Source organism: Lathyrus oleraceus, chromosome 7 (assembly GCF_024323335.1).
Source record: "Lathyrus oleraceus cultivar Zhongwan6 chromosome 7, CAAS_Psat_ZW6_1.0, whole genome shotgun sequence".
Taxonomy (NCBI): Eukaryota; Viridiplantae; Streptophyta; class Magnoliopsida; order Fabales; family Fabaceae; genus Lathyrus; species Lathyrus oleraceus.
The window spans coordinates 184,801,178-184,873,266 of NC_066585.1; the positions used below are offsets into that span (position 1 = coordinate 184,801,178).

General features: G+C 37.4%; 3 protein-coding genes across 4 annotated transcripts; 2 read left to right on the forward strand and 1 right to left on the reverse strand.

The window, feature by feature from the left end:
- Positions 1-12,661: 12,661 nt before the first annotated feature.
- LOC127102078 (uncharacterized) lies at positions 12,662-34,691 on the reverse strand. The gene is made up of 3 exons (XM_051039498.1): positions 34,558-34,691; positions 16,474-16,538; positions 12,662-14,291 (listed from the first exon to the last, which is right to left on the reverse strand). The coding sequence occupies exon 3, from the start codon at positions 14,259-14,261 to the stop codon at positions 12,981-12,983; it is 1,281 nt and encodes a 426-aa protein (XP_050895455.1). The 5' UTR covers positions 14,262-14,291; positions 16,474-16,538; positions 34,558-34,691; the 3' UTR covers positions 12,662-12,980.
- LOC127102081 (probable disease resistance protein At1g61300) lies at positions 26,465-35,434 on the forward strand. Its single transcript, XM_051039499.1, has 2 exons — positions 26,465-26,705; positions 32,782-35,434. The coding sequence occupies exons 1-2, from the start codon at positions 26,465-26,467 to the stop codon at positions 35,229-35,231; spliced, it is 2,691 nt and encodes an 896-aa protein (XP_050895456.1). The 3' UTR covers positions 35,232-35,434.
- LOC127102075 (uncharacterized) lies at positions 26,699-32,019 on the forward strand. 2 transcript variants are annotated; one of them, XM_051039493.1, is made up of 5 exons: positions 26,699-27,243; positions 27,374-27,479; positions 27,932-31,165; positions 31,276-31,706; positions 31,794-32,019. In XM_051039493.1, the coding sequence occupies exon 3, from the start codon at positions 27,934-27,936 to the stop codon at positions 29,524-29,526; it is 1,593 nt and encodes a 530-aa protein (XP_050895450.1). In that variant the 5' UTR covers positions 26,699-27,243; positions 27,374-27,479; positions 27,932-27,933; the 3' UTR covers positions 29,527-31,165; positions 31,276-31,706; positions 31,794-32,019. The 2 variants fall into 2 exon arrangements, with proteins under 2 accessions (XP_050895450.1, XP_050895451.1); XM_051039494.1 differs by having other exon boundaries at positions 27,436-27,479.
- Positions 35,435-72,089: the final 36,655 nt, after the last annotated feature.

The following is a 72,089-nucleotide window of genomic DNA, read 5'->3' on the forward strand; positions in this document are numbered from 1 at the left end:
CGATACTGTTGCAATAGGCCACGATTTTAATTCATAGAAAACGTTTTTTGGTGTTTGCATGTGTTTAAGTTAGGGCAACTTGTGATTGGTTCGTGCTAACTCCCATGCTTGCAATCTGATTGGCTGGGCGCGCGCTGACTTTGGTTGACCGGCCAAACTTAAGTGAAACGGGGCGTTTTTCCCTTGGCGCCATTCCAAATTCAAATTAAATAATGTAATTTCATTTAATTCATTTCATTTGTGACATTTCCATTTCATCTTCATTCCAAACTTTAGAAATTCATAACTCATTGAGTTTTGATCCAAAAATTATGGGATTTTTTGCATCATGATCTTTGAGTCCTCTAGTTTTTTATCATCATTTTTTCATAAACTGTGCTTGGCTGGAAATATTTTGTGCTAGGGTTTGTGAACATGTATGCCTTTTGACCTTGCCTTGCCATATCCTTTGTGAAATGCTTGATTCTTGTCTAATACTCATGAAATTTGGCATGCTATAACTAGACATCGTGCTGGACATTTTGGTGGTGAGTTTGCATTTGTATCAATTGTAATTTTTGTTTTATGATTTTCCTAAGTTGGTGTGACAATTTGTGTCACACCTTGTGATGTTCAACTTGATTGATGAGTTTGCCACGCCAAATGAATTCCAAATGTCCTGATATTTTGTATGATGCTTGATATGAATGTTGTGATTGCTCATGATTTTTGTTGGAATTTTTGGGATCATTTATGATTTAATTGAGATTTTTCATTCTAGATGGTCACTTTTGAGCTTTTAAATTGCTTTGAACTTCATCTGATTGTGAAATGCTTGTGGTTTATCCAATGAATGTGAAATTTTGCACACTATTTCTAGACATGTTAAATGTTGTTTTGGCTTTGGTTTGAGGTCTTTACCATGATCCATATTTGTTTTATTCCTATGCTAAGTTGATGTGACAATTGGTGTCACACATGTGCCTATTGTGTTTGTTTTAATTTATGATATTTGATTGCCATGCTTAATGATGTCCAATGCCTCTAATTTTTTGTGTGGTGATCATGTTGTATGTCATGTTTACTCATGAATTTTGTTGAGATTATTTGAATCATTTTTGAATTAATGTGCATTTGTTCATTCTGATGTCACAATGTGGTCACAACTTGCATACCTTGCCATGTTTAGTTCATGAAATGCTTTTGGTATATGATATTGACATGAGACCTTTTGGATTGTGTTCTTGATTGATTAAGGATGATTCATGTTAAATTTCATGTTCTGTTTTAAATTTTTTCTCCATCTTTGACCCTAGGCTTTGACCTAGTGGTTTGCCTCTCATGTTTGAGCTTTGATTTCAGGTTGGACATCCAAGTTATATGGTTCATGATGCTCCATCATTTGAGCATTTGATGTTTGCCTTTGACTACTAACATTGTGTGTTTTGTAGGGTTGTTAACTCATTTGAGCTTGACTTGTGGCTTATGCCTTTGCTTATTGGGTTTGATTGTTGATATTGACTGTCTGTTTGATTGTTGGACTTGTATACTGATTGGGTTAGAATTTTTTCAGGTACATTAGTTGCTTAAGTTCATTTTGAACTTGCTTTTTCTTTGCTTGGTTGCTTAACCATTTGAGGTATAACTCTCTGACTTCATGTAGTCTGGAAGACCTGTCCTGTTATGTGGGCAGGCACCTGTCTGAAGTCCTCCTTAAGAGGCAATGCTTGTGTTTGTTTAATGTTGTGCCCTGTACATTCAAAGACCTCCTAAGTGAAGAGGCATTGGCAGATACAAGAGATGTGTAATCCATCTCCTGCTACTCAGTGTGTCATCCACTTTGCTCACACACCTTGTGTTGATGCATTGTGGATATTAACCCAGGATCCAGGTAGTGTCAGTCATCTGTGGAGAAGAGTTCCTATTTTCTGAACTCCCACACTTTCATTTGTCTGAAGCCCTCCCAGGCCAGGGATAAGAGCTGTGAGGCACACCCCTCACTTCCTATTTCATCTGCTTCACCCTAACTCTCAATGTTAGGGTTAAGAGCTAACATCACCCTTTTCCAGTTAGTTTGTTTGTCGAGGTTGATATGACCCCTTGACTAAAACCTAACCTTGATTGAGCCCATTGATTGCATATAGTGTATGCTATTTATGCTTGTGTATTTGTGCTGTCTAGTTTAGCTTGCTTCCTGTGCAAGTTAGGACTAGGTTGACTTGCTTCCTGTGCAAGTCAGGTTTAGGTTAGCTTGCTTCCTGTGCAAGTTAGATAGAAACCTCAACATAGGGCTATGATGCATGACAACTTCTAGGCTCGAGTCGTAGTCTCCCTAGTAGTTTGTGTCTCCCTTTGTATCTGGTTAGGCTAGTTCTTTTTCCCGGTTTAGGGGAACTACGTCGCCCTGATCCTCATACCAGATGAGGTACGTAGGCAGGAGATGAGCTGATCTCTCCGGGCACCCTTTGCCTTGTTCAACCCTTTGGGTGTGTTGGAGTCTGACATAAGTCCAGCGATTGGCAGTCGGTTTCCTGTGTCTTGTTTTCTGGTTGGAGTCTGATGTAAGTCCAGCGATTGGCATTCGGTTTCCGTGTTTGTCTGTTTGTGTGGAGTCTGACGTAAGTCCAGCGATTGGCAGTCGGTTTCCTGTTTGTGTTTGTTTGGCGTGCGTTAGCCGAGCTACGAGTGCTCTGATTCTTCTCTCGTCCGAGAAGATACGTAAGCATAGGATGCGACATCCTAGCGAGCACGTTTCCCCTGTCCGAACTACATCGACTCTGATGTCTATGTCTGACAGACTATATAGGCCCAAAATGCGATATCCTGCCGAGTCCGGTTTCTTTTGTCTTCCTGTGTTTCCTTCCAGCCTTGTGTGGTGTTTGATCTGTGTTTAGCAACCTTATTCCTTTCTTTTGTGCGTGGATCCCGTCGAGTACGACGGATGCATAGGGGTGCTAATACCTTCCCTTCGCATAACCGACTCCCGATCCCATCTTTCTCTGGTCGCGAGACCATGTCTTTTCCAGGTTTACTTCGAGCGTTTCCTTTCCCTCTTTTGGGATAAATAACGCACGGTGGCGGCTCTGTTGTTTTCGTTTCTTCCGCCGGTTTTTTCGCGTAATGCGACAACATCGAAAGATTATGTTTACTGACATCAAAAAGGGATAACCAGACATTTACGATGATTGGGAAAGACCCGATGTTTACCGACACCGAAACGATGGTGTTTACCAACACCAAGGAAAGAACACACACGGGTGCCGACATGACACCTACCGGTATCACGAGAATGACATCTGCAATATGTCAAGGCAAGGCTAAACACTTGCTGGGGACCTCACTGGGGAGAATCAAGCTTTCCTTTCACGGACAAGTGAGGAAATAAACCTCTCTGGGGAAAACCAAGCTTTCCTTTCACTTGTAGGTGAGGAAATAAACCTCTGGGGAATTATCAATCCTGAATGCTGTCAGGAGCAACTGTAGCAAATATGCCGTACAGATTTTGAACAATGATCCGCCTCTGCCGGGGATACGGTCTGATTGGGTTTAACACATGAATGCATATGTTTGAATTTTTATTTTTATTTTTTTATGGTGTAATGCTCCATATTGAATGGAAATGCTACGCGATTTGAGGATGCAATGATTACTACATGCAAGATGCAAAATGATGCAAACTCCTGCTGGGAGCAAACGGACTGCTCTGCTGAGCACACAAATTTGAATAGATTCTCCAACTCTGTGGGGAGACGCACTGTTGGGAGTGCTCTGAGGGGGAATAGCGCCAACTTCTCACTCATGCTGGGGAATAGCACTACTGTTGGAGCAAGAATAGATCCTGCCGGGGATAACCTTCACCGACTCCAATCCACTCGGGGACTCCGCTAGGGAAACAACCAATGCTCACTTCTGCTGAGGATAACGACCAATCCACAGGTAAGATAAACTCTACTGAGAATAATCTTCACCAAACCTGGTCCACTTGGGGAACTCGCTGGGGAAAACCATCAACACAACCCTCTGCTGGGGAGATCTGCTAGGGAAAACATTCACGACCCTGATGGGGAGAGGCATACTCTTGTTGGGGAAATAATAGACCAGACAATGCTGGGGATACAGTACTTCGAACCCGACTGCTGAGGAATAAACTACTCCACTGACACCTCTGTTGGGGATACAACATCCTCCCGACTCGGTGGGGATTAACGATCTTCAGACTAGCTGGGGATAAACCCACTTTCAGGCCTGCTAGGCAACTGCTGGGGAAGAACAGTTCTAATATCTTTCAGACTTGCTTGGGGAAACTAGCACTTCCAAGCCTGCTGGGGATACAAACTCGATCCTACTGAGGAATTCCTGATCTGGAATATGCTGGGAGACAAGTCCTGAACTTGCTTCATCTGCTGGGGAAGATCCCTATCTCACACTACTGGACAGTGCTGACAGCATCCCTGAACAAACCGTGGCTTATCTACTTCAGCCCGGAACCAAAGATAATAACCTGCAAAACAGCAAGATAAACATGCCCCAGGGGATTGTACGGACCAGATACACTCAAGTGTACTCAACATTCAAAATGATTTTCAAATGTTTTATCTTTCTGCACGTTATTGTCTAACCTTCATGTTTTTATATGCAATGTTTATCACAAATTCGGACGTTTTGGCAAACAAAACAATAAAATAAAAACAAGAGAGCAATTTATCTAAATAACGACTTTTTATTGATTGAAAATGGGCCTGAAAAGGCGAATACATTAGGAAGCAATTCCTAGGAAGAGGTAATTGCACACAAAAGGAAAATAAACTATCCTAATGGCAATGTGAACACGGCATCCACTATTTCCCAATTCTGTTATGACTCACAGATCATCAATTTTCTCCCCAAATCCTTGCTTTCTAAGAAGAATGACTGGACCGATCACATCTTTCGAGATGGTAGACAATGAAGCGCGATGAAGTACAGATAACTTAGACTGTAGTCTTCGCTCTAATCCCTCTTTTGCCTGGATCGCCCTTTCGGGTTTTCAATCCACCCATTTTTTCCTAAGCCGCCCTTGCGGGTTTTCGACTTACCGGGTGTACAAGTTCTTTTCATTTTTTATCCCTAACTTTTGCCCGAACCTTTTCTTTTTTTTTTGGTTCGCCGGGATGCCTTTTTTTGCCTGGACTCTTTTATTCTTTTTGTCCAGCGGGTCAATTTATGCGAAGTATTTTTTGACTACATCTGAGTTAATAGGGGACGGAAAATCTTCACCATCCATAGTTGTAAGCATCAAGGCTCCACCAGAGAAAACCTTCTTAACAACATATGGACCTTCATAATTAGGAGTCCACTTGCCCCTGTTATCTGTACCGGGAGGAAGGATCCTCTTCAAAACTAAATCACCAGTCTAATAGCTTAGAGGATGCACTTTCTGATCAAAGGCTCTCTTCATCCTTCTCTGATACAACTGCCCATGGCACACAGCTGCTAACCGTCTCTCTTCGATAAGGCTCAACTCATTAAACCTTGTTCGAATCCATTCAGCTTCGTCAAGCTTTACATCCAACAAGACCCTCAGAGAAGGAATCTCCACTTCAACAGGTAGGACAGCTTCCATACCATACACAAGGGAGTACGGGGTTGCCCCGGTCGACGTACGTACTGAGGTACGGTACCCATGCAAAGCAAAAGGCATCATCTCATGCCAATCCCTGTACGTCACGACCATCTTCTGTACAATCTTCTTAATATTCTTGTTTTCCGCCTCTACAGCACCATTCATCTTCGGTCTGTAAGGAGAAGAATTATGATGTTCAATCTTGAAATCTTTACAAAGCTCTTTCATCATCTTGCTATTGAGATTCGAACCATTGTCAGTGATGATTCTCTCAGGAACCCCATAACGACATATGATTTCCTTCTTAATGAACCGGGCAACCACTTGTTTGGTAACATTAGCATAGGAAGCTGCTTCCACCCACTTGGTGAAGTAATCAATCACAACCAGGATGAAGCGATGTCCATTGGAAGCAGTAGGCTCAATCTTCCCAATCATATGAATGCCCTACATCGCGAACGGCCAAGGCGAATTCATAACATTCAGAGGGCTTGGTGGTACATGCACCTTATCAGCATAGATCTGGCATTTATGGCACTTCCGAGCATACTTGAAACAATCGGATTCCATAGTCATCCAGTAATAACCGGCTCTCAACAATTTCTTGGACATTGCATGACCACCAGCATGGGTACCCAAAGATCCTTCATGCACTTCTTGCATCAAAATGTCTGCTTCGTGTCTATCCACGCATCTGAGCAGAACCATGTCAAAGTTTCTCTTGTACAATACGTCATCCTGATTCTAATAAAAGCTACCAGCTAGCCTTCTCAGGGTTTTCTTGTCATTCTTTGACGCTCCTTCAGGATACTCCTGGCTCTTGAGAAATTTTTTGATGTCAAAGTACCACGGCTTCTCATCAACAACAGACTCGGCTGCAAACACATACGCAGGCCTCTCGAGTCGATTCACAGTAACGTGTGGCACATGATTATGCCAATGAACTTTGATCATAGAAGATAAAGTAGCCAAGGCATCAGCCATCTGATTCTCATCCCGGGGAACATGATACAGCTTCACCTTCTTGAAGAACGTCAGTATTCTTCTGGTGTAATCTCTGTAAGGAATCAAATGCGGATGATTAGTATTCCAATCTCCATTGACCTGGTTAATCACTAGAGAGGAATCTCCATATATGTCTAGAGTTTTGATCCTCAGATCGATAGCTTCTTCTATCCCCATGATACAAGCCTCATATTCAGCCTCGTTGTTGGTTACATCAAAATTCAGTCTGGCAGAAAAAGGTATATGAGCACCTTTTGGATATATAAGCACTGCCCCAACACCGTTTCCATTCATATTCACAGCCCCATCAAACATCAATGTCCACTTGTCATCAGGATCCAGTCCTTCCTCGACAAGAGGCTCTTCACAATCTTTCATCTTCAGATACATGATGTCTTCATCAGGGAATTCAAACATCATTGGCTGATAATCATCAATCGGTTGCTCGGCAAGGTAGTTTGACAGAATACTACCTTTGATGGCCTTCTGCGATGTGTACTGAATATCATATTCTGTTAAAATCATCTGCCAACGGGCAACACGTCCGGTGAGAGCCGGCTTCTCAAAGATGTATTTCACTAGATCCATCTTAGAAATCAATAAGGTAGTATGGTTCAACATATACTGCCTCAGTCGGCGAGCAGCCCAGGCCAAAGCACAGCAAGTTTTCTCAAGCTGTGAATATTTGATTTCATAGTCGGTAAACTTTTTGCTAAGGTAGTATATGGCATGCTCTTTTCGACCAGACTCGTCATGTTGTCCCAATACGCACCCAATCGAGTTCTCAGTCACTGACAGGTACATTATCAGAGGCCTCCCAGAAACTGGCGGTATGAGGATTGGAGGTTTCTGCAAATATTCTTTTATCTTGTCAAAAGCTTTCTGACAGTCATCATTCCACCTGATTGCTTGATTCTTTCTTAGCAACTTGAATATCGGTTCACACGTGGCAGTTAGGTGAGATACAAACCTTGCAATGTAGTTCAATCTCCCTAAAAACCCACGAACCTGCTTTTCTGTTTTCGGTTCAGGCATCTCTTGAATAGCTTTGACTTTTGTTGGATCAACCTTAATCCCTTTCTCACTGACAATGAAGCCCAACAGCTTCCCGGATCTCACTCCAAACGTACACTTGTTTGGATTCAGCCTCAATTTGAACTTTCTCAGTCTGTCAAACAACTTCTGCAAATTTACCAGGTGCTCCTCTTCTGTCTGCGACTTTACAATCATATCATCCACGTACACTTCAATCTCTTTGTGCATCATGTCATGAAAGAGAGTCGTCATAGCCCTCTGATAGGTAGCACCGGCATTCTTTAGCCCAAATGGCATCACTTTATAGCAGAACGTGCCCCAAGGCGTAATGAATGTCATCTTTTCCATGTCCTCTGGCGCCATCTTAATCTGATTATAGCCAGAAAAACCGTCCATGAAAGAGAAAACCGAGGATTGAGCCGTATTATCAACCAATACATCAATGTGAGGTAATGGGAAATCATCTTTCGGACTCGCTCTGTTCAAATCCCGGTAGTCGACACACATCCTGACTTTGCCATCCTTCTTCGGCACGGGAACGATGTTGGCCACCCACGGGGGATAAGTAGTCACTGACAGAAAACCCGCATCCAACTGCTTCTGAACCTCTTCCTTGATCTTAACCGCCATATCAGGACTAGTTCTGCGAAGCTTCTGCTTGACTGAAGGGCAATCTTCTCTGAGAGGTAGCCTATGCACCACAATATCTGTATCCAACCCAGGCATATCTTGATACGACCAGGCGAATATCTCCACATATTCTCTCAGCATTTCAATCAACCTTCTCTTGACGTCTTCCTTCAAAGCAGCCCGATCATAATCTCTTTTCTGGCGTCCTCAGTACCAAGATTAATAATCTCCAACTCCTCCTGATGAGGTTGGATGACCCTTTCCTCCTGCTTCAACAATCTAACCAGTTCTTTGGGGAGTTCACAGTCTTCCTCACTCTCCTCTTCAGCTTGGTAAATGGGATTATTGAAATCATACTGAGCAATAACAGAACTGTTTATAGTGGAGTCCGTAAGATCACTTCTGCATGTTTAATGCTTTATTTTAGAAAAAAGAGTTCAAGAAAGTCACTAAAAACAAAAACATTGCCATTTTTATTGTTTTGAAAAATGAAAATTAAAATAGAAAGACATGGATCACAAAATTGTTTGCAAAACGTCCTTTATTAATGATATCATTGAAAAAACATGATGAGGCCCTACAATGAACCACTACGCCTTGGGCAGAACGTAGGGTTTTGTGCAAAATGAAAAACAAAAGAAAATTACTCTGTTTGAAGAGTAACTTGGACCACTTCTTCAGCCGTCCAGTTGTTGATCGACTCCCCTGGTGCACACGGGCGAACCCAGTTGTTCAGATCACAATCACTGTCTCCGTCTTCACCACCGGTTGCAAAGACGTCGCCATGATTCATCAACCCAACGCTGGTGAAGGTACTCGGCCCTTTCTGCTCCCCCTGCTCTGCCTGCAGAGATTGATAACCAATACCGAACTTGTCTTCTTTGACGGGCAGGTCAACCATCTTACCCCAGCCTTCTGCATTGCCCGAGTTGACAACCTCCATAGCCTGCTTGTAGGATGCAATTGAGGCACTTGGCTTCTTCTGCTCAGCAAAAGCCACCCTCTCAAGAGCAACAGTCTTGAATGCCTGGCATAGAGTCTCATGGATCTCGCCATCCACCTCCACATACTTGAAAGAGGATAGGTGACTCACCAGAATGTCCTCCTCACCGCACACAGTCACAATCTGACCGTTCCAGACATACTTCAGCTTCTGATGGAGAGTTGACGACACTGCCCCAGCCCCATGTATCCAGGGACGCCCCAATAAGCAACTATATGCTGACTGAATGTCCATCACATAGAAGAAAACATCAAATACCTCCGGGCCAATCTTCACAGGCAATGTGACTTCACCAAAAACAGACCGTTTGGATCCATCAAATGCACGAACTATGAGATCACTGGGAGTGAGCACAACCCCTTCAACATCAATCTTACTCAAAATCTTCTTGGGCAACACGTTCAAAGACGAGCCAGTATCCACCAACACATGTGACAATACTGCGCCTTTGCACTCCATGGTGATATGCAGGGCCTTGTTATGGTTGTGACCTTCAGGTGTCAAATCCAAATCTGTGAACCCCAAACCGTGACTGGTACTCACATTAGCAATGACCCCCTCTAACTGGATGACAGAGATCTCTTGAGGCACGTAAGCCAGATTCAACATTTTTAACAAGGCATTACGGTGTGCCTCAGAGCACAATAGCAATGAGAGTATAGAAATCTTGGACGGAGTTTGATTCAGCTGATCTACAATCTTGTAGTCACTCTTCTTAATAATCTTCATGAACTCCTCCACGTCTTTCTCGAAGGAACCCTCAGGCGCCTCCTTCCGAACAGGTTCTTCCTCAACCACGGCTTGCTTACCCTTAGCTTTGGCGAGAGCCTCGGCATTGGTGTCTCTCAAAACCTGCGGTGCAAACAAACGACTGCTCCTAGTGAAACCTCCTGGTCCCCCTACATTGTCCACAACCGGACCAACAGTCACAGGGGCTCTGCTCGGCAAACCAATAGTCACGGGTGCTTAATTAACCGGCCTGACCTGACTTTCTGCCCTTCTGTTGTTGCGGTAAGCATTATCATACTTCCATGGCACGACCCTACTATTCTCAACAGCCCTTCTGCCCGAAGCAACAATAGTAGTGGGAGCACTGACAGTTACTGGAGCGGATATGGTAACAGGAGTACCAACGGTTGCGGGTGCACTAACAGTTCTTTGGCCACGTCCCTCGGACGGTTTGAAATAAATGGTGACAGTCGACACCACCCCACGATCTTTCACGGCTCGACTAAACTGCAGACAGCCCTTATCAATCAGATTCTGGATACCAACACTCAACTGTACACACCCATTCTCTGAACCTTCACATTCTGAACAACCCTGATCACAGCCCGGGAACACTCCCCCATTCAGCAGACGATCCTTCACAACAAACAACGGAGCCTGAATCTCATCAATACTGACAACCAAGTCCAAAGCTTCCTCACCTTCCACATTGTTCACCCTATGTGCACCATGCTGAGGCATAGGATTGTTCATAACATTCGGCACAGGAGCAAAATTGATTATTTTGGCGTCAATTAAGTCCTGGACCTTATGATGAAAAGCCCGACAATTTTCAATATGGTGCCCCGGTGCACCAGAGTGGAAATCACAACGAACGTTGGCATCATACCCAGGTGGTATTTTTGTCAACGGAGCCATTGTACGCAATTCAACAAACCCCAATCTGAGCAATTCGGGCAACAATTCAGCGTAGGTCATCGGCAACGAGTCGAAACGTCGATCCGGCATTCTCTGTCTTGGCTGATACGGACGTTGCTGTTGTTGTTGTTGTGGTGGTGGTTGTTGAACTCTCTGTTGTTGCTGTTGTCGTGGCTGAGGTGCTGGGATAGTTACAGCAGTGACCTGGCGATATTGCCCTCTGTTCACATTTCTCCGACTGTGTTGCACAGCATTGGCTTCACCCTCTCTCCTACGAGGTGCCCCAGCAAATGGCTTCTTTGAAGATGAGGAACCAGCATCCTGAATCTTTCCAGCTTTAATAAGGCTCTTTGTTCTCTCTCCACAGATCACCACATCAGAAAAACTACCGAATGGGCAACTCCCCATCCGGTCCATGAACACTCCTTGTAATGTTCCAATAAACATGTCGGTCAACTCTCTTTCCAGCATAGGAGGTTGCACCCGTGCAGCCAATTCCCGCCATCTCTGGGCGTACTCTTTGAAACTCTCGCCTGATTTCTGACATAGACTCTGCAACTGAGTCCGGCTCGGCGCCATGTCCATATTATGTTTGTATTGCCTCAAGAAGGCTTCACCCAGATCCCTCCAACTTCTGATAGACTCTCTTTTCAGCTCCATGTACCAGTTCAAGGAAGCTCCAGACAAGCTATCCTGGAAGAAATACATCCACATCTTTTCATCGTCGGTGTAGGCAGAGATCTTCCTGTAGTAGACCTGCACATGGGTGCGAGGACAAGAAGTACCGTTGTATTTATCAAAAGAAGGCGCCTTGAACTTATAGGGAATTCTCAATCCATCCACCAGACCTATATTTGTCACATCAAACCCCAACGAGTTCTGACACTCCATGGCTCTGATCTTCTCAGCTAGGGCATCAACTTTTCTGTCCCTTTCGTCGGTTCTCACAACTTCCTCATCATCACTAAGGAGAGTGAACATGTCCTCTTATCTATCAACCAACAGAGCAGGGTGGCGAACTGGAGCGCGGGTTGCTCTGACATTAGCAGTCTCTACAGCAATAGGTTATCCATTGATTCGAATACCCCTCAATTCATCACCTACGGCATAATCATTGACGGGAGCAACAGCAGCAACATTATCATTCACAGGTACCCCCACTGGTGAAGCACGACTGGGTGGCATAATCACAGCTTCCTGTCTCTGGGCTAAGGCACGCAACTCCTCTTGCCCTTGAATGACTCCTTGCATCATTGTCATGAATTGGGCCATGTTAGCCCTCATCTCAGCCAACTCTGCTTGCACTTGGTCCATGTTCCTCCGTTGATTCAACCTTGTAGAGTAGCGGTGCGGACGTTGATCAACAATCCTGCCTAAAACAGGAACCAGAGTGAGAAGTCTCGATCAAGAACACCTGTAATGCCAAATGATATGGGTATGATGCTAATGATGCGTATGATGCACATGATATGTTCATTTCTCAGGCATTCAAGAGCCTAATTCACCTTTCAAGAAATGGCAACCTGCAATAAACAACAAAGCAACAACCTACACAGGATAGTGAGCACAAGGTGAAACATCAGCAATCTCATCTATAGACATGAGCAACAAGGATCATACAACAATATTCAGACAAAGATCCAAATGATCAGAGTACAACAATGAATCCCATCCAACAAGCCTGGAGGTGATTCTCAACATAAACAACAGAGATACAAGCTAAAAAAGATGTCCTCCAGGAATGAGCGTCTGCAGATACTGGCACTGGTCTATCAACAGGTCACATTCTGAACACTCTGGCAGAGGAGTGAGCTTCTCCTTCAGTTGTCTTCTAAGCTCCACAACTTCTCCTCCAAGTTGGCTCTCTGATGCACGTCTCAAGTCTACCTCCTTCTTCAACTGGATGTCTTTGTCTCTGAGCTGCTTTTCCAGGTCTCTTATCTTCTTCTGATAATTGGCTTCAGCTCTCTGCAACCTTAAGCACTCCCGGTCTTCTTCATTCAACAGGGTTTCCATCTCTTCATAGGACCTCTTCTTGCTCTTCAATCTGCTAGCATCTTCACCCTACATGCCCTTGAGTTAATGAGCCAAGTTCAACTTGTCAGCTTTGGCTTTGTAAAGCTCCATCTGGGTATCTTGTTCCTTCTCCTTCAACCAACGATTCTCCATCAAGGCTTGCTTGTACTGCTCAGCAGGCACATTCTCAGCAAGGATCAAAGGTGGTTGCTCTTGCAATGACTTCATCCTATCATAGGGCAACAACAAAGTCTCCACTCTCTTTTTGACCCAATCAGTATAATCAGGCATAGCAATGGCAAACTTCTTCCCCAACACAGGTCCATCCTTGACACCAATGGCCTTCCAAGCTCTTCCTACTTGCTCCAATCTAGCAGGGTCACTCCGCTTCTCAAAATACACACTTTCAGCTATCTCAGCATCAAGTGGTCTTCCATTCATTACAAACCCCAACTGACGAAGACAAAGAACCGGGTTGTAATTGATGCAACCCTTAGTCCCTATAAGTGGCACATTACGAAATTCTCCACAACTCATGATGACATTACGCACATCCATCCGGTAAGATTGCCACCTGATATCATAAGAGGTAAGAGACATAATCCTCTGAGTCCACTTATGAGTGCTCTGAGCATCCACAAAATGTCCACTGGTCGGCAGAAGAGACAAGAACCATCTGAGCAATAAAGGGAGACAGCATCTGATAGCTCCACCCTTACCATGTCTGCTGTGTATAGCATAGTAAGCGTCAGCTAACAAAGTAGGAACTAGGTTTCCTCCAAGGTAAATAGTGACAGCAGCAAGGTCCACAAAGTTGGGCATACTCGGGAACAAGACAACTCCATAGATCATGATGGCTAACTGGGCATGAAAAGCTTCCCAATTTCCCTTCTTTGCTTCTTCTTTAGCCATCCTCACCAGGAACTTCAAAGGCAACCCCACGACATCACCACTCGACTTCCAATTGTCACTCACTTCTTTGATACTCAAATGAAGAGCTCTGGCAATGACTCTGAAATCAACCTCCTTTGGCACATCTAAGAAGGGAACATGATATCTGATCGGGACATTCATTAGAATGGAGTACTCCTCAAGAGTGGGCGCTAACTGATAATCCTGGAAGGTGAAACAGCGGAGTTCTGGATCATAGAACTGTAGAAGAGTCTGCAACGGCACTGGATCTACCACCATCTTCAACAATGTCAGCAAATCCCCATACTGATCAACAAACACCTTCTGATTACCGCCGGTCACAAAGTTGCTCAACTCTATCAAAGACGTCAATGGCTCACGGTGAAAACTGTAGGTGCACGTCTTCCTCTTCAACTCTGGAACGGCTGCCATCTCTCACAGTGAATAGACTCCTGAATGAACCTGAGAAATGATATGCATGAGGAGATTAGCTTTTTTCTTTTTTTCCTTTTTTCAATTGTTTTTTCAAAAAAAAAAAATTGCATTATTTTTTCGAAAATAAACATGCTATGATGCAAATGATGCAAACACGACTGGCTGGCTGTGTATCTCGGAGCACAGGTTTAAAGTTTTGGCTTGAATTCGGACCCACAAAGTCATCTGAGACCCAAAATCATATGAGACCCAAAGTCATCTGAACCAAGTCACGAACAGAACCCAAGAGTCACCAACAAATCACCAACAAGTCACCAACGGTACCTGTAATAATGATCATTCCCTCCCCATTCACGGGTGTCATCTAGGCCAGGGTAAGGTCAAGAGAAACGCAGGATAAACAACCCTTTCATAGAATATCATCATGTACACACCAGATGTATGTACCGATAATACCCCATCAGGATCTGAACTGCTCGTGATATCAAGTTCTGCTAAGTGGTGCAATACCACCCGCTTCCCAAGAATCACTCTATTCCTAGGTGTCCTAGAGTTCACTCATAGCCTGGGTATTGGGCCTTTTACCTCTTGTAACTCCCACCCCACAGAGAGACAAACACACAGCCAGCACAGATGAAAATATGATGAATGCAAACATAAATGCAAACATAAATGCAAACATAAATAAATGAATGCAATAAATGAAACAGTAAAGCAACCAAACCCTATCCTAAAGAGCGCTAGGAGAGACTCGCTTAGGGAAGATGGACCAGCCAGAGGTCAACTTCTTCCTATATCCCCAGCAGAGTCGCCAGCTGTCGCATTACGCGAAAAACCGGCGGGAAAACGAAACAACAGAGCCGCCACCGTGCGTTATTTATCCCAAAAGAGGGAAAGGAAACGCTCGAAGTAAACCTGGAAAAGACATGGTCTCGCGACCAGAGAGAGATGGGATCGGGAGTCGGTTATGCGAAGGGAAGGTATTAGCACCCCTACGCATCCGTCGTACTCGACGGGATCCACGCTCAGAAAGAATAGAAGAAAGCTTGCTAAACACTGCTCACAAACTGCACAAGGCTGGAAACAGACACAGAAAGACGGAAGAAACAGGACTCGGCAAGATATCGCATCCTGGGCCTACGTAGTCTGTCAAGCACAGACATCAGAGTCGACGTAGTTCGGGACAGGGGAAAACGTGCTCGCTAGGATGTCGCATCCTATGCATACGTATCTTCTCTGACCGGAGAAGAATCAGAGCACCCGTAGCTCGGCTAATGCACGCCAAACAAAACCCACACAGGACCCCGACTGCCAATCGCTGGACTTACGTCAGACTCCACACAAACAGGCAAACATGGAAACCGAATGCCAATCGCTGGACTTACATCAGACTCCGAACCAACAAACACACACACAAGAGGGTTGAAAAAGAAAAAGGGCGCCCGGAGAGATCAGCTCATCTCCTGCCTACGTACCTTATCTGGTATGAGGATCAGGGTGACGTAGTTCCCCTACGCAGGGAAAGAACTTCTAACCTAACCAGAGACTGGGAAATGACAAACTAGAAGGGAGACTAACTCGAGCCTAATAGTTATCATGTAAATTCACCATGACCCTAGGTTAAGGTTTCTATCCTAACTTGCACAGGAAGCAAGCTAGCCTAAACAGCACAATCATCAAACACAAGCACAAGTAGCACACACTATATGCAATCAATTGGCTCAATCAAGGTTAGGTTTTAGTCAAGGGGTCATGTCAACCTTGACAAACAAACCAATTGGAAAAGGGTGTTGTTAGCTCTTAACCCTAACATTGAGAGTTAGGGTGAAGCAGATGAAATGGGAAGTGAGGATAAGACCTCACAGCTCTTATCCTTTGCCTGGGAGAGCTTGACTCAAAATATAAAGTGTGGGAGTTCAGAATGTAGGAACTCTTCTCCACAGATGACTGACTCAACATGATCTTGGGTTAATATTCAAAGTGCATCAACACAATGGTGTGAGCAGGATGAATGACCTAACTGAATAGCAGGGGATGGACTGCACATCCCTTGTATCTTCCAATGCCTCTTCACTTAGGAGGTCTTTGAATGTACAAGGCACAAAATTAAACAAACACAAGCATTGCCTCTTAAGGAGGGCTTCAGACAGGTGCCTGCCCACATAACAGGACAGGTCTTCCAGACTACATGAAGTCAAAGGAGTTATACCTTAGTGGTAAGCAAACCACAAGCTAGCAAAGCAAGTTCAAAAGAACTCAAAGCAACTTAGGTACCTGTGAAAAATCTAAACCAATCAGTTCAACTGTACAGACAAATAATCAACAGGCAATAACAAACAGACAGACAATGTTCACAATGTGCAAGCCACAAGGAAAACTCAAATGAGTTAGCATCAACCTACAAAACACACAAGTGTTAGTAATCAAGAGCAAACATCAATGCTCAAATGAGGAAGCATCATCAACTATGGACCTGGATGTTTAAACCTGAAATCAAAGCCCACATGTAAGCCACAAACCACTAGGTCAAAGCCTAGGGTCAAAGATGGAGAAAAAAGTCAAAACAGAACCTCAAATTTAACATGAATCAACCTTATCCAATCAAGAATAAGTCTCAAAAAGTCTCACATCAAAATCATTAAGCATATTCATTTCATGAGCAAAACATGGCAAGGTATGCAAAAGCTAGTCACATTTGAGACATCAAGAAGCAAAATGCACATCAAATCCAAAATGACTCAAATAATCTTGGCAAAATTCATGAGTACACAAGACATATAACATGATCATCATACAAAAAATCAGAGGCATTGGATATCATTTGGCATGGAAATCATTTTGTACAATCCAAACAATCACATGTGTGACACAAATTGTCACACCACGTTAGCATAGGCATAAAACAGAATTGGATCATGGGAAAAATATCAAACCAAAGCCAAAATGTTCATCAACATGTCTAGTATTAGCATGCAAAATTTCAAAGCCATTGGATAAGAAACAAGCATTTTATGAAGGAGAGAGCAAGGCAATATCATGAATGGATACATGTTCAATCACCCTAGGACAAATCATTTTTTAAGCCAGGCACAACTTTGCAATTTATGATCATAAAAAGGTAGACAGGATAAGGAACACATAGCACAAAATTGGGGATCAATTTGAGCATTTTTCAATTTTATATGATTTTTGGAAGTTTGAAAAAAAATTTTAAAATGTAATGAACAAGCATGGCAAATAAAGGAGGGAAAGTGGAAAATGCATTGCAATTTGAAAAAGTCCCTCAGCCGGATTCGAACTCAGCACAATTTTGAATACGCGCGCCCCAACCAAACGACTGCGTTTTGGCTCTAAAACCCTAGTGCGCCCAGATTTCGTAGCTAATTCCAAATCTCGTAGCAAAATGGTAGCAACTTCATAGCTATTCTGGAAATTGCATGAGTTTCGAAGGTTAAAGATGAAGATCATGATGATCTTCATCTGAATTTTCCAGAAAACCAAAAAATGTTCCAGAAATCACAAATAATACCATCATTCAACCGGTTTCTTCATGGTAAGCACGGATCCAACAATGAATCAACCAAAAACAACACATATCACTCAAATCGAAGAAATCAAACTTGAACACTCAAACTTCAATCATGCATAACTTCCACAATACAGCACCAATTCACTCAAAATTTGCATCAGAATCATCACCAAGCCATGATCTACATGAATATCCTAATAATTTGCAAAATAATCAAACTCGAAAACTGACCTTCTTGATGAACAAAACTTGGAATCACGTGATGTAAGGCTTGTAATGGCTCAATTCTTCTCCACAATGCTCGATGAGGTAGTTGATGATGAATTTGAAGCTCAATTGCACACGAATCCAGCTTAATTTGCAAATGCCATGGATGCTTCAAGCTTTGAATCTAGCTCAATATGCCACGATTTGCCTTGATTCCACGTCCAAATTGGCTCAGAAATGCTTCAGGAGGATGAATCAATCAATAGAAAGTGTTCATGTGTGAAGAAATTGAAAAAAAGTTTAAGAGAAAATTTTTGTGAATCTTGGAATTCAGATCTGAAATGTGTCTTAATGATGGAAACAATTATGATTATATATATATATATATGCCATGCTAATGATGCTCAAATCATGTTTAGGCCAAATGCAAATGAGATTAGCAACTTATGAAGTGTTTTCACTAATTGGTATTTTCACCCTCCATGCATGAAGGGCCACGTGAACAGTACACAAACTTGATCCAAATATACTTAAAACAAGCCCATGCACACATTTGAATTGGTTTTGTATGCTCATGATCAACCAAAATGGTTTTATGAAATTTTCTTCACAAATCTTCATGAATAAGCACATGCCTATGCAAAGGAAATTTATGCCATGTAATGCTATGCTTGGAAATTACATGTCATGAGGATCAAAATGCAAAAAGAACCACTCATTTTGGAGCTTTGGTTCAAAAGTTATGCTCATTTGAATCTTCAAACACACTTTGCCATAATTGGATCATATCTCCTCAACCACACATGAGAAATTCATGATCTTGGACTTTTTGGAAATGGGAGAGAAATATCTTCAACTTTCATGTTGGATAAAAGTTAATTTGAAGCTTTCTTGATGATGTAATCTTGAGTTGAAGTTGGTCCAAAACCTTTCCATTTTTGGAAACTTCACATTATAGGTCACTTGCTATTTTGGGAAAGTCTTGACCTGACTTCAAATTCTTCAATGTGAGTGTTTGAAATGTCAAATGAGACTTTTTTGACCATGAATGAAGCATCTCTAACCACTTCCCATCTCCAAATCCATAGTTGACCTTGCAGTTGACTTCTGTTGACTTTCATGGGCCTCATATGAATTGCACATGCACTGATGAGTTCTGAGCCTTCAACACTTGACCAAATTACTTCAAAGTGATCCTTGGGTCATGTGAGCTCAATGAAACAACCCTAGGGCTTTGATCTCAAGGAAAATGCTCTTGTTGCCTTGCATAGTTGAATCTCCTAACCAGTCTTGCCTGATGATATGCAACAGACTATGCAATGCCAATGCAATGTTAATGACCTAAAAATGAAATGTATATACAAATGGGAGGTGCAAATTTGAGGTGCTACACTCATAGGTGTCACGGATTCAGGGTTTGTGGTTGATAAAATCAGGGTTTTGGATTGGAGTTTATGGCATTATACATCATATGGATCAAAATCCTAATTCTTGACTTTGATAGTCAAAGATCTTTTGTAGCATTTTCTTTTAACTTCATTAGTGGGCCATTTGATTCAAATCATCCTTAAGCCCATTTAACCATAAATCTAAGCCATCCCAATATCCAATTCCTTATCCATTATTACCACTCCAAATCCATTCAAAAATCCAAATCCTTTTCATTTTATAAACCAAATTTGCAATTATCCATATTTTATATTCATTTACATATCCATAAAAAAGGGCAATGTAAAAAGCATGGTACGTAATGCTACATTCTCATACACTTCATTCCATTAATATTTATATATCATGAGCACATTTTTACATGTTAAAGCCAAGCATGTTTCCATGAGCATAGTGTCGACATATTTGTTACATAGCTTATATACTAACCTTTTATTACAAGCATTTCACCATTGTATACATATATCACAAAGAGAGCCAGTTACAATCAGAATGAAAAAGAGGGAGAGTCTTGGTATGCCTCATGATTCTATACTTCACGCTTCCACTTGCCGTGCATTTTCTAACCAAAAAGCTGCTACCAAGCAAATACCACGGCAATCACAATATAAACCAACTGCAGCATGAAACATAAGCCACGCTGGAACCAACGGCAACGCCGACAACAGACCGCAGCAGCAACTGAACATAACAGTCTCACAAATGCATACCAACTGCAAGCCACAATGATGTAGTGAGAGCCAACGGCAACGCCGACAACGAAACTCAATCAAAAGCTATAAGTCACCATCGGCTGCAACAGAACCGCAAATGGTAAGTCCAAAACAACATTCTGCATCAAATCAAGGTCATAATTAGAAGTAAATATCCTCATTGCCAAGCCTGTCAAAATCAAAAACCTGAAATGTATCATGGATTAGCAACAATGTGTCAAAACCTATAATGCAAAATCCACAATTGGGTTGCACCCTGTTGGCATACTAAACTGTTTCAAATTAAAGTCAAACAAAGCAGTTCTGCAACATGAAGCAAACCAAAACCATAGCATGGATCTCACATCAATTCATACATCAACCAAGCACCCTACTGCAACTTCGGAGCTACCTGCAAAAGAGGACCAAGATGATTCTAATGACTACACCGGCAAAATCCATAACAATCGGCAATGCAAGGCGAGAAATGGAATTTGAGTCATAATCAGGGTAACTACCCTGCTGCGGAACCAAAGCCAAGAAAACCGGCAGAAACAGGGCAAGTTATCTGAGCATACCAACACAGACTTACAATCCAAAAAATAGTTCGATTCAAATCATTGAGTTTCAAAACAATAAGAAGTTCAGGAAATTAAGGGATCCAAGCCAGTTTGGTTCAAGGAAAATATCCACAGTTGGGACTTCAGTGAACAAGTCAAGGAGTGAAGCGTGCCATTCAATTTTCTAAATCCCACGTGACTTAATTCATGATGTAAAAACTCACCTTCTCATTCACTTAAATGCCAGCTGGATGATGCAGATTGAACCATTCAGACTTAATTCTCCAATTTGCCCTTGGATCGTGCTATATAAGTGGCAATCATTGTCAATCATTGGGTTCAGACTTTTTTCCCTCATTCCAAAAGCTTTTGCACTCAATTCCCATCTTCAGTACACGCTCTTTTTTCCATTGTTGTGAGAGCTTCATCACTCGAAGCTCTACACGACAGAGTTAAGCCGCCACCACCACCGGAAGCTTCGAAGCTCGCAGATCGTTATCGCTCACACGCTTCCAGCTCGCTCCAACACTGTGAGAAAAGGAAGAGAGACGCTCAGAAGCTGTGCGTGTTCGTCATCATCGTCGCCACCTCCGTCGTCATCTTCGACAAGTAGCTCTTAATCCGTGTGCTTACGCTTCGATTTAGTTGCCATGAGGATGTATTGGATAGTAGAAGTTGTCACCATTGCGTAATCGTTTGTGAAGTTCTGGTATAATCTCCATTATAGAACCAATTGCATTTTTGCTTGTGGATAAGCTTTGTGAATAAGCGCGTTTGGTAAGCGCTTTTCCGTTTGTGTTTTCTTGTTTTGCTGCCTGCTTACAGTAGCCTTGTAGAGGCTTGGATAGGGCCTATGGTACTTCACAAACACACCCCGTTTTTCAGCTTGCACCCTCCCGGGGCCCATTCTGCACTTTTAAAACTCATACACCTTGCTTTATAGCTAGTTAGTTTAGATTAATTAGGATTAGACTTAGGATTAGTTGTTAATTAGGATTAATCTTAAGAAGTGTTAATTGGTTAGTAAAAATAATTAGGACTAATGGTGTTTAGAATTGAATTTAGGAGTTAATTTTGTTTAGAATTTAATTAGATTTGATTTCTAGAATTGACTTGGTAATTGTTTTAGAATTTGTTTTTGTTAATTGATGATTCAATTTTGGAATTGATTTGGTATTTGTTTTAGAATTCAATTTTGTTAACTGTTTTGGAATTAATTGTTGATAATCGTTTAGAAATTGAATTTTGTTAAATATTCTTTTATCATTTCTATTTGATCTAACATCTAACATTAATTTCTAACACCTAATTCTTTTACTTTTTGCACCTACTTTAATTTTCGTAGGTTGACTTCTAACACTTTACTATTTCGTACCTAACTTTTAAATTTCGCATCTAACTCCTAACATATATTTTTGCCAAATTGCTTTTATTTTCTTTACATTCTATATTGTACATATTCATATCATACTAAAATGAACATAAAAAAGGCAAAGACTTAAAAAATACAAAAAACAAGATAATTTCCCAAGCATGGTGAGGACTTTGGACAATGGACTTAGAGACTCATTAGGACCCTTTGCAAAAGAGACTTTGGACTAATGTGATCTACCATGGAAGAATGCAAGTATCAAGGAGAATTTGTAATATCAATTGTAATCTTTTACTTGTTTTCCCCATCTAGAACACAATTGCACACACATGGCTTTCTCTTGGGCTACCTGACAATGAGACCTTTTATTTCCGCACCCCCTTGTATTTTACATGTACCCCTCTCCCCACTCCGATGTATGCTTTTACTCGCTTTCTTTTATTGCTTGTTAGCTACTCCTTAGGCATTAGGAACGTTCACCCATTCAAAACCGATAATCAAACCCTTGATCCAACGTCAAGCGGTCTTTTCCAAATCAAATTCAATAAACAAACCCTTGATCCAACGTCAAGAGTTCTTTTCCAAATCAAAAATCCAAAAAACACAATAAATGGCGATTAGGATCGTACATCACGAGCCTTAAGCGATAAAGAAGGGATGAGACTGGAGCTTTCCTACACTCATTCTGAATGCTTCGAACACAAGACGTTTGGCTTGACCGTTTGTGGTATTCACCTTTATCCATAGTCTTTAGTGCAATCCGAAACCAATAACACTTTCTCAAAACTTAGAAACAATTCCACGCATTCAAACCTTTTGTTTGAGCCTTAGGGCGACACATTCGAAAACCCTTCTTCAAGGTAATAAAATCAACAAAACAAACACAAACAAATTTCAAATCCACGAACTACGAACGCTCTGATTTCTCACTTCAACAAGTGGGCGTACGTAGGCACGAGGATCCATTCCTTGGCGAGCACACTAATTTAAAATCTACCTCCATCTCCTCAACCCTTTAGCAAGCAACAATTGATAAACAATACACACGTAAGCGCAAACATCCTAGATGGTTCCCATGGAGTACCATGGATGTGAGGGGTGCTAATACCTTCCCCTTGCATAACCGACTTTCGAACCTGTTCGTGGTTGCGACGATCATATTTTTGGGTTTTCTCGATATTTTCCCTTTCCTTTGGAATAAATAAAAACCGATGGCGACTCTGTATTTTTCGCGTAGCGACAATACTGTTACCCCCCTTTTATGATAAAAACAATTTCGTAAACAACATTGTTTTTTATTTTTCGTCATGTTATATGAATCGGACATGGAAACGTGGAGTCGACATCTTTATGCCGTTATTCCACCAAAATGAAATATATTAATAGAACACTTCACCGCGTTACGATTTTGCGAATGACGTTAACCATGTTGTCATTTCGCACAAACCGGTTTGAGCACACCGATTCAATTAATTAAATCGATATCGTCACTTAATTCTTTTTATTTTAATTTATATTTAATTAATTAATTAAATTTTGACCAATTAGTTAATTATTATTAATTAAATTTAATTAACTTGATTATTTGATTTAACTAAATAATCGTTAATTAATTTTAATTAATTTAGTTAATCGATTCAAGCGAACTTTAATCAACTAATTTTAATAATTAAACATTGATCGATTTATTTTACAATCGTTTCAATCATTTCTAAACCAATACCAATTCAATTTCATCATCAATCCAAACCAATTTCAAAACCACTTTAAACTACTAAAAATCACACAGTTCTTGATTCCAAGTCAAGCCCATTTTCAAACACCTTTGTAAGTCGGTCGTTTTAAAGCATCGTCGTCAACCTCACATAACTTACTCTTGGGCTTTTTTACAATGAGACCTATTCGATTATTAAATAATCGATTAGATGATTGATTCACTCAATAAAATACAATTTATTCGCAAACACCAATTCAAACCTCGATCTAATATCGACCATTTTTATTCAAACTCAATTAAAATACTCAATCACAATCAAATATCCTTTCATTTGGAAATGAAAAGGGGGATGGTTTTGAGTTTTCAACTCCTCTCCTCGATCATTTGAATAACGAGTTCTCTTACTCGGTTAGTCAAATAGTCGTCATTTTTATCCTCCTAAACACAATAAAAACGAATCATTCTTGTAATGATGAAATGAAAAGGGAGATGGTTTTAAGCCTTTAACTCCTCTCCTCGATTGTTTGAATACAAGTTTTCTTACTCGGTCAGTTAGACAATCGTCATTTCTTTACGAACCTTAAACCAAGTTTAAATCAAATTATTTTCATACTAACGAAATGAAAAGGGAGATGATTTTGAGCCTTCAACTTCTCTCCTCAATTGATTGAATACGAGTTATCTTACTCGGTTAGTCAAACAATTGTCATTTTCCCACAAACTTGTGACTTAATCAAATCATTTTCACACTAAACTATATGAAAAGGGAGATGGTCTTGAGTCTTCAATTTCTCTCCTCAAATGCTTGGACATGAGTTGTCTTACTTAGTCATTCGAGCATTTGTCGTTTATTCTAAAGTACATCAACCATATACGACCTTATTTTCATAAATACTCAGATGAAACAGAAAGCGATCTATAGTCTTCTATTCCCTTTCCTGATTATTAAGGTACGAGTTGTCTTGCTCGATTGCCCAAGTAATCATCATCCAGTCAAAATACCTTAACTATTATCAAACCCTTTCTATAATTAAAGATGAAAAAGAAAGCGGTCTAGAGTCTTCTATTCCCTTTCCCGACTGTTAGGATACGAGTTGTCTTACTCGACTATCCAAGTAATTGTCATCCAACCAAAAACATCTCAACCAATCAAAACATCAAATATATTAATCTAACTTGTCACCCTCGTGTGATCAAAACTCTTTTCAGAAAGAACACCGTCTAATCCTTTCTAATGCGCACAACAAACTAGTATTTAAGCCTCTGTCGAGAGTAGACAAGTTAGCGTTTAGCCTTTAGAACGCGATCTAAGCAGTTGTTCACTAAAAGACATCAACCAACCGTAGTTCCCCGAACTACGAATGCTCTGATTTTCATATTGCACCATAAGGATACGTAGGCAGGAGATTGTTGTATCTTCGCGAGCACACTAATAAAAAACCTCCTCTTTCCCTTTCTGAGGTTCTCATCCATTTCTATTTTTAATATTTCATAACCCAAAGATAACAAACAAACATAAATTAACACTCGAAACGCAAATTAGAACTAAAAGGTTCTCGTTGAGTACAACGGACGTGAGGGGTGCTAATACCTTCCCCTTGCGTAATCAACTCCCGAACCCGAATACGGTTGCGACGACCATTATTCCATTTCCTAAAGGTTTTATCGATATTTTCCTATTCCTTCATTGGGATAAATAAAGTTCGGTGGCGACTCTGTTCGAACATAATTTTTTCCACGACCATCGCGAGGAATCGTAATTTTCGAGATGCGACAAGTGTATTTCAATTAAATATATATATATATATATATATATATATATATATATATATATATATATATATATATATATATATATATATTAGTTATTCAATATATTTTAAAAGTATATTTTTTATAATAAAGATCTTACTTTACACAGTTGGCCAAATAGAAAATAAGAGGAAGAAGGAATATAAGCGGATAAAATAACTTTATTAAACAAATAGGTGAACTAATTCTAATGAGAGAAGATAAAATATAAAGAATAAGTTTTAACATTAGAGCCTAAATATGTATTAAAAGGGTCAAAAGCTTGTACTAATGTGGGACGTGAGGTACTAGAAAATATAGTTGGAAATTTTGAAAAGAATAGAAAATACAAATCCCAATTAAGCCTGTCAGCAAGCATCATTGATTTCCCAAGCCACTTCAGCTAGAGGGTACAAAAAGCATCATTTATTCCTTATTACAATTTTCATGGTTACTTTAACTTTTTTATTCCTTGCTTCACTTTAATATAGAATTATTCAATATCATTAACCAAAGCAAAACCAAAACTAAAATTCTTTCTAAACTTTAGAAAAGAATCTTAAGCTATATATGTTCTATAAATATTGTCATAGGCGTCCAATTAAGTAATCACACAAGAGTTTCATCGTAGGTATGAAATGCACCCATCAATCATTATTATAAATAACTTTTTTTTATATATTTCATCATTAGTTTATGTAATTTATATGAATGAGATATATTAATGGTCAAATATACTAAACTTATAATAACGACGGGGAGAGTGTATATATTTAATTGAATAATTTCTTTTTTATTGTTCACAACACATATTTATATATACAAGTCTAACATTCAGATTTTCTTTTTTCTCGCTAGCCTTAATTAATATTTTGAGAAAACCATGGAAGCGTTGGGTGTAATATGGGAAGTTGCTAAAAGTTTGTTCAGTTGCACAAATGCACAAGCTGCCTATGTTTATAAGCTGCAGGAGAATCTGGAATCATTGATGGAAAAATGGGAAGATCTTCAAAACAAGAAAAAGGATGTGCAAACAGAAATTGATAGAGCTGAGAGCACAGGACTCATGAAAAGAACAAATGAAGTGATTGGTTGGCTACATGAATTTCTAAAACTTGAAGAGACACTACGCCAAAAACTGGAATAGACAGCGCATCTTAGAGGACGCTTTATTACAAAAGCGCACTCTAAAGTGAAGCGAAAAAATAAGGAGCGAACAACTGGAATAGACAGCGCACTTTAGAGGGCGCTTTTGTAATAAAGCGTCCTCTAAGGTGAAGCGAAAAAATAAGGAGGAGATAGAGGGACAACAATACAGGGCGCTTTTAAAAAAACGCTCTATAAGTCCATGTGCATTTCCAGTTTATAAAGCGCTTTTGGAAAGCCTTAGAGAGCGCTTTCATAAGCGCCCTCTTAGACCCCCTTTAGAGGGCGCTTTTTTTCTACAAGCGCCCTCTAAGGTCCCCTTTAGTAAACATTAAAATTATATCATACTGCGCGTTTTGTTATTTCACTCTCTGTTATTTTTGTTCTTTTTCACGTTAGGGTTCTCACTGCTACGATTTTCGCTACTTCTAAGGCGTTCTCCTTCCACCTCTGTTAGATCTCGACGTTTCCTCCTTCTATTAATTCGTTGTTAGCTGTTCGATTTTGACACCATAGGTATTTTTCTAATCTTCATATTACTTGGTTTCTCTTCTGACGTTCGCTATTGTTCATTTTTGGTTTCATTTTTCTTGGTTCATATATTTATTGAGTATTCTCAACAATAATTATTGTGTTGCAATGCTAGCAATGGAGACTAGGCATTATGGGTTAAATTTCACCAATTGTTCCATTTGTTTCTCGATGTAGAAAAAGGAGGCAACAATATCTAAAACACCTTCTACCAATCAAAGGTACACTATGCAACTTATGAGTGTATTTATTCTAGCATACATAGCGTAGCTAGTAACTTAAGAAGTTTAGGTATGGATGTTATTTGATAGAGTAAATTAGAGTCGACTATTCTTCTGTTAGCTTTCAGTTAGACCATTATACAATTCTACATATATATTTTCTTGTCAATGTTTATCTTTTGTAAAAACTATATGATGATATATAACTATGCTACAAATTAGTGCATACCACTAATGCTTAATGCATGGTTCATACATTCTCATGCTATTGAAGTCAGAGATATCTGAAAATGTTGAGAAACTAACTCAATAAACCAAAATTGTTTTGGTTTTGGGTTGTTGTTGGAGACATGAATGCCCTGCACAGAGACTAACTCAATAAAGCGAAATTGTTTTGTCTCATCCCATTTTTGGTTTCTCTTCTGAAATTGTTTTTTGTTTATTCTAATTAGTAATGGATAATACATGGATGTCTTCCAGTCGATTATCGAGAGAGTACGAGAATGGGGTATCAGAATTCGTTAAGTTTGCCGTTGTGCACGCCGAAGACCCCAGTAGAATGATATGTCCTTGCTTGGGTTGTTGTTATGGGAAACGGGTTGACGCAGTTCAGTTGACATCGCATCTAATGAGGCATGGAATTCGAAGTTATACATGTTGGAATTTGCATGGTGAGAAAAGTAACGAGAATGTTGAACCGGGGGATAGTACGACCTATGCCTCAAACTATAGTGGCGCAGATACATACGATTGTGATCGAGTTGAAGAGATTGCAGAAGCACTTGAAGGAGATCTTAAGGATTGTCCCGAAATGTTTGAGAGGTTGGTAAGTGATGCAAAGAAACCTTTGTATGATGGTTGCACTAAATTCACAAGATTGTCTGCGGTGTTAAAGTTGTACAACTTAAAGGCGGGCAATGGATGGTCGGATAAAAGTTTCTCAGAGTTATTAGCCCTTTTGAAAGATATGCTTCCTAAGGATAATGTTCTTCCCAATCGAACATATGAGACCAAAAAGATGTTGTGCTCTATTGGCATGAGCTATGATAAGATACATGCATGTCCAAACGATTGTGTTTTGTTTCGAAATGAGTATGCATCGCTAAATGAGTGTCCTAAATGTGGTATCTCGCGATATAAGAACAAGTTGTCTCCAGCAAAATTCTTGTGGTATTTTCCTGTTATTCCGAGATTTAGACGCATGTTTCATAGTGAAACCGATTCAAGACACTTGACCTGGCATGCAGATGAAAGAATTATAGATGGAAAGTATCGACATCCGGCAGATTCACCACAGTGGTTGAAAATTGATAATGATTATCCTGAATTTGGAGAAGAATCAAGAAACCTTCGCTTGGCATTATCTACTGATGGAATGGACACACACGGTATCCAGAGTATCTCACACAGTACATGGCCTGTGATTATTATGATTTATAACCTACCTCCATGGCTATGTATGAAGCGTAAGTACATGATGTTGTCTATGTTGATTTCTGGACCTAAACAACCAGGGAATGACATAGACGTGTACTTGAAGCCCTTAATCGAAGATTTAAAGATTTTGTGGGAGACCGGTGTGGAGGTTTATGATGGATATGGGAAAGAAAGTTCCAACTTGAGGGCGATGTTGTTTGGCACAATTAATGATTTTCCAGCATACGGAAATCTATCAGGGTATAGCATAAAAGGTCAATGTGCGTGTCCTATTTGTGAAGATAAAACAGATTGGAAGCGCTTGGAGTTTGGTCAGAAGAATGTCTTTCTCGGTCATCGGAGATTCTTAAATTCAAATCATCACTACCGTGGATGGAGAAAGGCGTTCAATGGAGAGATAGAACAAGGCAGAGCTCCACCTATATTGACGGGTGATCAAATTTTTGAAAAGGTGAAAGATTTGGATACTCAGTTTGGCAAGCCTTTTACCCACACACTTGTCAAAAGTGGGTGGAAGAAGAGGTCAGTTTTTTTTGAATTGCCGTATTGGAAGTCCTTGTATGTGAGACATTTTCTTGATGTTATGCATATTGAAAAAAAATGTATTTGAAAGTGTTATTGGCGCGTTACTCAATATACAAGAAAAGTCTAAGGATGGCCTTAAGGCAAGAAAGGACTTGATAGCGATGGGAATAAGAACTGAATTAGGACCCTTGAAGAAAGGAAAACGAACATATCTACCGCCTGCTGCTTATACTCTATCTAGAAAGGAGAAAAAAACATTGTGTAAGTTTCTAAGTGAAGTTAAAGTTCCAGAAGGGTACTCTTCAGATATTAGAAGACTTGTGTCTATGAAAGACCTCAAGTTAAAGAGTTTAAAGACCCATGATTGCCATGTTATAATGGAACATTCTCTCCCAATAGGTATATGTTCTATTCTTCCAGAAAAAGTAAGAAGCTCTATAACTAAGTTGTGTTCTTTCTTCAAGTCAATTTGCAGTAAGGTGATCGATCCTGCGATCTTACCAATGTTGCAAAAAGAAATCGTTATTACTTTGTGTGAGCTTGAAATGTTTTTTCCTCCATCATTTTTTGACATAATGGTACATCTAGTTGTTCATCTTGTGAAAGAGACACAATTGTGTGGACCAGCTTATATGAGATGGATGTACCCTGTTGAACGTTATATGAAAATATTAAAAGGGTACGTGAAGAACCGAAGTCGACCAGAAGGTTGTATGGTTGAAAGATACATTGTTGAAGAAGCCATTGAGTTTTGTACTGAATATTTGTCTAATGTTCAATCAATCGGACTCCCCAAGTCTCAGCTTGTCGAAAAGAAAGAAGGAAAAAATCTAATTGGAAATAAAATCGTGGCAGTATCAAGGGTCGAACGGGATCAAATGCATTTGTATGTTCTGCACAATGAGAATGAGGTTGAGCCGTATGTTGAAATTCACAAGGATGTTCTCCGAGGTTTAAATCCCAATAGAAATGAAAATTGGATAGTACGAGAGCACAATCGATGTTTTATACCTTGGTTTAAGGATCATATTTATTCAAAGTATTATTCAGATCCCGCTTCAATAACAGAAAGGTTGAGATGCTTAGCATATGGTCCAAGTTTCCATGTTTTTTCTTATAGCGCATACGCGATTAATGGATACACATTTTATACCAAAGAACAAGATGATAAAAGTACTATGCAGAATAGTGGTGTCACCGTGGTAGCTGAAGCAATGCACATATCAAGTGTGAAGGACTTAAACCCCAAATTTGCAAATCTGTCGTATTTTGGTGTTATCAAGCGCATTTGGGTGTTTGATTATGAGAAGTTTCAGATTCCTATATTTGGTTGCAAGTGGGTTGAAAATAATAACGGCATTCGAATGGATAAGTCAGAATTTTTGCAAGTGGATCTTAATAGGGTGGGATACAAAGATGAGTCTTTTATTCTAGCCTCTCAAGCTAGACAAGTGTTCTATGTCAATGATCCGAAAAGTACGAAATGGTCTATAGTTCTTTTTCCCAACAAAGTAATTGATGAAAACACTGGAGATCAAGGTGATATTGATGTTGAGATTGAATCGTTTACCAAAAAATGATCAAGATGAGAATATTATATCAAATGATTCATATATTAGAAATGATCATAATGAGGGTATTTGGATCAATCCAACCGTCCGTGTTGTTAAGAGACATGTAGAACATATTCCAACCAAGAAAAGAAAGAGAACTTAGTGAAAAAGGTACAGGTCAAATGATTTTAATTGTTTTCTTTATTACAGGTAAAATGGCTTTTATGATTTTAATTGTTTTTATATTTGTCATCTGATTTTAATTTTTTTCTTTATTACAGGTAAAATGGCTATTATGAAGTCAATCATTGGTGCAAGGGGCAAGGGATACTTGAAAGTATCAATTGATATTTGTTTAGATGGAGATGTTCCATTGTCGTCAAGCCTCATTCGCGTAGATGATGATGCTGAATATTTGAAAGTATCAATTGATATTTGTTTAGATGGAGATGTTCCATTGTCGTCAAGCCTCATTCGCGTAGATGATGATGCTGGATATTTGAAAGTATCAATTGATATTTGTTTAGATGGGGATGTTCCATTGTCGTCAAGCCTCATTCGCGTAGATGATGATGCTGGATATTTGAAAGTATCCCTCTACGACAATGGAACATGTCCATCTAAACAAATATCAATTCTATCTTCAAAAGATAAGGGACCAAAAATATAAGGGGATTACGCAGCAAATCGAGTCAGTTGCATCAAAAAAAAGGTATAAACACAATTATATGATATTTATGCATAGAAAATGTTAATTCTTGATCTTATACTTCACCTAACTAATTTTATGATATTTTAGGTTCATGCTATTGATATTGAACAAAAAGAGGTTGTTGCTAAGAAGACTGCGGCTAGCAAAAAAAACATACATCTCAGAGATGCCTTTGCTACTTAGTTTTATTTCTTTTTAAGTTATGAATTGGTTGTATATTTAGAATCTTTAGAAGTTAAACGATTATATATCAGTGGATTGTTGTATATGTATGGATTGTTGTATATAAGGCTTGTTGAATGCAATGTGTGAAAAGGGGCTTCAAATTATACAGTTTTAGGTGTACTGCTTCAATATACAGGTTGTCTAAAATAAATAAAAAAATATAGCGCTTTTTTTTTAAAAAAAATTTAAATAACCACCCACTTTAAAGGGCGCTTTCCAAAATAAGCGCCCTCTAAACCCTTTAGATTTCCACTTTAGAGGGCGCTTTCCAGTAAAAGCGCCCTCTAAACCCTTAAAAGTTTCCACTTTAGAGGGCGCTTTCCAGTAAAAGCGCCCTCTAAACCCTTAAAAGTTTCCACTTTAGAGGGCGCTTTCCAGTAAAAGCGCCCTCTAAACCCTTAAAAGTTTTCACTTTAGAGGGCGCTTTCTTTAAAAAACGCCCTCTAAAGTGGCCCTTAAAGGGCTTAAAGAGCCACTTTAGAGAGCGCTTTCACCAGGAAAAAAAGCGCTGTCTTTACCTATGCCATCGCCAGATTAGAGGGCGCTTTAAAGCGTTGTTATAGGCCAAAAAAAGCGCCCTCTTTTCCCTTATTTGGCGTAGTGAGGTATTTTTCATACTAGCTTTTCTTTATTTGACTTTAATCTACATCACATACATTGAATTTCAAGTTTTGAAATTGGAAAATATATGTCACATTATTATCGATATGGACGTATCACTGTCTGTGTTTTCTGTGTTCGTGGTTAATAGGATACCGATAGTTTAGTTATGATGATATTTCTTGGAACATAATAACATTTTTCTAAATTTTCTTCCTGCCTCATATGTTCATGACTGTGTATTTCTAACAAAAAATGAAAGATATTCCCAATTCTCAAGAAGTTCAAAGTAACCAATGTCTGAATGGTTATTGCCCAAAGAACATTGTGTCAAGCTACAAGTTAGGGAAAACAATTGTTAAGAGGCTCAATGAGGTAAACGACCTGCTTGCTAGAGCTGGTAATATGCAGATTGCTCTCAAGCAACCACCTAAACCTATAGATGAGATGCCTTCTAGTGAGACTATAGGCTTAGACTTGATGGTCCACAAAGTATGGAATTCTCTTGAGGATGACACTGTTGGTGTAATCGGTTTATATGGAATGGGTGGGGCCGGAAAAACAACCCTTATGAAAAGAATTCACAATGAATTAGGAACGAGGGAGCATAGTTTTGATCTAGTGTTATGGATAGTGGTTTCTAGAGATTCTGATATCAATAAGTTAATGAATGACATCAGCAATAAATTAGGAATTGAGGAAGGTTTTTGGAATAGAAGTACTCAAGATCAAAGAGTATCAAAGATTTATGACCGGTTAAAAGGAAAAAAGTTTTTGCTGATGTTAGATGATTTGTGGGGAAAGCTAGAACTAGAAGCAATAGGAGTTCCTGATCCGGAAAAAAATAACAAATCAAAAGTAATGTTCACAACACGATCTGAAGATGTGTGTGGTAAAATGCAAGCTCAGAAGAAACTCAAAGTGGAATGTTTATCAGATGAAGAAGCATTTGATTTGTTTTGTAAGAAAGTAGGTGATGAGACTTTAAAATGTCACTCAGAGATCCCAAAGCTAGCGCGTGAAATGGCTAAAGAATGCAGAGGATTGCCGCTAGCATTAATCACTGTGGGAAGTGCCATGGCTGGAGTGGGCAGTTTTGAAGCTTGGATGGTTGCGAAAAATAACTTGAGGAGTTCTCATTGGACAGCCTCAGATTTTGAGGATAAAGTTTTTCATATCCTCAAGTTTAGCTACGACAAACTTCCTGATGAGGCGCATAAAAACTGCTTCTTGTACTGTGCACTATACCCAGAAGATTTTGAAATAGACACTGATGACCTTATTGATCGATGGATCGCTGAGGGATTTCTCTATGATGATATCAGTATATATGATATGTACAACCAAGGGAAGTCTGTTGTTGAGAAATTAATACTTTCATGCCTATTAGAAGAGAGTATCGAATCTTTTCATTTTGGTTGGAGGAATAATAGGATAATTAAGATGCATGATGTGATTAGAGATATGGCACTATGGTTAGCTCGAGATGAAGACAAAAACAAAGACAAAGTTTTAGTTCAGGGGGAAGTATTTTCCATGTCAAAAATGGATTCTAAAAGATTGAATGCTATAGAGAGGATTTCAATAATAATTACAGAGAGTTTAGATGAAAATTGGAATTTTCTGGCTTGTCCAAATCTCATCACTCTTTTCTTTAGCATTCGATACTTGTTTGTCCGTCATAATCCTTTTTTTTCAACAAATTTCCAATCATTGAAAAGGTTGAGAGTGTTGGATTTATCATATACTACATCTCTTGAGGTAATCTCCCCTAAAATAGGTGAGGTAATCAACTTGGAGTTCCTTAACATTTCTGGAACATCAGTATCTTCGTTTCCGATTGAATTGAAGAAGTTGAAAAATTTGAGGGTATTCCTTATGGAATATATGAAACGCTTTTCTATAAATATTTTTTCAATTGCAGTGATAGAAAGTCTTGAACAATTAAAGGTGTTTAGATATAGCAAAGAATATGCAATTATTGAACAAGGAGGCATATCATTACTAGAGAAACTGGAATCCTTACCAAATTTGGAGGAACTGGGCATTCAATTAACTAGCTTCATTAGTGTGCAAAGACTATTTCGCTCCACCAAATTACGAGGTTGCTCTCGACATCTTAGGCTTAGATTGAATGAGAAAGACACAGTTGAAATGTCATCATTATTAGCATCCATATCAGAAATGACTCATTTGGACTACATATATCTTTCAGGACAATACAGCCTTGTGGATGGTTCATCGGTTACTCAGAAGTGCCATCTTGGCAAGCTTCGACAAGTGCACATAGTTGTTTGTTTTTCAATTACTCATTTGACCTGGTTGAGGTATGCTCCACTTCTCGAGTATCTTGGTGTTTATGCTTGTTTTTCAGTTGAACATATTGTGAAGGAAGCCAAAGATGACGAAGATGTTGGCTCAGAATCTAAGAATGATAATATGTTCATAAATCTTAAAGAACTTCTCCTTTCAAAAATTCCAAAGCTAGTGAGCATTCACAAAAGAGCATTGGCTTTTCCTTCCTTAAAACGTATTCGTGTAAAAGATTGCCCCAATCTGAGGAAGCTTCCTTTAAACTCCAGCTTTGCATCAAAGAACAACTTGGTTGCAATCGTAGGAGATACCGAGTGGTGGGACAAGTTAGAGTGGGATGACACAATCATTGAACACTTACTACGTCCTAAATTTCAACAAGACTAGGACACTGATGAATATTGGTAATCAATAGAAGCTGTGATTGAATAATTAGCCTATGTTTGATATCCATCTGGGGTGGCTAATATGTTTCCAAATACATAATTAGCCTATGTTTGATATCCAAGTGAAACACCGTAAGTTTGAAAAGCTAATGTATGTATTTATCTTTCACCGTAAGTTTGAAAAGCTAATTTATATATTTTTATTTTTAACCGTAAGTTTGAAAAAGCTAATGTGTGTAGCTTTTACTTTTCGTAGATTTAAAAGTGACTTTTCACATGACAACTAAAGTTTCCAAACATACTCGAGCCCCATTTTGATACCCTAACCTATTCTCTCATATTCATGTCTTTTCCTTTGCCCATTTAAAACTAAAGATCTTCTTTTGAAAATAAATTCAAAACACTTAACGATAAATGAGTTTAATTCGGTCCTCATAGAATGAAAAGAGAGGTCATCATGCACTTTCCCTTTCAGCTATCGAGTATTCTTATTGTCGGTCGTACTTAGCTTGTGGTTAGATTCTTGTCTCCCTCTAAGTACCAACGATTAAACTCGCCTCACAAATTTCATAAACAAAAGCTTTTGGGAGGAAAAAGAGAGGTCAGGATGCAATTGTCCTTTCAGGTCTCGAGTACTTGGATTACCAGTCGTACTTAGCTTGTGGTCTAATACTTGTCTCCAACTTAAAATCAATCACAACCAATCAAATTCAACTTTCTCCGCCTTAGGGAATTCAAAAGCTTTTTCATAAAGGACATGTCATTTTTGTTCTGCCGCAATACAAACAATGCTTAAACCTTCCACGCACGAGTATACAAGCAACGTTTAACTACTAGAACGTGAGTGTTAACATCGTCGAATAGAAATGACCAACAAAGACTCATTTTCTACCCCATAAACTATGAGGCTCTGATTTTTTTATTGCACTATAAGAATACTTAAGCACAGGATTTTGAAATCTTGGCGCGACATTAATTAAAAACTTATTTCCCCCTTCATTTAAATCAATCACAAGTAACCCTTAGAAAATAACACTCATTCATGCAAAAACAATCAAAACTGTTCCCGTTGAATACAACGGATGTGAGGAGTTCTAATATCTTTCCCTTGCATAATCGACTCCGGAACCCGAATTTGGTTGCAACGACCATCTTCTTTTCTTTTAGGTATTTTATCGATATTTTCCATTTCCTTAGGAATAAATAAAAATCGGTGGAGACTCTGTATTTTTCGCGGTGCGATAGAGGTTACATTTGTAGAAGCACTACTATCAACCACCCAATCCATCTCATCACATGATAGATTGACATTTTCTACATAACTATCATAAAAAACAAAGAAATCATCAACAATGGCAACATCTTCATTATTGTTACCTTCCTTTTTTTTTGTTGGTGTTGTAGCTCTTCTTCTTGTTTTTCCTTTTCAACAGTGACAATACTTTTTTAGGTATCCCTTTTTCCCACAATGATGACACTCAAGATTAGAGAATTTATTAGAGTCTCCTTGTGATTACTTGAACCTCTATTTTGATGTCTCCCCATCGATTCGGTAACCAGCACCTTGAAATATGAAGAAGAACCTTGTGACTTACCTCTCAACTCCTCATTCAACACACTACTTTTAGCCAAGTTCATCAAGATGATACCATTCAGAACGAAGTTAGATAAGAATATCCTAAAAGTCTCCCAAGAATTAGGCAAAGTACCAAGAAACCACAAACCTTGAATTTCATCATCAAAAGTAAGATTCATCACCGGCAATTGATTTAGAATCCCTTGGAAAGTGTTCAAGTGATCGGTCATGGGGGAACCATCACTATACCTCAATGACATCAATTGCTTGAACAAGAAAAACTTATTGTTCCCCGTCTTTCTTGCATACAACTCCTCAGGGTTAGTTCAAAGAAAGCGAGCATGACTCACCGAGATCAAATGATTCAAAACATTATCATTCATCCATTGATGAATGTAACCACAAACTTGTCTATGAAACAAAGTCATTCTTCATCACTCTTTCCATCGGGTTTTTCACTTGAGAAAACCGGCAAGTGAAATCCTTTAACATCAATCAAATCTTCCATCTTCCCTTTCCAAACATTATAGTTGGATCTGTCGTACCTCAAATTTTGACCACTTTTCATATGCTCTCTAGTACCACTTTATTTCAAATGAATGAAATAGCACAATCGGTAGAAGAGTATGTATAAGGAGTTATGAGTGTGAGAGGTTATGAGTTCAAATCCCACCTTTCTCACTTTTAAGTTATTTTTTCTCTTTTATTTATTTTTCTTTAATTCTAACTTTTCTATTTTTAAAACTACAAAAAAAATCACAAAATTATATTATTTATTTTTTATTATTAATTTTCGTATTTATAAAATAGGCATTTTTAAAAATAAAAAAAATCGTTTTTTTAACTTTTTATTTAAAAAATAGCCAAAAATCATTAAAAAAAAGATTGGAAAAATTGTGTTCATATTTTATTATTTAATTTCATTTAACATTTCATCATTTTAGGATATTAATTTAATTTGATATACAATAAATATTTAAAGATTTCGTTCTTTTTAGATTATTCTATTTTTAGGATACTATTTTTATTTTTGAAAATAATCAATATGAGTAAGTAAATAAGTCAAAAAAATAAAAAAGGTGATTTTAATTTTAATTTTTCATTTTTATTTAAGGCATTTTTAAATATAATCATTATTTTATTTTAGTCCAAGAAGAGTAAAAAAAAACTATTATCATTATTTTTTTTTTTTTTTTCATTTTGGATTATTATTATTAATTATTTTTGTATTTATCATCATTATTTTAAATTTAAATTATAGTTATTTATTATATTAGTTATTACTATCATTATAAAAAATAAAAATAAAGAAACAATTTTTTTTTATTTGTGAGAAAAATATTTGTTATTACTATAGTAATTAAAAAAAAAATTCAAGTATTATTATTATTAATTATGGTTAGTTATTGAAAAGATAAAGTCCATTATTATTTACTATTAGTAGGAAATTATGTGATCACAAACCTTCCCGATATCAAAAACATGGTTCATCTCTTCCCAAAATAAATCAAAATCTTTCCAAAACAATGTATAGACAACCATTCATCAGCATTCAAAACTCCATATCTCAACATTCAAATAATTTCTAAAATTAAGAGTGAGAGAGATCAAAGAAATAAATTAGCATTGAAGATTGTCTCATTATATAAAAAAAAAACTCTACATCAGTGAGAGGGGGAAAACAACAACTTGACACATATTTAGATAAAATTATAGAGTTTTATACCCGTCCCAAATTTTTTAGAGTTTCAGTTTCTCTTTTAAATAAGTTTTTCGTCTGCTTTACTTTAACTGATTTTTTTTAACCAAATGATGTTCATCTGATGGTTCTTTTTTAATCTCTTTATCATATATATTTTTTTACCTTTTATCTGTTAAGACAAACACTAACAGTCACTTTTCCATACAATTGAGTTTTTTTGTTATTGAAATTTCATAGTAAATAATTTCTAAATCATTAATCGACAAATAAAATGAAAATTAAATTCTCAAGCTATTTATTAGTTTCATGTGAAAGAATGAACTAAGTACCGATTATTATCATGATGTACTATTCATAATTTATTTATTTAGTAATAGTAGTATATTGCAAATTACAAATTGTTGTAACAACCACTTTTCTTTTTTATGTGTTACAAGCTGAGACTACCCAGAAACCACCACTACGGATCTGATGCATAACCAAGTTCGACGACAAACCATTCGCACCGACGAATACTACCCCCGCTGCAGAATCGCGACGCCCCTCTGTCGTTTTTTCATCGTTTCTCTGTGGCCGGATTCGTCGCCACCAGGTTCTATTTTTTGCTATTGTTCTTTTCTTGATATCTTTAAATTTGATTGAGTGTTTAAATTAATGATTTTTGAGAGATGGGAATAAAAAAAATTGATCTATGAAAGGGAGAAGAAAACATGGGGCATTGATGAGAGATTTAGAGAGTTTCGAGGGATGAGTAAAGTTTCACGTCCTCTCTTTGTTGTTTATTATTTTTTTTCTTTTAAAAATTCTATGCCATGTTTCGATTTCTTATTGGTTTCTAAAAGGACCTGGAAAAATTCTTCTCCATTCTTACTGCAAGTAAGAGGCGCCTCCCCTCATAATTTTATAAAAAAATATACTATTATTTATTTCTTTTTTTGTTTATTGGTTTTTATCTGGTTATTAGGGTTAGATTTCTTAGGCCTTGTTGAGTTTATAGTCTCCATTATAATGTGAGCACCCTTCTTTTCTAATAAGTTAATTTGAATTTCTTTGTATTTATCAGTAAATCATCAAATAATAATAATAATACAAAATATTTATTTAATTAATAATTAGGTAATTAAAATAAAGGAAAATATAATTAATAAATAATAATTAGGAAATTAAGGTTAATTAAGTGGAATTTTTTGGGGATAATTAAGGAATTAAATTCAAGGGTAATTTAGGGTTGACCAACCTAATTAGGGATAAATAATCAGGTATAATGGATAATTTTTTAATATTTTGGATTAAAACTCTCTCTCTCTCTCTCTCTCTCTCTCTCTCTCTCTCTATATATATATATATATATATATATATATATATATATATATATATTATTAGAAGTTCATTTTCTTAAATAAATTAACACATCATTTTTGCAAATTAACCAATAATAAAAATAAATTTCACACAGTTAAAACTTCAAGGCCTCTCTGCCTTTGTGTACTGAGGCACTTTCAAATCAAACATTTTCTCCCCCTATTTTTATTTATTTTAGTTAATTAATATATAGTTTGGTTTATTAAATTAACTAACATTAGATTAATGTAATTAAGTTAATAATTAGGATTTTCAGTATTTCAATATTTTATTTATTTTTATAATTTGATTTGTTTATATTTTTATTCAAATAATTGAGGGAAAATATTTAATTGATTAGGGATTAATATAATGAAAATTTATAGTCAATTGATAGGGTTTTTTTGGATAATTATGGGATAGAAATTTGGGATAAATAATTAGGGATAAGTATGCGATAAAATCCTAGGATTTTAAGGGATAAAAAATAAGGGATAAAAATAAGGGATAAAAATAAGGGATAAAAATAAGGGATAAAAATAAGGGATAAAAATAAGGGATAAAAATAAGGGATAAAAATCAGGGATAAAAATCAGGGATACATCAAGGGATAAAAACGAGGGATACATCAAGGGACAAACACAAGCGATACATCAAGGGACAAACACAAGCGATACATCAAGGGACAAACATGTATAAAATTCTATAACAATTTCAAGGGATAAAAACAAGGGATAAAATTTACGGGATAAAATTATAAGGTAATTCAGGGATAATTATGGGATAAAATTTAAGGATAAATTCTAGAATTTTAAGGGATGTAAATTAGGGATAAAATTGGGATAAGGGATATATCTTATTAAATTTTATTTAACTTTCTTAATTAAATTAAATTATATTTTCAAATCAAATTGGACAAGGAGATGGGATAAAATATGGGATAAAACTCTAAGGTTTTGAAGGGTTAAGTGAGGGATAAAATCGGGATAAAGGATTATGTATAATATTCTAGTATAATCACTATTTTTTTTTTAAAAATTAAATACTATCTTTACAAGCAATCAAGGGATAAAATCAAATTCAACACACTTCAAACTATAAGTCCTCTACCCTAGTGTATTGAGGCATTTTCTTAAAATCAATCACTTCTCCGCCCCCGGTGCGTGAGAATCTTCAAGGGATAAAAACAATCAACAAACAACTTTTTCTACCAGAACTACGGGACTCTGATCCTTCAATGAACTTGGAGGTACGTAGGCATAGAGTTGTAAACTCTAGCGAGTACAATAATCAAAAACATCTTTAAGTCTTCCTTTCTTAGTCAATCAATTTTCTTTTAAATAATAAAATAATTTTCAATAAATAGATAAATAATTAATCAATAATAATTAATAAAGCAAACATCTCAAGAACACATTAACCCTAGAATTAGAGGAGGATCCCATTGAGTACAATGGAGGTAATGGGTGCCTAACACCTTCCCCTTACTTAACTGACTCCCGAACCTAGTATCTCACCTTAACTATTAGGTTTTATCATTATTTCCCTGTTCCTTAGGAACGAATAAAGGATGGTGGCGACTCTGTCATTTTTCCAGCCGCGACAGCTGGCGACTCTGCTGGGGAGTTCTTATACTTTCCCTAAAGAGAGTCAATCCTAACCTTGGGTTTTAGGGTTATGTTTATTTCTATGTGTATTTGCTTTCCTTTATTTATGTTTATTTATTTATTTATTCACTTTATTATTTAATATATTATTATGCCTGTCATATCATATTGATTGGGATTTTCAAAGGTGTGAAGCCAAAACCCAGGCTTGAGAAAAAATATAAGCTTAAGTAAGGGGTCGTCCTGTCTCGGCCACCGGGGCTTTCATCCTGTGGGGTCTTTGATGACGATTCCGCCCAGAATAGATCAATTCAAAAGGGTTGTCATGAGAAGGCCAACACTTCTTCGTGATAAAACTTTGAATTTGATCCATGACTCTGGGGACCTCTTCTAGAACCCTCTTAACTTAGGGTGACCTTATGTTATCAACCTGCAAAGGTTGTTACTAAGGTCCCTCCTAGACGAGACTTATCCCGAAGGATTACCGTAGGAAGGCTTGCTCCTTCTCATGGTAAAACAAGGGTATAATCCATGACTCTAGGGCTATCATCCTACAAAAACATTATATCCTATAAGTGAGGGGATTGGGTAGTCTAAGCCTAGATCTGACATATCATAAGGAATCTACCCTTAACTAGGTCATGCTTGCATATTATCTTACATGTCTCAAAATCGTTTGGGTTTCCCATGTCGATCCTTATCCATATCAATAAGGATACTTCTAAAAAAAAGGCGTCCTTATATATGGCATTATCCCTAAACTCGTGTGGGTTCTCCTATCTGTCACTACCCTAATGTGACAATTGTATGACATCTAAAAAAAAAACTTTTAGTATACCTTCAAAAATTAAAATTAAAAAAAAATATATATATATATATTTTTGCATACACATGCATTTGCATACATACACATATATTTGCATATCTTTTCTGCTTCCTCCCTTATCCAACTATCATCCAGCTAGCAGACTTCCTGATACTCATGAACAAACTTGAAGGACGTCTCAATAAGGGAAAATACCATTGAAGAGAGAAGGCAACCCTTCGCCATGCAAGTCACGACCTACCTAGAGCCTCAAATACAACACTGGATAATGCCACCGCAACAAGGTCTGCAACAATATCTTCTTCAGCAGTAGCCTCATGTGCCTCATCAATCACAACAAATGAAGCCTGGAAGGAAACTGGATCCTACACCAATGTCTCATGACTTACTCAGAAGTGCCATAGTAAAGCTACAATCATTTGGTCTTTCTCCTCGTCTATATCCTATAAGTCATGACGAGAATGCCTAATGTAAGCACAAAGTACAAGACCTACAATTGACTTTCAAAGAGGGAGTCCCATTGGTGAATGGTTACCCTTACTTTAACAAAGTGCAAGGACATCAAAAAAGGCATCCCCTAAAAGACAGTGGATCAACAATGAAGCTCATCCCTGAAATCAATAGACTTTATCATTGCTAGTTGTAATTTCTTTTTTGCTAAGGGTTGTTTGTATTTAAAATTTGTACTCTTTGAAAAGTAATTTTAATAAAACGAGCATGCATATTTTTGAATCAATCCATTCGTTTACACTCTCTTCTATGCCATCACTTGCTAAAAAATCAAAATTTTCCATTTCACTTTTACCTCTTAACAAACTTAAGAGGAGAATGATGTAATAAATAACTGAATTTGCTGAGTATGCTTTTAATAGTAAGACCTGGCTGATGATGTAAGGCATTGTTTCACTTCCCAAACACTGGAGAAATAAGGAGTTAATCCGTAGTCAACCCCCTCGAGCCAGAAGTTGGTGTTTCTTTTTCAATTCATAAAAACCCTTAATATATACCAGGGGCAGGGTAGTTTCAATTAAGTCAATGATGCATTCTAGTCTCAAGAGAACCACTCCATAATCACATCAGTAAGAGGTTCAAGCAACATCTTCCTTACACCATTCAACATCGAGGAAGCAATGAAAATACAAAAGCTCATAATAGCTAACACGGCAGTCACAACTTTCAAAATGTAAAAAAAAAGAACACATGAATTATTCCAAAAAGAGCTCGCTAAGTAAAAAAAAAAGGGAAACAACCAATTTTTTTTTACTTAGGCAAAAGTTAGGGCATCGTGTTTAAAAAAAGGGCCGCTAAGTCAAAAACTAAAACGGAGCTGACTTAGGCAAAAGGGGCATCCCGATGGACCATAATTCAAAAGAATTGGTCCATGCAAAAATAGGGATTAAAAAGCAAAGAAAGGAAAAAAAGGAAACAAGCTTGTAAGTGAAAGCAGGTGACTGCCACCTCAAGAATTTCATCAGTGCTTGAACTATTAGATCCATCATCATTATCAAAATTCTCTTGCGGACTAAATGCATTCGTTGAATTAATTGGACTTAGGAACGAAGATCATCAAGGAGAAGGGGTGGGATAAAATTAAAATTTGAGCCTTATATCTTTTGTTTTGTAAACCGTGAACCAGACCACATTATAACATTCAAAAGTCCTAATTGAAGCTAGGTTCACTATGAAAGCATACTCGGCAAAATAGTTAAACTGACTCTGAATGTTTGTTATTAACCATCTTGTTCTATCACATCTCCATTTGTGCCAACCTCATGGTTATATATCATATGTATACACCATATCCATTGTCCATAACAATTTTCAATTTCAAAAACCTGCATGAGCATGATGTTAGAATTACTTTTCAAAAAGGAACATTTTTTCGCAAATCAATACTTAGCACCAAGGAAATATCAACAATGGTCTGATCAAGGGCACACTACTTCAAGACATTCCCGACTAGGGGTAAGTCACCTAAGGATCCTTTCAATTATGGGGGAAATCCTTATGATCCTCGGGGCACATCATCTGAAGATCCTACTGATTAGAGGCGAAACATTTCAATCTTTCAGACACCTATGTCAAATAACAGTCATAACCCTCATAATCAGAGGCATACCTCTCAAGACTCACATATTGGGGCATATCGACTCAAGGGCATAATGAGGCCAATCACTCCAAAAAAATGATTTAATCCGGGTACTTTTCAAGGATTCAAATACTGGGGCAATTCATATAAAGGTCAGATCGTAACATTGGGGGATCCAAGTTCCTTCTCAGGACACTCCTCCAGACACTAATAATCAGGGACATACTTTTCGAGATCCATATAATGGGGCATTCCATATCAAAGTCATACTACAGCATGATGGGATCCAAGTTCCTTTTCAAGAGATACCCTCAAAGGCTCTATCAATTTGGGGCAGACGCCGCAAGGCTTGATCAAAAGAGACTGCTTCAAAATAGTAGTTTATCAGGGGCAAATCATTCCAAAGGTCGATTAGTCAAAGACAAATCTCTTCAAGGCTGATATTACGGCAGGACGTCTCAAGTGCATGGGACAATCCCTCTCAATACTTTCAAGATGCATGTACAAGATCTATCATAGATTAACAATCGTCAAGTTTCAAACGGGTATCGGGAGGCCATGCTAGCGTAACACCCTACCACCTTTTGACAAAATATCTTGGTTACACTAACAACCTCTCTAATCCCTAATAGTCCACGACCCACCACAGGGGCACTTGTGGAAACATTCAAATCATTGTCATGCATTAGTCATGTCGCTACGCTCTAGCGTCAAACCATTCATCTCATCTCATTCATATAGCACATTCCCATATCATGAATCTAACATCTACGCATGCCCAATCTTACTTGGCACCACACAAAAGCCTAATCTTACTTGGCACCTATATCCTAAAAGCCCAACCTCATTTGACATTCATCATAAAAGCCCAACTTTGATTGGCATCTCACAAAAGCCCAACCTTGCTTGGCACTCAATACCTACAAATGGCCTAATCTTCAGTGGCACAGACCAAGAATAATACATTGCATGCATCAATCATCGCATTAATACATCATATCACGCGTAGCATATCCATGAATGTGGAGCATTACGCCATACAAACTTTAAACATGCATACATAACATGCATAACATAACATAGGCTGAGACTTAGAACTCGTCGTGAGAGTCTGGATCAATCCCCAACTAAATCGGTGATAGATCTCAGTCCAAGCTTCTCCCGAGCTCTTTTTCATTGTACACCCAGTGGGTTAGTCTTAAGGACAATTCCCCCGCAAGTATCCTTGGAACTCATTCTCCAAGCAGAAAATACTTAGCAGCATTGTCCCTAGTATGCCCTAATGGTATACAATTCCTTCACCAGATCCTTGCAGGGATTTCTTAGGGATTTCTCCAACACCCGCGCTCCTCAGGGAACCTCTCCTGGAAGCATATTCCCTAGTAGACAGTCATCTTACGTGACACCAGTCTTCCCCATTAGGGACATCGAGTTCTTTTATCAATCTCCTTTTATTCACGTCTTCTCAGAGAAATCCTCAATAAGAGTTCTATTACCATTGTCACTTTGGTTCTTACACCACTGTTCACTTTGGTTCTTACACTATTTCCACTCAATCACTTTGGCTCTTACACCGTTGTCATTTACTCACTTTGGGTTTTACGCCGTTGTCATCCAATCATTTTGGTTCTTACCTTGTTTGTCAATTCATTTGTACGGTTCTTATACCGTTTGTCATTTCAGTTTACGGTTCTTCTACCGTTGTTACTTCTTTTAGTTCTTATACCACTATCACTACTCTCGGGGTTTTACAACAATGATAATTTATTTAGCATTGGTTCTTATATCGAGGACGATTGAATTCTCAATCCCGAGCTATACAGGTACAATTTCCAAGCAAGAATGCTTATTGGGCTTCCCCAATAAGTAACCATCTCCATAGAGCCTTTTCAATAAAGGACTTTCCCAACAAACTCACTCACCGTGAGTCTTCAGGGGAATCTATCCGGTAGTCGGTCATCCATAATGATCGTTATCAACTATTTAGCGGGTCTTCACCTCTCACATCTCCAGGTTATTAACCTAACCCACACAAGGGATGCGTTCAATCAAATATACCAGGGTTTTATCAAAGGGTTCCACTGGGGTTTATCAAGGGGTTCCACCAAGGGTTTCATCAAAGAATCTTTACCATGATTTCCATTAGGGGTCTCATCAGAAGTATAAAGGATTTTCATCAATGGGTTCTACCAAGGGATTTTATCAAAGGAGTTTTATCAAAGGGGTTCAATCAAGGGGTTTTCATCAGAGATTATCCTCCGAGGGTTCACTAGGGTTTTACCAAGAAGTTTCAACAAAGTGTTATTATCAAGGGGTTTCATCATAGATTTATCAAAGGGTTTCACCGGAGTTTTCTATCAAAGGGTTCTGCCAGAACTTTATCAAGGGATTATCAAAAGGGTTTTGTCAATGGATTTTATCCAAAAGGGTTTATCAAGAATGTCATCGAAAGATTCCATCAAGGGGTTCTTCCAGAATTTTACCAAGGGGTTTCATCCAGAGTAATCGGGGTATCAGTAGAGTAGTACCCGATTCCCGTAAAATGATCGAATAACCACGGGAATCGTATGCAAGTTTCACCTAGAGGGGTTAAGATTGATCAAAAAGGGTAATTCATTAATAGGTTTCATCAAAGGTATTAAGGGTTTCATCATGGTTTTATAAAAGGGGTTCCACCAGGATTCCACCAGGTTTACACTGTGGGTTTCACTAAGGATTTTATCAGGGGTTTCATCAAAGGATTCTATCAGGAGTTTCATCAAGGGGTTCTATCAAAGGGTTTCACCAGATTTCTATCAGGGGGTTTCATAAAGGGATTTCATTAAAAAAGTTTTATCAAAGGTTTCATCTAAGAATTCTATCTGAAGGATTCTAGCAAGGAGTTCTATCAAGAGTTTCATCAAAGGGTTCTATCAAGGGGTTTCACCAGATTTCTATTAAGGGGTTTCATAAAGGGATTTCATCAAAATGGTTTTATAAAGGGTTTCATCTAGGGATTATATTCGAAGTTTCATCAAAAGTTTCCATCAATGGGGTCTACCAGAACTTTCTCAAGGGGTTTCACCAGAATATCACAAGAGGGGTTTCATCCAGAGTGATTGTGATATCACTAAAGTCCTACTCGACTCCAGTGACATGATTAGGGGATCATAGGCAAATTTCACCCGGAGAGGTTGAAACTGATCATCAGGGATTAATCAAGGGGTTCCATCAGGAATTCGTCAAAGGGTTTCATTAGGGTTTTATCATCAGAGGTTCCATTAGAAGTTGTATCAGGGGTTTCATCAAGAGTTTTGCAAAGGGTTTTATTATGAGTTTTATTAGGGGTTCTACCAAGGTTTTATCAAATAACGACCGGAGGATCGTCAAAGTCCTACCAAATTTCAATAACATGATTGGGTGATTATAGGAATTGTGTGCAAATTTCACTCGGATGGACTGAAATTAATCACTAGGGTATTATTGAGGTTCCATCAAAGGTTGTTCTTGATCCCATTAGAGCATCAAAGATTGTTCAATCATTGTGTATTCCCAGAATCTACTGACTACGCGGTCAAAATTAGGGTCTCTCTCTATATTTAATCATCTTCCACCATGAGAAGATGAAGGCTCAACGTCATCATCCTCCCAGTTTGAAGCTGATTAAATAGGGGCAGCTGTCGTACCTCAAATTTTGACCACTTTTCATATGCTCTCTAGTACCACTTTATTTCAAATGAATGAAATAGCACAATCGGTAGAAGAGTATGTATAAGGAGTTATGAGTGTGAGAGGTTATGAGTTCAAATCCCACCTTTCTCACTTTTAAGTTATTTTTTCTCTTTTATTTATTTTTCTTTAATTCTAACTTTTCTATTTTTAAAACTACAAAAAAAATCACAAAATTATATTATTTATTTTTTATTATTAATTTTCGTATTTATAAAATAGGCATTTTTAAAAATAAAAAAAATCGTTTTTTTAACTTTTTATTTAAAAAATAGCCAAAAATCATTAAAAAAAAGATTGGAAAAATTGTGTTCATATTTTATTATTTAATTTCATTTAACATTTCATCATTTTAGGATATTAATTTAATTTGATATACAATAAATATTTAAAGATTTCGTTCTTTTTAGATATTCTATTTTTAGGATACTATTTTTATTTTTGAAAATAATCAATATGAGTAAGTAAATAAGTCAAAAAAATAAAAAAGGTGATTTTAATTTTAATTTTTCATTTTTATTTAAGGCATTTTTAAATATAATCATTATTTTATTTTAGTCCAAGAAGAGTAAAAAAAAACTATTATCATTATTTATTTATTTTTTTTTTCATTTTGGATTATTATTATTAATTATTTTTGTATTTATCATCATTATTTTAAATTTAAATTATAGTTATTTATTATATTAGTTATTACTATCATTATAAAAAATAAAAATAAAGAAACAATTTTTTTTTATTTGTGAGAAAAATATTTGTTATTACTATAGTAATTAAAAAAAAAATTCAAGTATTATTATTATTAATTATGGTTAGTTATTGAAAAGATAAAGTCCATTATTATTTACTATTAGTAGGAAATTATGTGATCACAAACCTTCCCGATATCAAAAACATGGTTCATCTCTTCCCAAAATAAATCAAAATCTTTCCAAAACAATGTATAGACAACCATTCATCAGCATTCAAAACTCCATATCTCAACATTCAAATAATTTCTAAAATTAAGAGTGAGAGAGATCAAAGAAATAAATTAGCATTGAAGATTGTCTCATTATATAAAAAAAAAACTCTACATCAGTGAGAGGGGGAAAACAACAACTTGACACATATTTAGATAAAATTATAGAGTTTTATACCCGTCCCAAATTTTTTAGAGTTTCAGTTTCTCTTTTAAATAAGTTTTTCGTCTGCTTTACTTTAACTGATTTTTTTTAACCAAATGATGTTCATCTGATGGTTCTTTTTTAATCTCTTTATCATATATATTTTTTTACCTTTTATCTGTTAAGACAAACACTAACAGTCACTTTTCCATACAATTGAGTTTTTTTGTTATTGAAATTTCATAGTAAATAATTTCTAAATCATTAATCGACAAATAAAATGAAAATTAAATTCTCAAGCTATTTATTAGTTTCATGTGAAAGAATGAACTAAGTACCGATTATTATCATGATGTACTATTCATAATTTATTTATTTAGTAATAGTAGTATATTGCAAATTACAAATTGTTGTAACAACCACTTTTCTTTTTTATGTGTTACAAGCTGAGACTACCCAGAAACCACCACTACGGATCTGATGCATAACCAAGTTCGACGACAAACCATTCGCACCGACGAATACTACCCCCGCTGCAGAATCGCGACGCCCCTCTGTCGTTTTTCATCGTTTCTCTGTGGCCGGATTCGTCGCCACCAGGTTCTATTTTTTGCTATTGTTCTTTTCTTGATATCTTTAAATTTGATTGAGTGTTTAAATTAATGATTTTTGAGAGATGGGAATAAAAAAAATTGATCTATGAAAGGGAGAAGAAAACATGGGGCATTGATGAGAGATTTAGAGAGTTTCGAGGGATGAGTAAAGTTTCACGTCCTCTCTTTGTTGTTTATTATTTTTTTTTTTTAAAAATTCTATGCCATGTTTCGATTTCTTATTGGTTTCTAAAAGGACCTGGAAAAATTCTTCTCCATTCTTACTGCAAGTAAGAGGCGCCTCCCCTCATAATTTTATAAAAAAATATACTATTATTTATTTCTTTTTTTGTTTATTGGTTTTTATCTGGTTATTAGGGTTAGATTTCTTAGGCCTTGTTGAGTTTATAGTCTCCATTATAATGTGAGCACCCTTCTTTTCTAATAAGTTAATTTGAATTTCTTTGTATTTATCAGTAAATCATCAAATAATAATAATAATACAAAATATTTATTTAATTAATAATTAGGTAATTAAAATAAAGGAAAATATAATTAATAAATAATAATTAGGAAATTAAGGTTAATTAAGTGGAATTTTTTGGGGATAATTAAGGAATTAAATTCAAGGGTAATTTAGGGTTGACCAACCTAATTAGGGATAAATAATCAGGTATAATGGATAATTTTTTAATATTTTGGATTAAAACTCTCTCTCTCTCTCTCTCTCTCTCTCTCTCTCTCTCTCTCTCTATATATATATATATATATATATATATATATATATATATATATATATATATATATATATATATATATATATATATATATATATATATATATATATATATATATATATATATATATATATATATATATATATATATATATATATATATATATATATATATATATATATATATATATATATTATTAGAAGTTCATTTTCTTAAATAAATTAACACATCATTTTTGCAAATTAACCAATAATAAAAATAAATTTCACACAGTTAAAACTTCAAGGCCTCTCTGCCTTTGTGTACTGAGGCACTTTCAAATCAAACATTTTCTCCCCCTATTTTTATTTATTTTAGTTAATTAATATATAGTTTGGTTTATTAAATTAACTAACATTAGATTAATGTAATTAAGTTAATAATTAGGATTTTCAGTATTTCAATATTTTATTTATTTTTATAATTTGATTTGTTTATATTTTTATTCAAATAATTGAGGGAAAATATTTAATTGATTAGGGATTAATATAATGAAAATTTATAGTCAATTGATAGGGTTTTTTTGGATAATTATGGGATAGAAATTTGGGATAAATAATTAGGGATAAGTATGCGATAAAATCCTAGGATTTTAAGGGATAAAAATAAGGGATAAAAATAAGGGATAAAAATAAGGGATAAAAATAAGGGATAAAAATAAGGGATAAAAATAAGGGATAAAAATCAGGGATAAAAATCAGGGATACATCAAGGGATAAAAACGAGGGATACATCAAGGGACAAACACAAGCGATACATCAAGGGACAAACACAAGCGATACATCAAGGGACAAACATGTATAAAATTCTATAACAATTTCAAGGGATAAAAACAAGGGATAAAATTTACGGGATAAAATTATAAGGTAATTCAGGGATAATTATGGGATAAAATTTAAGGATAAATTCTAGAATTTTAAGGGATGTAAATTAGGGATAAAATTGGGATAAGGGATATATCTTATTAAATTTTATTTAACTTTCTTAATTAAATTAAATTATATTTTCAAATCAAATTGGACAAGGAGATGGGATAAAATATGGGATAAAACTCTAAGGTTTTGAAGGGTTAAGTGAGGGATAAAATCGGGATAAAGGATTATGTATAATATTCTAGTATAATCACTATTTTTTTTTTAAAAATTAAATACTATCTTTACAAGCAATCAAGGGATAAAATCAAATTCAACACACTTCAAACTATAAGTCCTCTACCCTAGTGTATTGAGGCATTTTCTTAAAATCAATCACTTCTCCGCCCCCGGTGCGTGAGAATCTTCAAGGGATAAAAACAATCAACAAACAACTTTTTCTACCAGAACTACGGGACTCTGATCCTTCAATGAACTTGGAGGTACGTAGGCATAGAGTTGTAAACTCTAGCGAGTACAATAATCAAAAACATCTTTAAGTCTTCCTTTCTTAGTCAATCAATTTTCTTTTAAATAATAAAATAATTTTCAATAAATAGATAAATAATTAATCAATAATAATTAATAAAGCAAACATCTCAAGAACACATTAACCCTAGAATTAGAGGAGGATCCCATTGAGTACAATGGAGGTAATGGGTGCCTAACACCTTCCCCTTACTTAACTGACTCCCGAACCTAGTATCTCACCTTAACTATTAGGTTTTATCATTATTTCCCTGTTCCTTAGGAACGAATAAAGGATGGTGGCGACTCTGTCATTTTTCCAGCCGCGACAGGATCAATTCAAACTCACCATCCTAGACGTTTTCATCTCCATCATTACATAAATCAAACCACGACTCTAGATACAACTTGTTAGGAGGAAATCACAAACGCAATGGAAAAATTCAACAACATAATCTCTCTCTAATACCAAATGCAATGACAATTAACAAAATACACCAAATAACACAACACAATTTTAGCATGGAAAAACCTCTGTTAATTAGGAGTAAAAAACCACGGGACATGTAGTCCACTTAATATCTCCACTATAATCAACAATGAGTGCACACAAGGTTCTCTCTAAAACTAGTTAGATGAATACATAAACATCATCAAGATCTACAATCAATCTTAGAATTCAACAAGAATAAAAAGAGACAAATAACCCAAAAACACCAAGAAATTTTCAACTCACAAATAGACTCGTCAGACAGACTTAAAATGCTCGGAATCTGATCTCCACTGTTAAGAATGTACTCCTATGAGTGACGAGCATTGTGCCAAAATTTCAGGACGATCCAACGGTTGAATTGCGCACAAACTCAGATCTCATAAAATTGGTATGTGCTGAATTGGGTTGTGAGATTTGGTGTAGCTGCTGGGATTTTCACTCTTCTCTATTATTTTTTTCTTTTCACATGTTAACCTTATTCCTCTTTGTTGGATAATAACAAAGGCTTACACACACACACGGGTTACTAATCCACATTCATTTGAGCCACTCTAAATATGAGGGATAACCCACAACACATGAAAGTGCATGACTTTGCCAAAACACACCTTTCAGACTGCCACAAGTGTTCCTAAACCTTAATCTTTCTTGCAGATAGTCAAAAACTCCAAGGCAATGATTGTCCAATGTAGTTAGATTTTAAAGCCAATTAGCATAAAGGTTACACAAGAGGGATACTACAAAGGTGTGAAAGAATGCGAAAACCATCTTCATGGTAATTTAATCATGGGGAAAAGGGATACTCCTTTCACAGCAAGAGACTTAATAAGAAAGATGATGCTAATTTAGAAAGGTCTTGCACCGTGGGGACTCGTCCACTTTGCAAGGGTCTATATGTGTTCCATTTTGGAGCTGCAGAAAACAAAAGAAAGGCTTTATCTGTAGGTTTGTACACTTCACATTACGGTTTGCCTAGGTTATCAAAGTGGGAACCGGACTTCAATCTATACACCCAAATATAAACGCACGTTCAATCATGGGTGAAATTTTATAACCTTCCTCGATAATATTAAAGGTCTCGAACCCTGTTTGAAATTGCTTAAGTAATCGGGTCACAATTGATAAATGATGAATTAACATAAAAATAGGCTTTCAGTCATTATGCGAGTTAGTGAATGTAGATCTTTCACATCTTATCTTCCATTATATAGTGGTGGAACGATATAGGTTTGCGTTCTACGTCGATGTTTCTTATAAGATGCTTCCAAATTTATGAACCTATTGTTTCACCATTGGCCACTCGATAAAGGTTTGTAACAAAATAAAGAAAAAAACAGGCATCACATGAGGAAGAAGTTGCTACTATTAAAGCGTGTAATAGAGGGTGATAAACTTTGTGGAACGATAGTTATCATTGCAGATAATATGGGATATAATAATGCAATGCATAGTCAAAATAAGTTTGTGCCAACTATAATTGTGGTGAAAAAAGATGCTTAGGGGGACATGGAAACGGTTACACAACACTTATTATTATTCAAAATAAAAGTGGAATGACTAAATTTGTGGAACAAAGGGATACATGGGAGAACAATATCAGAAACAATTATGCAACACATATACTACGCAAAATAAAAGTGGAACAACTAAATTTGTGGAACAAATGGATACTCAAGAGAGCAAAAAGGAAAACATGTGATGGCTAAATTTGTGAAAGAATATTATATTGAGGACAACGCAGGAAGCACCAATGTAGAACTGGATAATGCAAGTGCAACTCAGGTACAAACTTCTAATACAAATCATGAGGTGAAACAGAATACAACACTAGAACACTTAGAATTAATTCAGATTTTTGATCATGACGGGAATATGGTGGCAATAAATACATCTAAGAACCAAAATTTGTGCGTCAACAAAGATCTATAAGTCTTGGTTCTGACTTTGAGGGAACAGACATAGGGGATTCAAGGATCGCCATAAACCCATGAAGACGCGCGCAAGATGAGTAAAGAACCTATCAACAACAGAAGCTCGTATGACTTTGTCTTAAATACCCTTGAAGATACAAGAATTTGTATGATTTATACCCAAAACAATCTACTCTCTTGAGGTGGTGCAAAAAGATTTACAAATTATAACTATTGTATGGGAAAATGAGACAAAAAAAAGAATAACACTACATTAGTAGTAACGAGGCAACAAAAGAAGAAGAATAAGAAAGTGTCGACTGCAAGACTTCATTCCACCTAATTCAAGGGTTGAACATTGCATATTCACATGTTTCTAAAGAAATTAACTCCTATGCAGATAAGTTCACAAACTATAGTCACACGACTCCTTCAACACTTTGATGGACTACAAGTCCCCCACTCATGAAGGAAGAGTTTTCGAGAGATAAGTTGAGTTATTCAAAATACATTTTTCGCAATATTATTTTTCAATTTTATTTTATTCGAAGTTTTGGTATAGCCCCCTATATATATATATATATATATATATATATATATATATATATATATATATATATATATATATATATATATATATATATATATATGAATAAAAGTTATGGGTTATGATAGCTATTGGTCCCAACATAATTAGAATGATTAGATACTCTCTTTATTAAGGATGATTTCAATTCAGCAAAATATTTAAGCGGCATATTTGGTATCAAAATATGTGTTTTGCATTCGATTACGGTGATTTCCTAATTACATTTGCCCAATAAAGCATAAAACCAAAAAACTATAAAACACACTTAATTAAACTTTGCAAAATCGCTCAAATATACCAAACCTCACATCTAGTTTCTATTGATATTATGTGCTATAACATCTTACAACATTCTTCCTCTAGTTTTTATTATAAGAATTTTGTTTTTTTAAATTTGTTGAATAATTATTATATAATTTATATATATATATATATATATATATATATATATATATATATATATATATATATATATATATATATATATATATATATATATATATATATATATATAGATTAATTACTGTACACTGTCAGCGTAAAAGGATTTACAATGTCGATTCATCACCATCACCCGTTTGCATTAATTGTTCCCCAAGCAGAGGTTACCCTAAAAAGTCTCTTATGAGCTTTTTCCCCTGCAGAGCATTTCTAGTAAATCTCCCTCAAAAGAAGTCCTTTCTTAAAAATTCCCCCCAACAGACGAACAGTCGAGATACTGCTTCATTTATCTGAAGAATCTCAGTTATATGTTTGAGATACTGCTCTAAGTATCCTCGAAGAGTCTTAGATTCAATTAATGTATTTTTCCCTTGCTGGAATATCTTAATTCTATCATATAAGATGTTGTTTCGACCCGATAGAGAGAATCTCATTTTTACTGTTTGAGATGTTGCTTCATATGAAGAGTCTCATTTAAGATTTTTTTTTAGAGATACTACTCTAATATACTCAGAGGGTCTTAGATTCAATTAAGGTATTTTTCCTTTGCTGGAATATCTTAATTCTATCATATAAGATGATGTTTCGACCCGATACAGAGAATTTAATTTTTACTGTTTGAGATGCTGCTTCATCAATATGAAGAGTCTCATTTCAGATTTTTTTAGAGATACTGCTCTAAGTATCCTCGAAGAGTCTTAGATTCAATTAAGGTATTTTCCCCTTGATGTAGTATCTTAATTCTATCATATAAGATGCTGTTTCGACTCGATACAGAGAATCTCACTTCTACTGTTTGAGATGTTGCTTCATCAATATGAAGAGTCTCATTTCAGAATTTTTAGAGATACTTGTAACACCTCAAAATTTGCCCTCCTCTCTTGGGACTAGCTTAACATATTGCATTTCATTTTTAGGGCATTAGTCATTGCATATTGCATGTCATGTAAATGGACAAGTCATCCTCCTAAGTTTTGCTCAGAAGATAAAAAGTTTAAAAGAGATGCAAGCCTGAGGGTTTCATTGAATTGATCACTAGCCATCTGAGGGTTTGTGCTTCAATTAGGGTTTCTTGGTTCCTCAAGGAGATTGATCATTATCTTGGCTGAAATGGTACATCACCATCATCATGGATACATCATCATCATCAAGAGATTCATTGTGCTTGATCATGTTCCTTGGGATTAGGGTTTTGACCTCTGGTCAACCCTAATCAGTTGTATTATGCCAATCAGGGTTTGTCAAGGAGATGAGGTCTTTGTTGAGATAAGGATCATCACATGGTTTTATTGAGATTGTACAAGCTAGGGTTTCATTTTGGAGCCATTTCATCAGGGGATTGAGGCTCAAGTTCATCTGTGCATGACCAAGTCATCTATCAACTACAAAAGTCAACCACAAGTCAACTGTTGGATTTGGAGGTGGGAAGTGGTTAGGAATACTTCATTCATGTTCAAAAAAGTCTCATTTGACATTTCAAACATCAACATTGAAGAAAATAAAGTCAGGACAAAACTTTCCAAAAATAGAAAGTGACTTGTAATTCAAAATTGCCAAAAATGGAAAGGTTTTCTCCTCAAGATTACATCATCAAAAATGCTTCAAATGAAATTTTGTCCAACATGAAAGTTGTAGATCTTGTTCTCCTATTTCCAAAAAGTCCAAGAACATGAATTTCTCATGTATGGTTGAGAAGTTATGGATCAATCATGGCCAAGTCAATTTGAACTTCACAAGTGCATAACTTTTGAACCATAAGGCCAAATGAAATGGTTTTTTTTGCAACATTTCCATCTTGACATGAGCTATCCAAAACATGCATCACATTCCTTGCATTTTGATCACAAAAATATTGGTATTTTCATTTGAATTTTGGAGGGAAAATCCAAATTCAAAAATTGTGCATTGCTTTCACTTCCAATCATGTGCATTTGGCTTAAAACAGGTTTTGCAAGTGAATTAAGACAGATTTCGTGCACTGTAGCATTGGTCTTCATGCATATAGGGTGAATTGACAAATTTTCATAACACTTGGTTTTCACTAATTACTTTGGCATGGCTTAATCATGATTAGCATGCATCATTAACAGAACATATATATATAGCATAATCATAACTGTTTTGGATTTAACACTTCATTTTACTCAGATCTAGATCTAGTTTCACAATTCTCTTCACTTGGTGCTCTCACTTTTTCATCAAATTTCTCCATAAACCTTGCATTGTTCTTGATTAATCCTTCATCCATAAGCATAATTGGACACTTTGGAAGCAAGATCTATCCATTTTCGAGCTGATTTGAAGACTGTTGCAAGCTACCTCCATCAATGGCAGTTGGATTTTCCAGCAATATCAAGCACGATTAACACTCAAGCATTCATCCAAATCATCATTCAAGAGCTGAGGAAGCGCTGTTTGGACTTCTCAAGGCCTGAAAGCTACAATTCCAGTTCTGCATTCTCTTGAAGGTCAGAATTCGACTTTCTTAATTCATGAGATTGATAGATGCATGTTGTAGATCTTTCATTGGTGAATAATCTGAACTTTAGATCCATGAAATCCATGTAGAAATGAATTAGTTATGTTGATTTTAAGTTTGATAGGTGAAACTTCTCTTGCTCGATCCATTCATGCTAGTGAAAGTTAGGTTAATTTGGATGTGGACTCGTGTTGTGCTTGAAAAGATGAACATGATGATATAGTTATTTTCCATTTCTGGATGATTTTGTTCTTGAGCTCAAGAACACGATGAATGTGTATGAACCTAGGGTTTTTCGTTTTCCAGAACTCATTTGATCCGTCCAGTGCGTATTCTGCATGTGTTTTCATGTTTGTGTCCATGCATTGGTCCAGCTCAGCTTGGCGTGGCTTTATGATTGGCTGATAGCGCATGACCGTGCCACAGCAGTTAAGTGAAACGGTGCGTTTCACTTAACTGCGCGCCTTCATTTCAAATTTAAATTAAATAATTCGTTTAATCATTTAATCCATTTTCCTTGTTAATTTTTATTTCATTTTTTTTCTTGCATCTTAGAAATTCATAACTCAATGATTAATGATCCAAAATTGATGGGATTTTTTGCATTATGTCACATTTTCTTTCTAGTTTTTTATGACTATTTTTCCAGAATTTGTGCACGGATGGAAAATGTTTTGGCCTAGGGTTTGTGTATGCATGTCCAATTTGTACCTTGCTTGCCATATGCTTTGTGAAATGATGGATTTTAATCCAATGCTCTTGAAACTTTGTGTGCTTAAACTAGACATATTGCGGGTCATTTTGGTATAGAGTTTGCATTTTTCTCATTTCTGGTTGTGGAGTTATGATCTGGTTAAGGTAGGTGTGACAATGTGTGTCACACCATTGCTTGTTTAACTTGTGGATTTTGTTTACCATGCCAATTAAATGCCAATTGATGTGATTTTTTTGCATGATGCTACTTCTGGATGTTAGGTTTGATCATGAATTTTTGTGGAATTTTTGAACTCATTTCTGATTTGTTTGGGATTTTCCTTGCTAGTTGATCATGTTTGAACTTTTGAATAGTCATGAACTTCAATGATTTGTGAAATGCTTGATGTTTATCATATGAACTTGAAATTTTGCAAATTGTTTCTAGACACTTTGAAGTTTATTGTGGCATTGGTTTGAGACATTTATCATTTGTCAATTCTGTTTTAGGCTTGTGTGAAGTTGATGTAGCATTTTGTGCCCTAATTGAGCTTGTTTGTGCTTACCTTGACTTGATGAATTTGATTTCCATGCTTAAACATGTCCAAATGCCTTGAATTTTGGTGTGATGATCATGTGATGTGTTTTGTTTAGCCATGATTTTTCTTGAAATTTATTGAGCCATTTTGAAATAATGGTGCATTTGTTCATTCTGTTGCTTCTATGAGCTTTCAACTTGCATGCTTTGCTTTATTTGACTTGTGAAATGATTTTGGTGCATGATATGGATGTGGAACTTCTTGGATATTGTTCTTAATTGGTTGAGCTTGATTCATGTAAATTTTCATGTTCTGTTTTGAATTATTTCTCCCTCTTTGACCCTAGGCCTTGTCCTAGTGGTTTGTGCTTATGTTTGAGCTTTGTTTTTCAGGACAAGAAGCATATGACCTTGAGGAATTGATTCATTGGTTTGAGTAGCCTATTTGGTTGATGTTGATTAACATTGAAGTTGTTTTGTAGGTGATTTAGCTCATTTGAGTTGAGCTTGTGCCTTGCACATTGTAGCTTGCACTTGTTGTCTGTTTGACTATGTCTGTTGACTTTTGGATTGTCGGTTTAACTTTTTGACTTGTATACTGACTGAGTTAGATTGTTTTCAGGTACATTAGTTGCTTAAGTTCACTTTGAACTTGCTTGTGCTTGGCTTGGTTGCTTAACCATTTGAGGTATAAATCTCTGACTGCATGTAGTCTGGAAGACCTGGCCTGTTACTTGGTCAGGCACCTGTCTGAAGTCCTCCTTAAGAGGCAATGCTTGTTGTCATACGGTGAACTGACTTTTGTGGTGTTTTTGATTTGGAAAGCAAATGTCGTGGATAGCAAGAGTCGCCACCGACTTTTCTTTTATCCAATAAGGAAAGGTGGAAAAGAACAGGAAAGACCTTGATTAGATTTTGGGTTCGGGAGGTACATTATACAAAGGGAAGGTGTTAGCACCCTTTGTATCCATGGTTATCCATGGGCTCTTAATTGCTTAATCCCTTATGTTTTTCTTGTTTGAAAAAGTATTTGAGAAGTGTTTAGAAAGTGTTTTGAAAAGATACTTTAACTTTGTAATGATTCTTGTACGAATGTATACAAAGTGTTTATCTCGTTTAACTTTGAAAGTTGTTTAGAAAAATATAACTCGGTAATGATTCTAGTACGAATGTATACCAAGTGGTGATTTTCTAAAAGATGTTTTGAAAGGTGTGAGGTGTGAAAAGTGTTTTAAGTTGTGAGTAAGCATTTAAGAGTTATACCTACCCGAGGTCTTTATGAGTATTTCCTATCCTTATGAGGATAAAACTGTCCTTACTATTGAGAAGTAAGTAGTCTTATCCTTTGGATGTAAAGGGACATCATAGGGTCATCGATTGGTCATTGAAGGCAACATTTGTAAGGATACCTTAGCATTCGAAGGGACGATCATCATTTAACCGTAGGCTACAACGAAGGGTCATTGAGGGACAAAGTCGTATATTCGAAGGCAACATCCGAGGGACTATGATTTATCTTGTAGGGACATGATGATTTAATCAAAGGGTCTTTGCTAAGTGTATCCCCATATTCGCAGGACATGACCGTAATACCGTAAGGCAACAAAGAGAGGACCAAGATCACACGCATTCAAAGGCAATATTTGTAATCAGTTAGGTAATTAGAATATATCTCCACAAGGGTATCCCACAAATAAAGTGGAATACCTAGCAAGCTACCTTTTCCGGGAGTATGTGAGCCCTTACAAAATTAAGCAAACAGGTCAGAATACCAAATCAGGGTGCAATCAAGAGTTGCACCAAACAAAAGGAATCACAACAGTAATAGCGTCAGGTAAACAATGCGTGGTTATAATAAAACATGTCGGATGAGCAAAGATCAGAACAGCGACTGTCATGTTCGCTGCTGCCTCGCCTAGCGAGGGCCTGGCAAACACTCGCTACATGTTCGCTTAGCGATGTGCTAGCGAACGGCTGCGGGTTTTGAATTTAAGAACAGTACGATTTCAGCAAGCTCCAAACCCTATGGCATCCATTACAGAAATTACATGGTTAAACATTCAAGATATCCATGCATACTTAAATCCACATGCAAAACCTAAGATATATTTATAAATTCAACCATAATATCACACGTAAATTAGGAACATAAAGCGGTAATGATAGTGCAAACCTGTTTGCAATTGAATTGCAACGTTGAACTGGCAGATCACTCTTAGGGTTGGTGCCGGATTGAGTTGGGCGGAGGTAACCTTTGTGCAGATGAGTTTCCTTCAGGGTTTCCTTCAGGGTTGCTCTGAATTCTCTTGGTTAGCCTCTAGGGTTTGCTCTCTGTGTGTGTCTCTTTTTCTCTTTTCGTTCCTTTTTCGTTCAAAAAGAACTCCTTTTCTGAATGAGGTCTTGGTATTTATAATAGTTTTTGTGACCTGATGGGCTCAGAATGAAGCCCAAAATTTCTGGTATCCGCAAGCTTCGCTAGGCGAGTGGTGCAGCGAAGGGTTCGCTAGGCGAATGATTTGCTCGCCTAGCGAGCATGCCAGTTTAAGTCCTTTCTGGATTGGGCCACCTGTGTGCTGGGCCTTTGCTCCTTTAAGATCAACGTCTTGAAAAATGAGTTAGAATGCCTTGAAAATGTCTTGAATAATTAATGGGCAAATTTTGGGGTATGACAGCTGCCCCTGTTCAATATTCTTAAACCGAGAGAGTTAGAATGGAATGTACGCCATTCGTGGTCTGGAGGTGGAAGATTATTGAACACTTAGAATGCCCCAAAAATTTGCACTTGTTAACTGAAAGTTAGTCTTGATGGAGATGGGCTTAAAGATGCCATCCAGGAAGTTTGATGATGAGAGCTTCAGAGTGCGTCATTTGAAGGCATGGGTGCCACACCGGGTCGTACGCTAGACCGTATAGTGAGTCATCCATTAGGCTGCCGACTCCACTGGGGATAAAGGATCAGAATGGATCATACCCTAGATCATATCTGAGTTGCAGAATGAACCGTACGTTAGGCTATATCTGACGAAATAAGGATCAGAATGGATCGTACGCTAGATCGTATCTGAGTTGCAGAATGAGCCGTACGCTTGGCTGTATCTGAAGAAAGTAGTCGTACGCTAGACTACACCTCGGAATGTACCGTACGCTAGGTAGTATCTGAGGAATGAAAATCAGAATGGATCGTACGCTAGATCGTATCTGAGTTGCAGAATGAACCGTACGTTAGGCTGTATCTGAAGAAAGTAGTCGTACGCTAGACTACACCCCAGAATGTACCATACGCTAGGTAGTATCTGAGGAATGAAGATCAGAATGGATCGTACGTTAGATCGTATCTAAGTTGCAGAATGAGCCGTACGTTAGGCTGTATCTGAAGAAAGTAGTCGTACGCTAGACTACACCCCGGAATGTACCGTACGCTAGGTAGTATCTGAGGAATAAAGATCAGAATGGATCGTACGTTAGATCGTATCTGAGTTGCAGAATGAGCCGTACGTTAGGCTGTATCTGAAGAAAGTAGTCGTATGCTAGACTACACCTCGGAATGTACCGTACGCTAGGTAATATCTGAGGAATGAAGATCCAAATGGGTCGTACGCTAGACCGTATTGGAATAGTTGAAGAAATCATATGTTGGGCTGAATCAGAATAAACCGTACGTTAGGCCATATCTGATAATATTTGTATATGTTGAATTTGCAATAAATGTCCGGGATGGGCTTACAGATGCCACCATTAGGAGGATATCAGAATGCTTGTCAGAATGAATGTTCATATGGAGTATATTTGAAAGATGTATCCCAACCTTGAATATAATCGATAAGAGTATCTGTCTGAATGGATCTTTATTTTGACTGTATCATGAGGATAATTAACCTGAAAAATAAGGTTAGCTTCATGCCATGTCATGATGCATGGGATGTGTTATGCTTTCGAAAAATAAATACGAGCATTATATGCATGCATATGCTGGGAAATGATGTAATGAATGAATTATGCGTCTGAGAAGTTCTGCCAGGGGAAAATAAATCCTGAGATTCCGGTTGGGGACGTTTGTGTTGATGACCCTTTCTCAGCTGGGGGTATTTGATTTCTGTCTGATGGTAGAAATATTCAACAGAAGCCTGGCTGGGGATGGAAGAGATGACCAGTCTGGCGAGTAATGCCAATTTCTTCTGGGGAATAATTGGCATTGCTGGGGAATAAAATTAGCAACCAGATTCATTGGAAAGCATGGTTAGACCTTCTCCTCGATCCTGAAGTCTTTTAGTAATTGCTATTTCTATTTTATGCATGTATTTTTGGTAAACAGCAGTCATATTCAAATGCATATATTAATTCAAATTAAATCAATGGACGTTTATGCAAACAAAACAGAGAAGTAAGACAAAAGCATCTTTTTGGAAATAAAATTGTATTGATTTTGAAAGAGGGCCTATAAACAAGCAATTTGAGTACAAGGAGATAGAAATCCTAGTAAGAGGAAATTGTCAAGAAAACAAAGAACAAGCTATGAAGGAAAAAGCCCTATTGATTTTAATTCTGCTATTGTCATTATGTCTTCAAGCATCTCATCTCCTGCTGTCGGATAAAAGTGATTGGCTTGTTCAGTACCTTAGACTTGGGTGAGGCTGACTGAGAACGGGACATAGTCATACGCTTTAATCCCTAATTTTTTCCTGGACCGCCCTTTCAGGTTTTCAGTCCACCAGGATACCCTTTTTTGCCCAAGCCGCCTTTTCAGGTTTTCGACTTGCCGGGTGTACATTTTTATATGTTTATCCCTAATTTTTTCCCGAACACTTTTGGTTCGCCGGGATGTCCTTACTTTTGCCTAGATACGTCGACCTAGCGGGTCTCTTTTATGCGTAGTATTTTTTAACTATGTCTGCGTTCACGGGATGTGGGGAGTCTTCACCATCCATTGTAGCAAGTATCATGGCTCCACCAGAGAATACCTTCTTAACTACAAATGGCCCTTCGTATGTGGGAGTCCATTTGCCTCTGGGATCACCTTGTGTTAGAATGATACGCTTGATCACCAAGTCGCCAGTTTGATACACCTGTCTCTTGACCTTCTTGTTAAATGCATGGGTCATGCGCTTTTGATATATCTGCCCGTGACAAACAGCCGCAAGTCTCTTTTCATCAATCAAATTTATCTGATCGAGTCGAGTCTGAATCCATTCATCTTCGTCTAATCCTGCATCTTTCATGATTCTTAGAGAGGGAATCTGAACTTCCACTGGTAACACGGCTTCCATTCCGTAGACTAAAGAGAAAGGAGTTGCCCCTGTCGAAGTGCGATAACCATAAAGAGCAAATGGTAACATCTCATGCCAGTCTTTGTACGTTACTGTCATCTTTTGTATAATCTTCTTAATATTCTTATTAGCAGCTTCTACGGTGCCATTCATCTTTGGCCGGTACGGAGAAGAGTTATGGTGTTTTATTTTGAACTGCGTGCAGAGTTCAGTAATGATCTTGTTGTTCAAATTAGTGCCATTGTCAGTGATAACTCCTACTATTCTTCCGGAGAGAGCAGGTTTCTCAAATATATATTTGATAGGATCCATCTTAGAAATCAATGAAGTGGTATGATTCAACATATACTGTCTTAGTCGGCGAGCAGCCCGAGCCAAAGCACAGCAAGTCTTCTCAAGCAGTGAATATCTTGTTTCACAGTCGGTACACTTTTTGCTAAGGTGGTATATTGCATGCTCTTTTCGACCAGACTCGTCATGTTGCCCCAGCACACACCCCATTGAATTTTCTAACACGGTCCAATACATGATTAGAGGTATTCCTTCAACTGGTGGCACCAGAATTGGAGGTTCTTAGAGATATTTCTAGATTTTGTCAAAAGCTTCTTGACGTTCATCGTTCCAGATTACCTCAGTAATTTTCTTGTCCATTTCAGTATCCAGATTTACAATTTCAATTGATTCTTCATGCGGCTGTATGGTCTTTTCTTCTTGCAGTAATAGTCTGGCAAGCTCTCCAGGTACTTCACAATCTTCCTCACTCCCATCCTCGGCTTGGTAGATCGGATTTTTAAAGCCATAATGAACAGTAGCAGAATTGTTATCAACAGGATCCAGAGTGGATATGGATCCGCAATTTGTTACGTGAGTGTGTGCAAGAAAACATAGCTTATTTGAAAGATGACAGGAAAGATAAAGAGCGCAATATTTGAACGCAAAAAGTCCATTGATTTATTGAATGTGAATATGCTTATAAAAAATGACAAAACCTTTAACAAAATTCGATACACTAAGATAAGCAATAACAATTACTCCTGACTAAAGGAAGTCGGAATAGTGTCTTCAGCCTTCCAGTTATCCAAGTTGTAATCGCTATTCGCATCTTCTACAACATTAACAGTCTTGTCATGATTAGGCATAGGAGTGGTGATGACATTAGGAGTCACCAGAGGATCAAATTCAATTGCCCCCGCGTCGATCATATCCTGAATCTTATTCTTCAACAACCAACAATCGTTTGTATCATGCCCAGGGGTATCGGAGTGATATGCACACCTGGCATTGGGATTATAATGAGGAGAAGTAGTGTTGGGATTCACAGGAGGATCTCTGAGGGTAATTAAATTTGCCTTTAGCATACCTTGCAGTGCTTGTGCTAAAGTCATATTGATCTTGGTAAACTGCCTTCTTGGCATGTCTTGTCTGTGCTGGAAGTTTTGAGATGGCGGTGCTGCAATCATAACTTCCCCAACAGTATGGTCATGATTTTTCTTGTTATGAACCCTTTGACCGTACACATCATTTGATTCATCCCTCTCCTGATAGGACTTTTTGGTGCTTGCAGAGGTAGCCGCCTGTATCTTTCCACTTCGAATGCCGCTTTCAACCCGTTCACCTGTCAATACAAGTTCAGTGAAACCCGATGAAGAACTTCCCAGTAGATGGTTGTAGAATGGGCCAGTTAGTGTACCCATGAACATGTCCACTAATTCTCGATCAGTCATAGGGGGTTTGACTCTGCAGCCAAATCTCTCCATTTTTGAGCATATTCTTTGAAACTTTCTTTAGAGCCCATAGTCATATTCTGCAGCTGTAGCCGAGTAGGCGCTAATTCAGAATTATACTGGTAATGCTTGTAGAAAGTTGTCGCTAAATCAGTCTAGGTGTGGATGTTAGAGCTCTCGAGCTGATAATACCACTCTAACTGTGTGCCAGACAGACTCTCTTGGAAGAAATGGATTCATAGCTTCCTATCAGTGGTATACGGCTGAAGCTTTCTCACATAAGCTCTTAGATGCATCTGAGGACAAGACGCACCATCATACTTAGTGAAAGCGGGGACCTTGAATTTGCGAGGAATGACCACATCAGAGACCAGACCTAAGCTTTCGAAATCCAGACCGGGCGCTTTCTGACCCTCCATAGCTAGCATACGTTCTTCCAGCAACTTATACTTATCATCTTTTGGAGAGTATTGTTCATTTTCATAATCTTCATCGTTGTCCTCAGGGTTGAAAGGATCAGCATTCTCATCTTCTGAATCATTCTCTGTCTCTTCTTCTTGATCCTTCGGCATTCTGATCTTGACTCCCGCAGCCTGTCCTTTAAGCCTTCTTCCTGGGTTAATGTAACTCACTGGTTTCTTGTCTTTCTTCTTCTCGAGCAAGAGAGCCTTCAGTTCCTCCTGCCCCTTGGATAAGCTTAAGATCATCTCCTGGAATTGAGCATTTTGAGCCTGGAGATCTTTGACAGTTTGTTCGAGGGCCATTTTTCTGTTTGCAATAGGAAGACCGTGAGAACATTGATCCTTTAGAATACCTGTTATGCCATGTTATGTTATGCTATGCAATGTATGGAATGTTTTCAAGGACTTTTGGAATTTAACTTTGCGTAAACCACCAAAAAAAGGAACCCTTTTTTTATTTTATTTTTTTTACAAAACAGAGCAAAGTTAAATCCCTAAGTCCTCGAAATGGTTAGTACAATGACATGATGTTATGATGTTATGATGTTATGCAAATAACAAGCACAAACAAGTCACACAACAATCATTCCTAGGTTTTAAGGCTTGCATGAGTTCCATAGGTAAGTACCCTCCCCACTGAAGTTTGGTTGGTTCAACCTGTCCTAGAGTAGTAACCAGGTTCTAGAAGGATCTCAAATCATTGACCTTTCCTTAAGTCCACTTCAGTGCAACACCAAGCGGTTGACCGAAGCTTCCCTAAAGTCCAATCTCAAAGAGTGTAGTATCGAGTCTCAACCAACCCCAGTCGGAACCGAAGTCAGTTATCTCACTACTTTCTAATGGCTAGGATGAGTCAATTAGGGTTCTAAAGGTCTGGTTAACGCTTTGATGACACCACGCGGACGCCAAATTTTTCCTCAAGTAAACATGAGGAACATCAGGACATCCAAAGTGTCACATTAACCGTAGCCATCATTTTAACCATTCCAGTATACGCCAGATAGTCGCGATGACTCTTGCTACTTACCTAAGGTACACTAGATCCGGGTGTAGGATCTTTCACTCAAGCATAAAATACCCAAGCAATCCCTTAAAAGTAAATCAGACAATTCGAATACATAAGTGATCTTGTTTTTTTTAGGTAACCTCTCTTTTTAAGGATCCCCAGCAGAGTCGCCAGTTCTGTCATACGGTGAACTGACTTTTGTGGTGTTTTTGCTTTGGAAAGCAAATGTCGCGGATAGCAAGAGTCGCCACCGACTTTTCTTTTATCCAATAAGGAAAGGTGGAAAAGAACAGGAAAGACCTTGATTAGATTTTGGGTTCGGGAGGTACATTATACAAAGGGAAGGTGTTAGCACCCTTTGTATCCATGGTTATCCATGGGCTCTTAATTGCTTAATCACTTATGTTTTTCTTGTTTGAAAAAGTATTTGAGAAGTGTTTAGAAAGTGTTTTGAAAAGAGAGTTTAACTTTGTAATGATTCTTGTACGAATGTATACAAAGTGTTTATCTCGTTTAACTTTGAAAGTTGTTTAGAAAAATATAACTCGATAATGATTCTAGTACGAATGTATACCAAGTGGTGATTTTCTAAAAGATGTTTTGAAAGGTGTGAGGTGTGAAAAGTGTTTTAAGTTGTGAGTAAGCATTTAAGATTTATACCTACCCGAGGTCTTTATGAGTATTTCCTATCCTTATGAGGATAAAACTGTCCTTACTATTGAGAAGTAAGTAGTCTTATCCTTTGGATGTAAAGGGACATCATAGGGTCATCGATTGGTCATTGAAGGCAACATTTGTAAGGATACCTTAGCATTCGAAGGGACGATCATCATTTAACCGTAGGCTACAACGAAGGGTCATTGAGGGACAAAGTCGTATATTCGAAGGCAACATCCGAGGGACTATGATTTATCTTGTAGGGACATGATGATTTAATCGAAGGGTCTTTGCTAAGTGTATCCCCACATTCACAGGACATGACCGTAATACCGTAAGGCAACAAAGAGAGGACCAAGCTAGATCACACGCATTCAAAGGCAATATTTGTAATCAGTTAGGTAATTAGAATATATCTCCTCAAGGGTATCCCACAAATAAAGTGGAATACCTAGCAAGCTACCTTTTCCGGGAGTATGTGAGCCCTTACAAAATTAAGCAAACAGGTCAGAATACCAAATCAGGGTGCAATCAAGAGTTGCACCAAACAAAAGGAATCACAACAGTAATAGCGTCAGGTAAACAATGCGTGGTTATAATAAAACATGTCGGATGAGCAAAGATCAGAACAGCGAAAAAGAAACAGCGACTGTCATGTTCGCTGCTGCCTCGCCTAGCGAGGGCCTGGCGAACACTCACTACATGTTCGCTTAGCGATGTGCTAGCGAACGGCTGCGGGTTTTGAATTTAAGAACAGTACGATTTCAGCAAGCTCCAAACCCTATGGCATCCATTACAGAAATTACATGGTTAAACATTCAAGATATCCATGCATACTTAAATCCACATGCAAAACCTAAGATATATTTATAAATTCAACCATAATATCACACGTAAATTAGGAACATAAAGCGATAATGATAGTGCAAACCTGTTTGCAATTGAATTGCAACGTTGAACTGGAAGATCACTCTTAGGGTTGGTGCCAGATTGAGTTGGGCGGAGGTAACCTTTTTGCAGATGAGTTTCCTTCAGGGTTGCTCTGAATTCTCTTGGTTAGCCTCTAGGGTTTTCTCTCTGTGTGTGTCTCTTTTTCTCTTTTCGTTCCTTTTTCGTTAAAAAAGAACTCCTTTTCTGAATGAGGTATTGGTATTTATAATAGTTTTTGTGACCTGATGGGCTCAGAATGAAGCCCAAAATTTGTGGTATCCGCAAGCTTCGCTAGGCGAGTGGTGCAGCGAAGGGTTCGCTAGGCGAATGATTTGCTCGCCTACCGAGCATGCCAGTTTAAGTCCTTTCTAGATTGGGCCACCTGTGTGCTGGGCCTTTGCTCCTTTAAGATCAACGTCTTGAAAAATGAGTTAGAATGCCTTGAAAATGTCTTGAATAATTAATGGGAAAATTTTGGGGTATGTGTTAGGGACCAATTTGTACTACTTTTTATACCTTTTTATTGGTCCCTTTTACCAAGTTTTGATGTAATTACACACTTTTATCTTCATTAATTTGTATAAATGCAATTAGGTTTAATTTATTTTGTTTTGAATAGTTATTTCACATTTTTGTTAGTTGTGTAGAATTTTGGATAAGCAAGACCTTGGTTTCAACATGGCATTTTGGAGGAAGCTTGCCAAACAAGGAAGCTGGGAAAGCTACAGTTCGCGCCGCGAACTCCCTTCGCGCCGCGAAGGCTGCGAATCCAGCAAGCTGACCAAGGGTCAAATGTGCTGCTGTGCAGAAAAAGTAATTGCCATTTTGATGTCTGCCTGGAAAGTGCTTTTCTGCTGCTGATGACAATGTCCAAATGGGGAAATGTCAACCTTTTTGGTAGAGACAAAATAGTTTAACCTAGGGTATTGAGACATTATTCCATTGATTCACACATTGGTGCTGTAGAGCTTTTGTAATAGAGAAAAACCAGAGTTTTCTTCTAAATCTTTCTGCTTTGTAACAATGGTGATGAGGAGCTAAACTCCCTTTTGTCAAGATTGGAGGTAGTAGCTATTCTCATCTATCTATGTATTCACTTTGATTTATATATGAGATAAAGATTGTTGATGTATTGGAACTGTTTTTGCTTTACTTTGAAAACCAGATTTGAGTAGTTGTCGAGAGAGATTACTCGAGTTTAGACATAAAACAGATTTTCAAGTAATGAATAAGTTGTAGAGATAGATTTATTCATTACTATTCTTGGATATTGAACATTCAAGGTTACTATATTGATAGTTAGGTGGAGAGATCGTCTAAGGATCAATATAGTAACTATCACGATATCATTTAGACATAAATGACTTTGAGAGGATATTTGAACATCATCAATAATCTTGAATCTAATTATGTATCATAGGGAATCATAGATATTTGAAATAGTGAACTCCAATCTTGCCAAGCTTTTATATTTGTCTAAAACCACTTAATAGTTTATGTTAAAATTGATTAACAAGATATTTTTCCAAACAAAACAAACCTGTTACTTTCTAAACTTAAAACATTTGAATTATCGAACGGCGGTAATATCACCTAATCTCTGTGGATACGATACAAAAATATTTGCCAAAGATATACTCTTTCAACAAATTGGCGCCGTTGCCGGGGATTGGTGTCGATATTACAAGCATTGCAATAATTCTTTGTTTTTAAGTTTGTTACATTTACTGTTATTCCTCTTTTGTTTCACTTGGTTTGTTAGTTTTGTAGATTCTAGTGCATGCGAGGAAAAGTAACCGAGGAGCAACTTCAATTCGATCCTGAAATTGAAAGAACACTTCGGAAGCTCAATAGCAAAACACGAAGAAGAAGGAAACTAGCCGAAGAGAGGAACCGGAGAGAAGAAGCATCTACTTCCGCACTTGTTCCAATCGAAGAAGTGGTTGTAGAAGCTTGTGAAGGAAACATGGCGGAGGATAATCGTACTGAAATGTCCGCTAATAGTCCAAGAAGGAATGCTCAATTTGCCCGTGGAGGAAGAAATACGGAGATGAAGACCGGAATCCTCCAACTTCTCTATGCAACTCCATTCACCGGAATGGATCACGAAGATCCGTATACCCATCTCATCAAATTCTATGAGATTGCGGGTTCTACGGGAATAGACGAGGCGGGTGAAGAGACGTTATTCAAGAGGATGTTCCCACACTCATTAGTGGGAAAAGCAAAGGAGTGGTACCTTGATCAAGAATCAAGAGTGATGACGGATTGGAATCTATTAGAAGAAAAGTTCTTAGAAAGATACTTCCCTCAATCCCGATTCATGGAAGCCAAGACGGCTATAGCTGTATTTACTCAAGGAGGAAACGAATCTCTAAATGAAGCTTGGGAGAGATTCAAATCAATGTTGAGGAAGTGTAAGGGACATGGTTTTGATGAGCTTACTCAAATCCACATCTTTTTGAATGGTCTCCAATCAACCCATAAGACACTTCTGGACGCCACCGCGGGTGGTTCGCTTATATCAAAAACTGCGGAGGAAGCTAAAGTCATTATTGAACGGATGGCCCGTAATGATCATCAAGGTCAACATGATCGTAGCCCTTCACAACGTAAGCCCGGAGTTTTGGAGTTGAATACCAATGATGCCATCCTTGCACAGAATAAGCTACTCTCTCAGCAAGTGGAGCTTCTTACTCAACAAATGGCCAAGCTTCCACAGCAAATAAAAGAGATTCAAGGTTTTCAAGTTCAGCATCAAGTCGCATGTTGTGAGTTGTGTCAAGGGGATCATCCTACTGGTTTTTGTCCTCCACCTCAAGAAGAAGTCAGTTATGTGAACAACCAAAACCAGGGATATCAAAGACAACAGCCTAACAATCAAGGCTATCAACCAAGAAACAATCAAGGGTATCAACCGTCAAGGTTCAACAATCAGAATTATCAACAGCAAAGCCCTTACCAACAACCA

What these genes read in the sequence shown, in the direction of transcription:
- LOC127102081 (XM_051039499.1), top strand. Translation starts at nt 26,465, where the DNA reads ATGGAAGCGTTGGGTGTAATATGGGAAGTTGCTAAAAGTTTGTTCAGT. An exon ending in ATTTCTAAAACTTGAAGAGA is followed by an intron (nt 26,706 to 32,781) that starts CACTACGCCAAA and finishes TGTATTTCTAAC; the next exon opens with AAAAAATGAAAGATATTCCC.
- LOC127102078 (XM_051039498.1), bottom strand. Translation starts at nt 14,261, where the DNA reads ATGGCAGCCGTTCCAGAGTTGAAGAGGAAGACGTGCACCTACAGTTTT.
- LOC127102075 (XM_051039493.1), top strand. Translation starts at nt 27,934, where the DNA reads ATGGATAATACATGGATGTCTTCCAGTCGATTATCGAGAGAGTACGAG.